General features: G+C 47.8%; 2 protein-coding genes, 3 long non-coding RNA genes and 1 pseudogene across 6 annotated transcripts; 5 read left to right on the top strand and 1 right to left on the bottom strand.

Moving 5' to 3' along the window:
* Positions 1-9,652: 9,652 nt before the first annotated feature.
* Positions 9,653-11,739, bottom strand: LOC112883423. The gene is made up of 4 exons (XR_003226845.1): positions 11,476-11,739; positions 10,700-10,745; positions 10,056-10,156; positions 9,653-9,853 (listed from the first exon to the last, which is right to left on the bottom strand). It is a non-coding gene; the product is annotated as an uncharacterized LOC112883423 (long non-coding RNA).
* A 2,059-nt stretch (positions 11,740-13,798) lies between these two features.
* Positions 13,799-14,582, top strand: LOC112882373. Its single transcript, XR_003226658.1, has 2 exons — positions 13,799-14,148; positions 14,216-14,582. It is a non-coding gene; the product is annotated as an uncharacterized LOC112882373 (long non-coding RNA).
* A 5,005-nt stretch (positions 14,583-19,587) lies between these two features.
* On the top strand, positions 19,588-20,289 carry LOC112880933. Its single transcript, XM_025945657.1, has 2 exons — positions 19,588-19,834; positions 19,880-20,289. Exons 1-2 carry the CDS (start codon positions 19,588-19,590, stop codon positions 20,287-20,289), a joined length of 657 nt encoding a protein of 218 aa, XP_025801442.1.
* Positions 20,290-38,744: 18,455 nt separating this feature from the next.
* Positions 38,745-41,331, top strand: LOC112883612. Of its 2 annotated transcripts, XR_003226892.1 has the most exons (4): positions 38,748-39,158; positions 40,107-40,570; positions 40,648-40,865; positions 40,932-41,331. It is a non-coding gene; the product is annotated as an uncharacterized LOC112883612 (long non-coding RNA). The 2 variants fall into 2 exon arrangements; XR_003226891.1 differs by having other exon boundaries at positions 38,745-40,570.
* Positions 41,332-41,561: 230 nt separating this feature from the next.
* On the top strand, positions 41,562-42,996 carry LOC112881602 (receptor-like protein 44). The gene has a single exon (XM_025946382.1). The coding sequence runs from the start codon at positions 41,772-41,774 to the stop codon at positions 42,615-42,617; it is 846 nt and encodes a 281-aa protein (XP_025802167.1). The 5' UTR covers positions 41,562-41,771; the 3' UTR covers positions 42,618-42,996.
* Positions 42,997-56,476: 13,480 nt separating this feature from the next.
* LOC112880932 lies at positions 56,477-57,443 on the top strand (annotated as a pseudogene).
* Positions 57,444-72,089: the final 14,646 nt, after the last annotated feature.

Below are 72,089 nucleotides of genomic sequence, written 5' to 3'. Positions count from 1 at the left end.
AAACCAGTAGTAGAACTAGTCGGAAGAGTAGTAGAACTAGTTGGAATAGAAGGAAACTACCCAAAAAGTACTCGGATAGAACTCCTGGGCTCGTATCCGACTAGAACTTTCGTGTAACCCTGTCCCCCAAACTATATAAGGGCGGGTAAGGACCCCCTCCAAACAACAGATCATCTGATCACCACCTAAGGCAATAAAAACCACACAGGACGTAGAGTATTACGCTCTCAGCGGCCCGAACATATCTAAACTTTGTGTTCCTTGCACCTTCGAGTTCCTGATCTCGGGGACACCCTACTTACAAATTCACCACCTTGGGGTATCCCTCGATGGGCGTGGCAGTAAAATACCAACATCTGGCATGCCAGGTAGTGGTGTTCATCTAGCATCCATGGGAGAACTCAATGGCATCTTTACGCTTCACCAGAACCGTGCTCGATGAGGGCACAACTTTCAACTTCAGCTCTTGGACCTGCATCGATAACGGCTCGGGTGGCTTCAACAGGCACCTAGCCGACTCTAGAAGCCGGAGGCCCTTGCAGCAACTTGACGCAGAAACCTCGATGAGTTGCTGCTCCCCGATCTCATCAGGGAGATCGAGAGGATGTCCGTTTTTGACGTGACTTCAACTCGTGCTGCACTAGGACTACTTGGATTGGATTCTAACCGATCTGAGGAGGCTACACAGTCCAAGTTCCTCTCTGACTTAGAGGAGGACTTAGATCATTTGCTCAAGCTCGAGGACGCGGGAGCCACCGCCTGTCGGGCAGCCCCCATTTTCGACAACTACTCGGACTCAAACGAAGAGTACTCGTCGACTAGTACTACACCTTCAAGTCAGAGCCAAGAAGGGCTCGAGGATGAGAGAGCCATCGCTTGTCGGGAGGCCCCTATTCTCGACAACTACTCACAACCTGATGACCACCCCGAATCTTTTTCGGGTTATCACCTGGGTTTGACCATAACGTCTATACTGCAAGGCCGTTTCATGTACTGGAAGGGCTTAGAGCCCTTTGAACTACTCGAGTATGACTCCTGCCTTGTGGCCTTCATGCAGGAACTGCCCTTCCAGGAGGGCAAACCCCTCTCTCCCATCTCGGAAGGGGGAGAGGGCAGAACAGAGCTACTCGAGTACAGCCATACGGCTGACAACTCACCGGATCATCAAGTCTACATGGCTTCACTTTGCAATGCGGATGATGACGAGCCGGGTCCCGAGTATGATGATGAACTACTCGCAGACATGTCTGCCGATGAGCGTATGGCGGATGCCCCCTAGGATGAGAACGAGGAGCACAGAAGTACCTAGCGCAGGCGAAACATGGAAAACAGCGCTCGCAACCCAATGCACCAAAGGAACCTCAACAATGCTTTTGCAGCAGCTGCAGATTAGGAGTATCGCACACCGATTGGCACCATTGCAGAAGCAGCACTCCTAGCTCAACAATTACCACCCAACCCCTAGATACAAAGGCTGCAGTATCTAACCCAGCGCGCGCTCGTGCAATTCGATGGGCAACACCTAGTGTCCTCCACTGGGAACATGCTCTCGAGATCTGAGCGCCATGTGACACTGCGCAGATTAGTCACACCCCTGGAGGAGGCCCCGGATGTCGGAGGAACGACAATCGCCAACGCAACCAGGATAATCCAGTCAGCAACGGCAATCCCTAGGACTAGCAATCTATCTGTGGCAATGTCGAAAAAGAGGTGCAACAATCCACTCGCCCACCTCGCAACCGGTGCGATGCAAGGCCTCAAGGTGATGTTCCACTCAAGGCCAGCCTCCAAGACGCTCCCACAATTGATCTTAGGCAGAAGATCAATGATGGTCACGACGCGCGGCGCATCATCGAGGTAAGGAGAAGGGACCATCCTAACAAGTACTACGACGATGAAGATAACGACCGCTTCCCCGCCTTCACCCCTAACATCACCGAGAAATCCTACCTAAGGATTTTAAACCAGTGGGGATCCCCAAGTATGATGGCAAGCAAGACCCACGCTAATGGATTTGATGCTACTCTGTTGCCATCGAGGTCTCAGGGGGATCCAACTCCAACAAGGCACTCTACTTCCCAGTAGCCTTGGAATCCGTGCCCCTCACTTGTCTTGAAAGCCTTAAAGCAAACTCCGTGGACTCCTGGGTGGACCTCAAGCGGGCCTTCATCAACAACTTCCAAGGATCCATGATCCGAGCAGGTACTCGTCATGATTTGTCCCAGGTCAAGCAAGAGATGAACGAGACCATGAGGTTCTACACCCAACGTTTCTTTGAGATGCGTGCCACCATCGCCAACATTACCGATGAGGACGTCATCCGCTACTTCTAGAACAGCCTCTTCTCAAAACACAGTTACCACGACTTCGGATGCAACCGCCCGACCACCACCATGGAATTGCGCGACATGATTGCACGGTGGGCTGACCAGGAGGATGAGGAGAACGATCGCTTCCCCAAGCGCAAAAGCGACAAGCAGGGCAACGGCAACTACCACTTCGGCAAGGGCCAGCGGAACAACTCGGGGAATCCCTGAAAGCGCAAGCTAGACCATGAAGTCGCGGCTCAAGATTTCAAAGACCCGAAGAATGCCATCAACATCTTTGGCAGAGACGGTGGCTTCCCCTCCAAGCCCGCGTAGAAACTGACCCTGCGCGAAATTCTCTCTGTCGAGCCCGCCATACAAAAGCCTCTGAGATACAGCAAGGTCCTGATCACCTTTTCTACAGATGATAAGTGGACCAGCTTCTCTGAGCTGAGAAAATCCCCGTTCGTCCTAGATCCTGTCGTGGCAGCCTCACAGCTAACTTGAGTACTCATCGACGGCGGGAGCGGCCTCAACCTGCTCTTTGCGAGTACTTTGAAGAAGATGGGGCTGGACATTTCCAAGATGCTCACACCTAGCGGAGCTCCATTCTACGGCATCATCTCGGGAAACGTGGCTACACCACTCAGATCATTGGTCCTACCAGTCACCTTCAGGATGAGAAATAACTACCCCACGGAGTACATCAAGTTTGAGGTGGCTGACTTCGAGTCGTCATACCACGCCATCCTCAGCAGACTGGCATTGGCCAAATTCATGGCCATGCCTCACTACGTCTACTTAGTACTCAAGATGTCAGGCAAGACAGGCGTACTCACGTTCCATGGTGACTTGAAGAAGTTGTACGATTGCGACCAAGAGGTGATCCAGTATGCCACGACATCACGCATGCCAGAACCTTCTGCGGAAGTTTTCACGGTCACGCAAAAGCTCACTGACTCAGAGATGGAGATCTCCAGCCAGAGGCCTAGCCAGTTGAGGGTAAAATCCAACCCCAGAGACGCCGGCATCAAGGCCATCCAGCTGCAAGAAGGCGACTCGTCCAAGACTGCTTTGATCACAGGCGGCTTGAGTGACAAATAAGAAAGCGTGCTCGTTAGCTTCCTTAGGGCAAACTGTGACATATTCACGTGGAAACCAGCGGATATGCTAGGGGTGCCCAAGAAGTTAATCGAGTATTGCCTAAAAGTTGACTCCAAAGCCACTCCAAAGAAGCAACGACTACGACGCTTCATTCCTGATAAGAGGGAGGCCATCAAGAAGGAGCTAGCAAAACTACTCGCGGCTGGTTTCATTAAAGAAATCTACCATCCCGAGTGGTTAGCCAACCCTGTACTAGTCCTAAAAAAGAATAATAATAAATGGAGGATGTGTGTGGATTACACTGATCTCAACAAACATTGCACGAAGAATCCCTTCATGCTCCCACGCATCGACCAAGTCATCGACTCTATGGCTGGTTGCGTCTTGCTCTCTTTCCTCGACTGCTACTCAGGTTACCACCAGATCGCTCTCAAGGAAGAAGACCAGATCAAGATAGCATTCATCACCCCCTTTGGAGCATATGCCTACACAACCATATCCTTCGGGTTGAAGAATGCAGGAGCCACTTATCAGCGGGCCATACAATTATGCCTTGCTGATCAACTACATCGCAACGTTGAAGCCTACGAGGACGACGTGGTCATCAAGACCAGATCCCACGACGAGTTCATCCCTGATCTCGAGGAAACCTTCAACAGCTTACACAAGTTTTGATGGAAACTTAACCCAATCAAGTGCGTCTTTGGCGTGCCATAAGGAAAACTACTCTGTTTCATCGTTAGTCACCGAGAAAGTGAAGCAAACCCGGAGAAGATCACCATCATCATAGACATGGATGCTCCACAGATGATCAAGGATCTCTAGAAGCTCACAGGCTATATGGCAGCCCCGAACAGATTTATCTTATGACTTGGAGAACGGGGATTACCCTTCTTCAAATTGCTCAAGCGCCACAACAAGTTCCAGTAGATCAAGGAGGTGAAACAGGCGCTGAAAGATCTCAAGCATCATTTGCAATCACCCCCCATCCTAACGGCTCCACAACTAGGCAAGAACCTGCTACTCTACATCACCGCACCGACTAACATCGTTAGCACGGCAATCATGGTGGAACGCCAAGAGGAAGGCCATGCCTTCGGTGTGCAGCGGCCAGTTCTTCATCAGCAAAGTCCTTTCTGAGTCCAAGGTTCATTACCCGACAATTCAGAAACTACTCTACGGTAGATTCATCACCTCCAAGAAGCTTCACCACTACTTCGACGCATACAACATCTCGGTGGTCACTGATTTCCCATTAGCGGATATCCTCCACAACTGGGATGCCACCGGGTGCATCTCCAAGTGGGCAGTGGAACTGGGGACTCACACCCTCGACTTCAAACCCCGGATGGCCATCAAGTCGTAGGCACTAGTCGATTTCATGGCGGAATGGCGAGAAGACCAAGTGGAAGCCCCAGCCAACCAGCCAGAGCATTGGGTCATGTACTTCGACGGCTCACTCAAGCTCGGAGGCGGTGGCGCGGGAGTACTCTTCATCAGTCCAAAAGGAGAACAACTCAAGTATGTGTTCCAAATACTATTTAGGGTCTCCAACAACGAAGCCGAGTGCGAGGCACTATTGCCCGGGCTACGCCTGGCAGTCTCTCTAGGCATCAAGCGACTACTTGTCTCTAGCGACTCCTTGATGGTGGTTCAACAAGTCCACAAAGAGTGGGACATCAACAAGGACACCATGGACGCATACGTCATGGAAATACGCAAGCTCGAGAACAAGTTCTTCGAGCTAGAAATTCATCATGTGATTTGTGACAACAATATGGAAGCGGATGTGCTCTTGAAACTGGGTTCTGATCAAGCTAATGTCCCACCAGGCATTCTCGTTCACGAGTTGCATCACCCATCCATCAAGACACCAGTTCCAAGCACCATCGCTCAGGGTCCAACAGAACCTGATCGAGAGGTCTTGATGATCGAGGTCGACAGGCGGGTGACGTTTATCAACTACATCCAGGAGCACAAACTACCCCCCAACGTCAACCCAAAAAGCGCTGAGGCCACACGCATTCTAAGGCGCAGCAAAGGGTACGTTCTAGTCGGGGACAACTTACACAAGCGTGGATCAGCATCAGGTATACTCATGAAGTGTGTCCATATGGAGGAAGGCAGAGATATACTCCAGGAGATTCATGAAGGAGTGTGCGGGAACCATGCTGCTTCTCACACACTAGTCGGCAAAGCCTTCAGATTTGGTTTCTACTGGCCGACTACTTTGGCAAACGTCGAAGCACTCGTTCGCCAGTGCACAAACTACTAGTTCTTCAGCAAGCAGCCCCATGTCCCGGCTCACAACCTTATCACCATACCACCTTCATGGCCGTTTGCATGCTAGGGCCTGGACATGATAGGGCCCTTGACAACTGCGCCAGGAGGTTTTACTCACGTGTTGGTGGCCATCGACAAGTTTACGAAGTAGATCGAGTAAAAGCCAATCACAAAGCTCTATGCAGATCGAGTGGTTAGCTTGATTTGCGACATCTTGCACCGATTTGGCTTCCCCAACACTATCATCATGGACCTGGGATCCAATTTCCACTCGCATCAGTTTTGGGATTTCTGTGAACGCAGCGCCATTGAGGTCAAGTATGTTTCAGTGGCTCACCCGCGAGCTAACGGCCAGGTTGAGCGCACCAACGGCTTGATTCTTGATGGCTTGAAGAAAAGACTCTACGACGAGAACAGCAAAAAGGATGGCAAGCGGATCAATGAGATCTCATCAGTAATCTGGGGGCTTCGTACACAACCAAGCAAAGCCTCAAGACAGTCACCTTTTTTTCTCGTCTATGGGTCCGAAGCTATATTACCGGCTAATGTCATGTGGCAATCTCCTCGACTGGAGATGTACGAAGAAGGCGAGGCTGATGACGCAAGACATCTCGAACTTGATTTGGCAAAAGAAGTCTGATGCAATGTTTTGCTCCAATCGGCCTGCTACTTACAAGGCGTCCATCGTTACCATGTCCGGAACGTTCAACGACACTCTTTGAACGTTGGAGATATGGTCCTTCGCCGTATCCAGGATGAAATCGGGCTACACAAGCTTAATTCGTGATGGGAGGGACCTTTCATCATGCACAAGGTTACATGACCAGGGTCGTATCGCTTATAGTACCTTGATGGCCAGGAGGTCCCAAACTCCTGGAATATCGAGCATCTATGCCGTTTTCATCCTTAGCCAACCAAGACATCTTCACGCGACGTCATACACAGAATTCCCCACGTGAAGGACCTCATCTCACTTCCTTCGGGCCAACCGTGACATTTTCGCATGGCAACATGTGAATTCTCATGACCCGCCCAAGAAATCGTCTTCAGTAGGCGACTGCAGATCAATACTTCCAGTATTACTCCGTTCTACTTGTTCACGACTAGTACTACGTGTAGTTTACTGCATGGGCCTCGCTCCCATACTTCCAGTATTACTCTGTTTACTAGTTCACGACTAGTACTACGTGCAAGTCTACTAAAGTGCTCCCATACTTACAGTACTACTCCATTCTACTGGTTCACGACTGGTACTATGTGCAAGTCTATTGAACAGGCCTCGCTCCCATACTTCCAATAACACTCAGATTAGTAGTTTCTGACCAGTATTCTATGTTACTGAAGGGGGCCTTGCTCCTATACTTCCAGTAATGCACAGACTACTAGTTTCCGACTAGTACTCTATGTTACTGAAGGGGCCTCGCTCCCATACTTCTAGTACTAGTCCGTTCTACTAGTTCACGACTGGTACTATGTGCAAGTTTACTGAAGGGGTCTAGCTCCCATACTTCCAGTAACGCTTAGATTACCAGTTTTAGGCTAGTATTTTATGTTACTGAAGGAGACTTGCTCCCATACTTCCAGTAACGCCCAGACTACTAGTTTCCGACTAGTATTCTATATTACTGAAGGGGCCTCACTCTAATACTTCCAGTAACGCTTAGATTACTAGTTTCTGACTAGTATTCTATGTTAGTGAAGGGGCCTTGCTTCCATACTTTCAATAACACCCAGATTACTAGTTTCCGTCTAGTATTCTATGTTACTGAAAGAGCCTCGCTCCCATACTTTCAGTAATGCTCAGATTACTAGTTTCCGACTAGTATTCTTTGTTACTGAAGGGGCTTTACTCCGATGCTTCCAGTAACGCTCAGATTACTACTTTCCGACTAGTATTCTATGTTACAGAAGGCGTCTCACTCCCATACTTCCAGTAACGCTTAGATTACTAGTTTCCAACTAGCATTCTTTTTTACTAAAGAGACTTTGCTCCCATACTTCCAATAACGCTCGGATTACTAGTTTCCGACTAGTATTCTATGTTAATGAAGGAGCATCGCTTCCATACTTCCAGTAACGCTCAGATTACTAGTTTCCGAACTTTATGTTACTGAAGGGGCTTTGCTCCCATGGCACTGCATTTACTAGTTCCCAACTAGTTTTACGCGTCGTCGACTACTTCGACTACCCATCTCGCCTACAAAACTTGTCGGAACTCCGACTAGTCGGCTTCATCGACAGTTCAAGATCCAGCGGCAACTTGGCAATGCCTAGGCTCGGAGGCTAGTGCCACCGACTATTAGGTGTATCTTGTGTGACTCATCTAGCTCCCAGGCTCAGGGGCTGGATACGACACGGCTCTCATCGAACAAGGTTTGATTTGATCGGTAATTTAGGGCGCTTTTTGGTGAAGTTATTTGTTTAATAATTTTTTCAGAGAATTCATCCAAAAAATGATTTTCAAATTTCTGAACCAATTTGCCCATCTTAACCATCAAATCTTTACCGTCACGATTCTTTGGATCCTTTATTCAAAACCTTGAGGATTTGGATTCAAGGCTCGGGGGCTGCAAGGACTCATGTCATTAGCGACTCATTTTTCAAATCTTTTGGAAGATAAGGATAGAAGACTCAAGACTAAATTGACCCTCAGACTGATTCTACGAGTCAACCTAAAGCTCGGGGGCTACTCCATATGGAGTGCGAGTTCAATCGCACCCCATATAAAAGAAGACTTCACAACTACTCGATGCATGAGCACCTCATAGTCTCGATGCAGCCAAGGAAGTACTCGGAAGACACCTTCAAGATGGAGTTCGGGAGAACTCAAAGACACCTTTAGAAGTACTCGGAAGCCTGCAGTACTCGACTACGAAGAGCTCGGGGGCTTGTCAGACCTAGCTTACCAGGGGGTCCTAGGAATAGGTGCGGAGGATAAGGATGAGCCTCGGGATCAACTTGTCGTACACGGCCAACCACTCCCTCCACGAGGGTTACAGTCCCCTCTATTGTCGCAGCAGGATACCACTATTCTACCTGTTCATCATCATGAAGGGACGGGGCGAAACGTCATCATAATACGGCCGGAACACCCCCGTCACGATGGAGTGACCGGGCGAGGCGCCAGGGATGGGGCATGATAGCCGTACCGTACCTATCGACGCCCCCACGACCACCGACCGATGGAGCATGACGCGTAGGGACAAGACAAGGCGCTTGCCCTACGACGCAGTACTTGGACGGTGATCACCGGAAGACTCCGACTGACGGGATGGAAAGACCCGACTGATGAAGCTAACAACCCGGATTGGCAGGGTCAAGAGTCCTCTCTTTCTATCCTTACAACCTTAGCTCCCCTATAAAGGAGCCCCCCTTGCTCGTGAGAGTTGGGAGTTACAAGCTTTCGAGCGGAAGCTATGATATTTGAGAGTATAAATACATTTGACTGACCCCTGACTAGATGTAGGGCACGATTGTCTAAATCAGTAAACACTTCAAGTAGGTTTAGCTGCCAGCCATTTCCGGAACCGACATATAGCATAAGCAACCACCGTGGGTGTTGCCACGACAATTGTTTGGTTGCTAGAGGTGGCCTCTCTATTGCCACATTGAACATTGTGGTTGCTATAGGTGGAACCATCTGTTGCCACGACAAATATTTGATTGCGAGAGATGGTCTCTCTATTGCCAGGACAAATGTTTGGTTGCTATAGGTGTTGCCACGATCAACACTTGGTTGCTATACTTGGACCCTCTATCGCCACGCCTACTGTTTCATTGGTATGAGGTTTTTTCCACACAGTTTGTTTGTTGCTATAGCATATATTGCAACACCAAATGATTATACCGATAGTCCATATTGCAACGCTTTGTTTGGTAACTTCAAACAATAATTGCACACTCTCCAATACATGATGAATGAGGCATTTAGACATCCATTAAACTAAAATATTCTTTGTTCGTAGAAATCATTAATGAAACCATCCAATGATAAAATTAGTCGATAACACACGCACAACTGAAACGCATAAGTATCCGACACACACCAGCTACACCAACTAGTTTGAATACATCAAAATTTAACAAGTTATGTAGCACTGCAGCAAAGGTTGTCTTGGTGTTGATCATCCCATCAATCTTGCACTCTACTCAAATTCCATCTTGATCCCGGAAAGAATCATTGACATTGGCATGAATCAGGTAAGCTGAAATTGTATTATTTTGGCAACAGCAGCATGGAGTCGATAAAGTAATCAATTTGGAATCTTAAACTAAAGACTAGTAGGTTTGCAAATAAATTTGCAAAATCAAAGTCACTCAATATCTGAACAAACCTGACGGGATGAGACTTGCATAGCTTACCTGCTTAACTAAGCTGCCCTAGAAGAAAAATAACTGCGGTTTCTGAAGACTGAACTGTTGCTCCCCTGAAATCGCTGCTTCTGCCAAAGTGCAGAGATCAACTGGAACAAAAAAAGTGCAGGTGCAACTGATCAGAAACGAAACAACATTGATTATCCTCTCTGAGCACTGAAGACAACACGCCAAAGCTAGACTAATGAGAGCATGCAAAAGCTACGGTAGATACAATGCAGTAGAAAGGAATGGAAGACCTTATTCAGATAGAATTACAGTAATCATACTAAACTGAGATCAGCTATGGAATCAACAAACGAGCAGTAATGATCTCTTTGCTAAATTGAGATCAGTCTTGTACTACATTGAGAAATAGAACGAACAAGAGGAAAGAAATCAAGAAATTTGGTTCGAAATGTACAGGTTATACAAGCTATTAGCTATGACTTAGACAAGACTGATCAAAGAATAAGAAATGCATGTCTTGCAATGGGTCGAAATGTAACAGTAAAAGCTTACAGTGTATAAATTTCCATATAGTATATAAATTATCTACGACATTGCTTGTACAAGAATTTTTTATGTGCATTTATCTGTGCATGAAGTATTGCCATAACGATCATAGCAATGATAAACTGCAGTGCTATTACCAGAGGAGATCATGGTCCTCACAGTTCCACTCTCATCACCAAGAACCTGCAGTTCCAAGAAATTATATGATTGTAAATCTAGTTGTCACACGTGAAATTTCAAAGTCAACTCCAGAAGCAACATGTAGAGCTAATATTGGTCAAGGATAGAAAGAGAAACTTTTACAATCAGATTGGTAATCCCAGTTAGCCAATTCAAACTTTAACAGCTACTAACTTGCATTGCCTTCAAAATTAGCAGCCTGAACCTAATGTACATATATACATATATCATCAGATTCTATCTTTTGTCAGAGAGTTTCAGTTTTGCACAGCATGAGAAAATAATTATCAAACTGCAAGATCAGACAAGCATTAGAGGAGAAGAGTGACAAGAAATGAAATTAATGGAATCCAGGTCAGAGACAAGCAGCTTGTGCATCAAGCTGTGTAGATGGCACAAGTAATTCAGTTACCTACTACAAGCATCACACAGACAGATTCAAACTTTTTGTTGTTTAAGCACTCCATGGAAAGGTACAGAAATTATCTAAATCAATCTAGTACTCCACTTGATAGGATTCAGTATAAAAGGCACTCACGAACTACTGCAACACCACATCTCAGGAATTAACAGAGCCTTTCCGGCTAGATTAGCCCTAATTACCAATCCTAATAAAGTGGCTGCACGAAGGAGAAACAAAATTCGATCTAATCACTACCTAATGGAGGTCACGATCCCCTCTGATCCCTTGCAGCAGTATAATTATTAGAATGCAGCTAATGAAATTTAATACCTGCTTGCTTCTTCCTGGACAGATGGTACTTGGCGACGTCCTCGTATGCTGGCCGCTGGTGGGCAGGACCTTTGATCCCGCAGCACTGGTGGCCTGGCCGGAGTTGGTGAAGATCACCACGGCATGGACATGGAGCAGCGTTGGATTTGCGGAGAGGCCGGGTACGGCACTGCAACCGGCGGCGATGGTATGCAGACTGTGGGTGCTGTTTCTTTTTCGGTGAGATGAGGAGGAGGCGCCACAGTTTCGATCTAGCGAGATTCAGAAGGGAGGGGGGAGACGTGGAGACGGGAAGAAGGGAATGCGGACTGGGAGGTTAACTGCCCCAGTTTTGTCGGTCAAAATAGGAAATCCTCCGGGTGATTAGCCGGCAAATGAAAAAGATTAGCGCCATAATAAGGTAGGAGGTACATTTTTGCTGAGCAATGGGCGGGAAGAAAATATGCCCATCCAAACTTATACCTTTTATACCTTTTATTGTATTTGTACCTTAACAATGCAATTCTTAGTTGAAATATTTTATATTTAACAATACTTAATGATAAGTATATTATTAAATGCCCATCAACTTACATAATTAAAATTTATTTTTAAGCACCGGAATAATGTTAATTTTCACAGGACCATTGTTTTTATGTAAAATCTATTCATAATTATATTATTGAACATCTATGAAATTTTGAATTTTCATTTCATTTCTAAGCATAGGGAAATTTTCATTTAATAATTCTAAAAAAGGGAAAGAAAAATTCAATAATACAGAGTGTGACAAACCAAACATTGGGTGCATATTACTTGAAACAAAGGAAATTACACTGTCAATATGAACCATGTCAACATTAAGCAATTTTAGAATGGAATTTGTAGGATCTGTTTGGTTGAGTGACTAAAAGACTGGACATGCTAGAGGTATGCACGACTGGACATGCTAGCGGTATGCATGACTGGACATGCTAGCGGTATGCTAAAGATTTCAATTATAAGCATTGGAAATATTTTTAATTATAGTGTGACATACATTTTTAATTAAATGAAAAGAAAATGAGTGAAAAAATAAGAAAAGAAAAATAACAGAAAAATAGAAGGGTATTCTAGACCACTAATTATCTATTGGTCTTAGTTTTTATGTTTGTTCTTGGTTCATTAGAATCATCATACAAATTGATATCAAAGATATAAATCATGTGTGCAACTAACGATTAGATGAGTCAAAGGCTGGATAGTATAACGAGCTAGTTCGACTCAGTCTTGCTCGTTACTATAACCAACCAGGTCGGCTCGGCTTGTTATTCTAACAAGCTAAAAGTCTACCTTTCTTTGGCTCGTTTAAGAGCTCGAGCCGGCTCGTTTGGCTCGCGATGGTACAAACGCACGAGGCCGGCACTACAGCGGAGAAGGCGAGGCAGCGATGCACCGTGATTCGCTGCGACTGCAAACCGTGTCTGCTTTGTGCTTCTGCTTGCAGCGCGAGCCCTTATATCCAGATTCCCCGCCATAGAGTAGAGATAGGATTGGAAGTTGCCGACTAGCGGTGGGCAGATGAGGGAAAGCCTTGTCCTCGCCTACACGCCGGCCGGCCGTCCTCGCCCAACATTTGCTGCCCGGCGCGGTCGATTCACACTTTCACCTCCGTCGGACAGGCTCGTCCTCACCTACATGCCAGCCGACTATCCTCGCCCAACATTGCTGCTCGGCGCGGCCGATTCATACTTTCAACTCTGCCCGACACGCTCGTCCTCGCCTACAAGCCATCCGTCCATCCTCACCCGATATTTGCTGCTCGGCGCGACCGATTGGTACTTTGATCTTAAAAAATAACTATATAAAAGACTATTTATGTGTCTTGTATAATGACGGTTATGTACCATTCCCGACTTCTTCTAAATGAGTGTGTCACCTTTGGATCCGTAACGTAGCATGCCACACATCTCTATCATTCGATTTTTATCCATCATTTTATTAGAAATATTAAATGAATATTCCCCATGCTTAAAAATAAAATAAAAATTCAAAATTGCATAGATGTTCACATTATATGTATGAATAAATTTTACATTTGAAAAAATATGATCTCAACAAAGTTAATGTTTTCCGTGCTTAGAAATAAATTTATAATAGGTAAGTTCGTGGGCATTCAATAACATACTTATATTAAGTACCGTTAAAATATAATACATTTTTTAATGGTCCAAATGCAATGAAAAGTAGAAATTTGGAGGGAAAAAAAGTACTTCGCGCCTAACTGTGGTGCCAACCCTTTTCATTTGCCGCCTAATCACCACCAGAGAATCTGATGTTTTGAGCGGAAAAAATGGGTCAGTTAACCTCCTGATACGCATTAGACTCACCCCGTCTTCCCGGACCCTCCCTTCTGGCCTTCTGCATCTCGCTAGATCGAACTGCAGCCACACGAGCGCCTCCTCCACATCTCACCGCATGAACCAGCACCCACCAGCGCCACATTCTGCATGCCCTCGCCGCCGTTCGGAGTGGCCGTGCCCTCTCCCACCGCTGCCGTACCGTCTCCACCAACTCCGGCCTCCAGCAGCTGCCGTCCACATCCGGACTCCAGCCAGGCAACCAGCGCTGCACGGATCAGCCAGCCGACCAACGGCCGGCCCCGGCACCAGCGCAGCAATTCCCACCGCCCGCCGTCGAGGCCTCAGCTCCAAGGTCTGCCTGCTTCTCTCACGTTTCCCTTTCCTCATCACGGACTACCCACCCCATTGTTTCTCCACAGCGCCGCGGTCCGAATCATCCGCAGGCAACCACGGCCGTCCCTGCGACTTCAGCTGCTAGGCACAGGAGGGAGTGAAGGAGATCGTCGCTGCTAGGAGGTCAACGAGGAGGACAGCCACCCAGACAGCGACCTACGTTTCCCTGCATCGATGTAGTGTCATGCTTGCCGGCCAGCTGCCCTCTCTATTTCCCCTAAGCCTTTTGCTAATTTTTGCTTCATTTGATCAACTCTGTTCACCAGTTATCAGGCAATGGAGTTGACCTGTTTAGTTATCTTCTAATTGGGGTCTCATTATATTGTTTAAGGAGGTCATTGTAAACTGAAACGAGACTCCAAAACTTCAATTTTATCTCGTAATATTCACATATCGCACTCACAGAAAAGCAACCTACTAAGCTATATTGAGCGCTCATATTTTTTTAAGTTAATTGGATCCACACCATTACAATTATCCGAGTTCACTGATCTGCCGTTACAATTCGTCATATTGAAAACGTGTCATTACAATTCTACAGCTCTTCCAAATATACTATTACTTATCCTTTTGATGTGTTTCTGAAAAATTTTGGATCAAAATGCCCCCGGTCTTCTTCTTCCTCTCATCTCCTCTTTCCTTCCTTTCCATAGCATCCGGCTCTCCATGGCAGCCGGCTTCTTCTTCTCGGCCTCCTCTCCTTCCCAACTCTACTGCAGCCGAAACGCCTCCTCCCCTCCTCTACTGCCACCGACTCCTCTCCTTCTCCCCTCACCTCCTCTATCGCCAGCGACTCCTCTCCTCCTTCCCTCCCCTCTTCTACCACCGGCGACTCCTCCCCTCCCTTCCCTTCCGCGGCGCCGCCTCCCCTCCTCTCCAAGGCGCGGAGGCGCAGGCCTCGCGGGCAGCGCGGAGGTACGGAGCAGGGCGCTGTCGCGGGTGCGGCACGGAGCAGGGGCGGAAGCACGGGCACGGCGCGCGCGGCACGGAGCAGGGGCGGCGGCACGCGCGCGGCGCGTAGAGGGGTGGCGGTGAGCTTGACTTCTCTTTGCTTGCCGGCTGCCATGGAGAGCCGGACGCCATGGAGAGAGAGGAAGGAGAGAGGGGGTGAGAGGAAGAAGAAGAAGACCAAGGGGTATTTTGATCCAAAATTTTTTAGAAATATATCGAAGGGGTAAGTAGTGGTACGTTTCGAAGAGTTGTAGAATTGTAATGGCACGGTTCCAATATGGTGAATTGTAATGGCAGATCAGTCAACTCAGGCAATTGTAATGGTACGGATCAATGCATATTACTTCTGAATTCACATGTCAAGTTAAGCATCAAAGAATTGGGAACTATCAGCATGTAAGGACTTAAGTGCACAGGTCCTGAAACTGAAAAGTGAGCTACAGTTTCTGAACCATAGGATTAATTCACAGCAAGATTATATGATTTATTCTAATTTATTAACCAGTGATTATCAGTTGTCATGTTTCCTAGTACCATGCTTATCTGAAGGTCTGAAACTATAATACTCTCTGCTCTGTTAATTCCTGAGAGCTATGGTGTTGCAGTAGTTTATGAGGGCCTTTTATACTGAATCGGAGCAAGTGGAGTACTAGATGGATTTAAATATTTTCTTTATGTTTCCATGCAGTGCTTAGACACCAAAGTTTAAATCTTACAATGTGTTGCTTGTAGTTGCTAACTGAATTATTTGTGCCATCTTCATAGCTTGAAGCACAGGCTGCTTGTCTCTGACTTGGATTTTATTAATTTCATTTCTTAACACTCTCTGATCCTATAATGATTGTCTTATCTTGCAGCATGATTATTAATTTCTATGATCTTATCACAGCTAGACGGTAGGATTATCTGAACCTATTCCTCTTATGCTCTGAACTTGTGATGTTGTGAACAATATGTGATGGACGCCTGCAATGCTGCCACATACTCTCTGTTTGCTCTAAAATCTGGAAGACTGAATCTGTTCTTTTTACATATATGTGTGCATTCAGATTACACTAAACTATCAGTGCTGATTTTTATGTTTCTCTTGATCAAGAACAAATTTATGCAGAGGAAATCATGACAGCAAGACAAATTCCTACCGTGTTCTTATCTAAACAAATACACGAACATTGACTATACATCTAATTTCTGAACAAGGGAGTTGATAGCACCCCCTTCCTCTCTGAATTGTGAAGTAATGATTCTAGAACTAATCTGTTACAACTGATTTGTCATGCCCCAGAAAGTAGACGTATCGGTTCAGTACATGCAAGCAATTTGAAACATTGGTCCGCTTAATTTATTGTAAAATGACAATTGAACCACCAAAATCACTGGACGTCCGATCGATGGAGAGGAGCAGCAGGGGCGTACGTGCGGAACTCAGAAGACCCTCTCGTAGGTTTCTTTTTTTTGGACTGGGTCTCGTATGTGGCTAGGAACTCAGAAGACCCTCTCGTAGATTTTTTTATTGGGTCTCGTACGTGGGTTTCACGTGTTAAGAGATTTATTGGGCCTTTTTTAATTAGAAAATAGCCTGAATATACCTGTAGTATATATGTATAGAACTGGGCCACTTGCTTACTATTACTTTCTATTATTAGCTTTCTATTATTTTCTAAAATAATCTCATCAACTTAAACTTGTAAAATGAATAATAATAAATTATAGAAGTATTAATTGAACAAAGTAAAATATTATGTAGGTCACTATAGACTGTGTGAAAATTTCGTGACCCCGTGCAACGCTTGGAAAAATTCGTGACCTTATCCTTATATTTACCTTCAATTTCAAGCACTGGACGACAGACGGACTCTACATGATAGTCGTGTGCGTGCGCGAGCAGGCAACGACGGAGGAGCCTAGGCGGAATCTTGATTTGATGATCCCAATCAAAATTAGTCACGACATCACGTATGCTTACCTGCAGCCTGGGCGCCTATTGGCCTATGTAGGTTCGTTGTTCGTCAATTCGAGACGGCGGCGAACCGGACTCCAGCGTCACTGAGTTTGTCACTTCATCCGATCCGAATAGAATTTTGGGACAGTAAATACTTTCAAATGGAAATATCATCAAAAAAGAAGTTGTACAACTCAACGAGATCTGCAAAATTTATTTTATTCATTTCTCCATCTGACTTTTGGTACGTTCAAAATTTATTTTATTTTATTCATTTCTGCAAAAAGAATTTCTCTTATCAATTTTTTCCATACCATGTTAAATTTGAAGTTCAAAATATGAAAATTTCAAATAGAATTTTGGTACGTTCAAAGGCCCACCAAATACAAGTGCCACCAACAACATTATATTGGTCTGTGGCAACAAAAAAAATCATGGCAATAGTAACATGATATTGCATCCATTAAGGATTGTTGTTGTAATCAGTAATTGCAATGCCACAAAAATTATTACAACCCCAAAAAACCGTGGCAACAGAAACATGCTACTGCAACCATTTCAGAATTCTTGTTGCAATTACAACCTAGCAATTGCAACACTACTTAAGATTATTGCAACCTAAAATAACCATAGCAATAGTTAAAAGTAAAAGCAACCAAATCCAATATAGTTGCAATAACACTAAGTAATTGCAATGAAAATCAATACTAATGCAACTTCAAAGCGCCATGGCAATAATGCCAACTAATTGCAATAGAATTCTAAAATGGTTGCAGTAGCACACTCCTGTTGCAACGACAAGCTACACATATTACAACACATTTAGTCTGTTGCATTATAGGCACATATTGCAACCATTTTACGGGAAGGTTGCAATACGACCCCTCCCCCCCTATGGCAACTAAATTAGTGGTGTTGCAATCGTGTGGCGTGGTATTAGAGGGGAATCCTTGTAGTGAAATACCGGCGGTTCAAATGGTTTTGGCGAGTGAACAGGGGGCGGCCGAGCTGTAACCTAACAGGGATGCTGGCTAGTGCGGGCCAGCGGGCGTACTGCCTGCTTAGCTAACCCTAGTTCCTATAGTACACAGATTCCGCTCGTTCAGGCGGAGCCAAGCCAAAGGACCGAATTAGCTTATCGAGGCCTGGCTAAAGGGGCTAGCCACCAAATCAAACGCGGCCAAGGTGGCTTACAGGGCCTGGCTCGGGGGTTGGCCACCCAACCAAACACACCCTATATGTGTTGTTTGCTTCTGTTGAAAATAAAGCCAACTCAGTATAGTGTTCGTGGTTCAAGGGGATTTGGGCTCACCCCAAATATTTTTGGCAGCACCTCTGGTCGACCATAGGCTGATTGCAAGCCTACTAAATTATGGGTAGCATATAGACCCTTGTGCTTAACTCATTGTGCCCTTTTCCAATCAAGTTTCTTGTAGTTTTAACTTTTATTATCTCCCTCACTGATTTTTTTTCGCCTTTTTTGGTATGGCAATGTCAAATATGTTGCTGGGAGGCATCGGCATAGGTACAAAGTCTATTTTTTAAAGCTTGTATGAATGTGGCTCAAATGTATGAATATGCTATCTGTTATTATGATGTTCCTACCTCTTGCCTGGTCTTTGTAATGAAATATTGTTGTCATCATAGCTGAACCCTGATACGGTTCCACTGTTTAAATCAAATATGGTACAAAGGCATTTCATCTCAGCCAGGAGACACATCATAAGGTAAGTTTGCTAAAGAAAATATGGTTCTTGCTCAATATTCTAACTGATTTTGTTTGAATATGCAAAGTGCCTAATGAATTGCCTCATTGATGTTCGGTTTCGTGCAACTTTTATATGGTTAGGTTATTTCCCTTCTTTGGTTGATGCCACAAATTCTTAGTTTTTTTTTTATTTTATGCTGTACTAAATTCCCAACTGTACTAGACGCACGTCTGGATTTAGAGGATGCCTGGATTCAGGGGCTACACAGCTAGTAAAAGAAACATCAAATATGTCCAGAACCGGAATATCTCTAACATTCTACATATATAGTAGTATTAGATATGTACAGTTGTACTCTCTCTTGTACTCCTAGCCTATTCCGTTTCCACTTGTACTACTACCTATATGGCACCTATATATGAAAGGTCACCCCCCTCCTCTCAGGATGTGGTGCATTGCCTAAACATTCAATTGAGGCCAGACACCTCTCTAGGCCAGCTGTGTGCCCCCTCCCCTCCTCCACTGCCCAAGCGCCCTCCTCTCTTCCCACAGGGCACCTCCTCTCCTCTTCTCCACCAGGTGCACCCACCACTAGCCCTACCTTTTCTTCTTCTCTCAACTGCTCCTAGTTGTTTATGTCCACCATTACCAGCGACTCTTCTGAAGAATCTGCTGCTGCCAACTCTTCTGGAGACTCTGCTGCTGCCATGGATGACGTAGTGAGCCCCTACGCCACCATCCATGTCAAGTCCCACATCCCCATGACATTGGAACTCCGCTCCTCCAACTATAGCAAATGGAGCTCTTCTTCAAGGCCATGTGCAACAAGTTTGGCCTCATGGGGCATATGGATGGGACTCCTCCCAATCCCATCGATGCTACCAGGCGCCAAGCGGACTACTGCGTTCGCAGCTGGCTATACCGCTCTGTCTCCGACTCCGTCTTGGATTTCACCATGGAAGATGAACAGACAGCGCACCAGCTTTGGGTCGCCATCGAAACTCACTTCCAGGCGAACCAAGCTCCCCGCGTCATCTTCCTGAGTCACGAGTTCCACTCCATGACTTAGTGAGATCTCTTTGTTGAAGAATATGGAAAGAAGATGAAGAGAGCTGCCGATGCCCTTCGCGCCATCGGGCAGCCGATTGCTGACTCCACACTCGTCCTCAACATCCTCCGCGGCGTCGACCCCCGCTACAGTACCACTGGAGACTTCATCGCCACCACACCGAACATCACCTTCGCTGCGGCGCTTGATCGACTCGCCCTCAAGGAACTGCGTTTGGCAAATGAAGCCAAGGTTGTGGCTTCCACTACCCTTGTCGCCTCCACACCATCTGGCTGGGGTTCCAACTACCGCTCTCCATCTGCACCATACCGTTCCCAGCAGCAACAGGGCAGGTGCAAGAAAGGTAACAGCAAGCGGAACACCGGTGGTGGCTGGGGCGGCAGTGGCGACCAGCAGCAGGGCTGGGGCGGCGGTGGTGGCCAGCAGTAGGCCTGGGGCGGCGGTGGCGGCTAGCAGCAGCCGCGCGGCCATGGATTTGCTTCAATCCATGGACCACCAGCAGGGCGGCAAGGCCGGTGGCTCCTCTGGCGTCCAAAATTGGTGTGGCGGCCAGGGCTGGCGTGGTGACCAGGGCCTCCTTGGCTCAGTGCCATAGGCCCACACAGGCTTTGGACCCCAGGTGCCACGGTACGCCCCCCCTCCCGGCGTTGCAGCCGGCCCAATCTTGGGATTAGGCAAGGCTGATCGCTGCCCTGCAGGAGATGTCGATCCAGGGCTCCAACCCCTAGGTCTTGGACACCGGTGCTTCCACCCACACGCACAACTTAGATGGTATACTCCTCTCTCACTCCCTTGCCTCTCATTCTTCCATTATAGTAGGTAACGGTATGCATGTTCAAGTCAAATCTAGAGGACACTCCACCTTGCAAACTGCTACTTCCACATTTCAGCTCACAAGGTCCTTGTTCCCTCGCTGATCCGCAACTTGCTTTCCGTTCGTCAGTTCACGTGAGACAATAAGTGTTCCATTGGGTTTGATGCCTTTGGTTTCTCTGTGAAGGACCTCAGGACGGGACGCGTGATTCTTCGTTGCAATAGTGACGGCGATCTCTACACCATTTCTGCCGCCACCGCCACCGCTGCACACGCCCTCATCGCTGCTTCATCCTCCCTATGGCACCAGCGTCTTGTCATCTTAGTCCGGCTGCTTTAGCTCGTCTCAAGAATAATCAGTCCATTTCTTGTAATAAAGTAGCTTGATCGCTTTGCCATTCTTGCCAGCTAGGCAAACACACGCCGCTGCCATTAAGTCCTTCCTTCAAAACAGTTTCTCCCTTTGAAATTGTTCATTGTGATGTTTGGACGTCACCTGTCACTAGTATTTTGGGCTATTGTTATTATTTGGTCATGATCGATGATTACTCGCATTATTGTTGGACTTTTCCCGTTAAGCACAAATATGATGTTCATGAGCACTTGGTTAATTTTGTTGCCTACACTTATACACAGTTTGGCCTTCCCACCAAGTGTTTTCAAACTGATAATGGTAAAGAATTCGTTAATAATGCCAGTCACTTATTTGGCCTCCCGTGGTATTGTTTTTTGCCTTTCTTGTCCTTATACATCCCGTCAAAACGGCAAGGCTGAGCATATGCTTCGAACCATTAATAACTCAGTGAACGCGCCTTATTCATGCTTCCATGCAACCTCCCTATTGGGCTGAAGCCCTTTCCGTAGCCACATACTTGATCAACTGCCGTCCTTCATCCTCCGTTGGCCATGAAGTTCCCCACACACGCATGTACCGAACTCCACCTACCTATGAGCATCTTCACGTTTTTGGGTGTCTTTGCTACCCAAATCTGCAGGCCACTTCTCCTCATAAGTTGGCTCCTCGGTCCATGGCTTGTGTGTTTTGGGATATCCATCCTCTCATAAAGGCTATTGTTGTCTTGATCTCGCTACTCGCTGCATCATCCTATCACGCCATGTCATTTTTGATGAGTTCTCCTTCCCCTTCGCTCTCGAGTCCCCTGTCCCCGACAGCTCCTTTGATTTCCTCCTAGATGATGACTCGGAATTTTGCTACTGTCCTACTAACCCTGCAGCGCCGCTACCAGTGCCGGCTGCTCCGTCGTCCCCTACTATCGACGAGCACGTGCTGCCATCAGCCTCTTCCAGTGCGGGCAGGCGTGTCTCGTGCCCCCGCTAGGATCCCCCGGCGCTCCTTCACCAGCAGGTGGTGCTTCGGCTACTGCTGTTCAGCCGGCAGCAGAATCTTCGGCTGCTGCTGTTCAGCCGCCAGCAGGTGGTGCTTCGGCTGCTGCTGCTCAGCCAAGCTGCTGCTGTTCAGCCACCAGCAGCACCTCTCCCGGGCCGCTTCAGCGGCCAGTTCTACAGCTGGCGTCTCTGGGCACTATCTCCGGTGCCTCAGCACCAGCTCCTTTGCCTGAGCTACAGCCACCTTTGCCCCCGCCTCGCCCGGCAACGAGGCTGCACACTGGCACTATCCAGCCCGTCAACTACCAGAACTTGTCAGCTTAGCATTTGGTTGCCTCTTCGGTCCTATCCAACTATCGCAGTGCGCTTGCCGAGCTGCTATGGCTGATGAGTTCAAGGCTCTTGTCCACAATGGCACTTGGCGCCTCGTCCCTCAGCCCCCTCATGCGAATTTGGTGATCGGGAAGTGGATTTACAAGCATAAATTCCACTCAGATGGCTCTCTTACTCATCACAAGGCCCGTTAGGTTGTTCGGGGTTTTTCATAGCAGCATGGTGTTGACTACGATGAGACCTTCAGCCCGGTGGTCAAACCAGGAACCATCCAGACTGTTCTGATTATTGCAGCCTCTCATGAGTGGCGACTCATCAGCTGGATGTGAAAAATGTTTTCCTTCATGGTCATTGTGATGAGACAGTGTACTGCCAGCAGCCTCCTAGATTTGTGGATCTAGCTCATCCTGATCATGTCTGTCTCTTGCAAAAGTTGCTCTATGGACTGAAGCAGCTCCACGTGCTTGGTACCAGCGATTTGCCACTTATATACGACAGCTGGGCATTGTTTCTTTGGCTTCCGACACCTCCTTGTTCATCTACAAGGATGGCGCCAGCATCGCCTACCTCTTGTATGTCGATGTCATTGTTCTCACTGCTTCGACACCAGCCTTACTTTAGGATATCATTCGTCGGCTTCACACAGAGTTTGCTATGACAAATCTCGGGGTGCTTCATCACTTCTTAGGGATTTCGGTCACATGGTCTTCTGATGGACTGCTTCTGTCCTAGCGATAGTATGCTTTGGATCTTCTCCAGCGCGTCGGTATGAGTGAGTGCCACTCTACGTCGGCGCCAGTGGATAGTAAGTCCAAGCTTTCTGCTACAGACGGGCCTTCTATTACAGATTCATCCGAGTACCAAAGTATTGCTGGTGCTCTGCAGTATCTTACTCTGACACGACCTAATCTCGCCTATGCTATCCAGCAAGTCTGCCTGTTTATGCATGATCCTCGCGAACCTCATCTTGCGCTTGTCAAGCGCATCCTCCGCTATGTCAAGGGCACACTGTCCTCTAGTCTTCACATTGGCACCGGACCCGTGGGCACTCTCACAGCATATTCTGATGCAGATTAGGCTGGTTTTCCTGATTCGTGGCGTTCTACTTCCAGCTATTGTGTTTATCTTGGTGACAAGTCTCCTGGTCTTCGAAGCGGCAGACTACGGTGTCTCGTTCTAGTACCGAGGCTGAGTACATGGCTGTTGCCCATGCTGTGGTAGAATGTTGTTGGATGCGACAGCTTCTGCACAAGCTTCATGTTCCCCTCTCCAAGGCTATGCTCATTTATTATGACAATGTTAGTGCTGTCTATATGACAGCCAATCCTATTCATCATCGACAAACGAAGCATATTGAGATTGACATCCACTTCGTCCGCGAGAAGGTCGTCTTGGGAGAAGTCCGTAATCTTCATGTTCCTTCCTCGCATCAGTATGCTGACATCATGACTAATCATGACTAAGGGGCTTCCTTTACAGTTGTTTACTGAGTTTAGGTCCAGTCTTGGTGTCCGCCAAGCTCTCCCAGTGACTACGGGCGGGTATTAGATATGTACAGTTGTACTCTTTCTTGTACTTCTAGCCTATTCGGTTTCCAGTTGTACTACTGCATATATGGCACCTGTATCAAAGGTCACCCGCCTCCTCTCAGGGTGTGGTGCATTGCCTAAACATTCAATAAGTAGAAAAGGGCATTTTTGCTAGTTGTAGTATTGGGATGACACGCAGCGAGAACATCTGACTAACAAAGGCAAAGGGTCTCACAAACTTACTTTCAAAAAACTAATCAGTGGGCAAATTGATAAGATAAGGTGCTGTATATGACAGTGATCATTTTGTCCTTACATATATATTGTACAATCACAATTCAGTAAGTCCAAAGTCCCATGTTTCACCAGAAATGTTGCGTCCGTGTCCCATTGCTAATGCTCAGTGTTTCTTAGAAGAATTCTTAGGTAGGTCTTATATTTTTGCCAAGGACACATGAGTCGCATTTGTGGCCCTATAGGTGAGATAGCAGTTTACATCGATTTGACACACAATTTTCTTTAGAAAGCTGGAAGTAAACACTGAATTTTTTATTAATAAAATAACCGTCATAGCTCTTGTGCATTTTAGCAGTAGTATAGTCAGTTTAGAGTTACAAGGATGAACAATGGCATGCTTACTTTGTATCATATAAATAGTGCATCCGTACTGCCTACTATGTGTTGGAACATAGGAAAATGAATCAGTCAAGTTAAAAAAAAATCTAGACGGCGCTTTGATTTTAAGAAGAAAGCGAGACTCAAACCCGGGTTGGCTGCCTGAGAGCGCGCTCTGCTAGCCGCTAGCCCGCGAGAGTGCTAGCTGATGTAGGTTTCACATGTGTGGCTTAATTTTGGAACATATTAAGAGATGCATCTGAATGAATAGATTTGATAGCAGGTTTGCTTCTTCAGGGTCCTACTGCCCCCCAGCTTCCTAAAAAATCCGGCAAACCCCCTGTTGTGAGGCCAGAGTGGAACACCGAGCTCTCTAGAGGAGACCTGGACCAAGTCGATGAATTGCTAGCCATCATAGCAGCTCACAAAGAGATAGGAGTGACCGGAGCATCCGTAATGTTTTCTTTCTTCAAGCGCCGGGTCCAACCCATCCAACAACGCTACACTCTAGGCTTCGAGTACATAGGCGCTGAAGATCCCTCTCGGATGTGCGCAGAAGAATTGACTGACGACACTCCACTCATCTGGGTCAGGCGAGTGCTGCTGGACGTGGATGCCGTTCCCTACATTCCGCAGTTATTTTCTGCGCAAAATCCTCCGAAACCGGTAAGTATTCAACTACTTCTTGTTTAAAACAAGTACTGCTGCTCTGCCACTGCTAACTGAAAATCTTCTGCAGGGACACACAGAGTTGTACCGGAGCTATCCTCCACAACCCGACATCCCTCGACCGGACCACCTTCTCCCCAGCGCCGCAGCCGAAGCGAAGAGAGCTCAAGCAGCCGAGACTCTGCCCGGCAGCGAGACCACTGAAAGTGGGAGCCCCATGGCGGAAAGGGAAGCCGAAGGGAAGGCGAGAAGGAACAACTCCCCCGGACCATCCGTGGAGTTGACCGAAACTCTGCCTTTGGTCCCGCAGGGTCATCGGGTAGTGCGCAAACGGAAAGCACATGTAGTCGAGTTCTCCAGGTATGAATTTGCTACCTTGTTGAATTGTCAAATATCGGTGTTGTTGCATGCTAACACTATCCTTTTGCAGTCTGTCTGCTTCGTCTCCCGACCCCAAGCGCCAAGAGGTGGGAACGGACCCAGAGACTACTGCAACAGGGATGGTTCCTATTGCCGTGGCGGGCACCGTGCCACCAGCTGGTGTGACCCCGCCACCAGCAACGAGTACCGTGGTTGAGACACCATGGGCTCTAAGAGTAAAGAAAGCTGTCATGAAGAAATCTTCGCTATAAGTATAGATCTTTTCTTGCATAATGAACATCCTGTTCTGCTCGACTTGTGTAATAATATAACTGATTCTGCTTCATTAGGTCTGCAAGCGACATGAAGTACAAGCCGAAGCCTGCCGCAGCTACTCCAGCCCCCGAGCCACTAGCCCCAGAGGAGCCCGCACCCGAGGAGCCAGCCCCCGAGGCGGACACAACACCACCCGACCTGCCACCCCCCGAGCCCCAGCAAGCCGAAGCCAGAGCTGGTGGTGAAGAACAAGTCGAGGCCACTGAAGCCGCTCCTGCAGATGGCACAAGTAAGTGTCTGAACGCCCACGACTAGCTGCTTAGACCACAGATATTATGTACTGAATGCATCTTAACTTGCAGGTGCCCAACAACCATCTACTGAAGAAGCCGCAGGGACCTCAAGGAGCCCTGGACATCTGCTGGTGACCGGACGCGGATACCAGAATGTCATCACCACAGATCTGGTGGATGATCCGATCCTGACGGACAACAACATTCGATACTTCAAGAAGATCTTCAAAGAGATGTACAAGTTTACCCTGGTAAGGCATGATAACTCCTCTGCCAGTATATGTTGTCGGGTTGCTTGTCTTAATCTTCCCCCTTATGCAGGATGTGATCAAGCACTCACAAAAGAAGACTGAAAAACTGAAGGCAGTCGTGAGTGGCCACCAAGAGCTCGCTGCCAAGGAAAAACGCATATCCGAAGAACTGACGAAGAACATTTATCTTCAGAGAGAGCTTGACAAGCTGAAGCTGGAGCGGACTCGAGAGACGTGGCTCCTCAAGAACAATCTCCGCAATCTCGAGAAGGCCAACTCCAAGCTCCAGGAACAACTCAAATAATAGAAGAACGCGCACCAAGGCAAGCCCTTTCTTCCCTCGAGTACTTTCACTTAATAATTTATCTTGGATTCTGAAAAAATCTTCACCGTAGAGCTTAGGAAAATCTTAACATATAAAGAAGAGCTGCTTACTGACGTGAAGAATATGCTATATCGCCGTACAGATGACGTCGAGAGGCTGCAGAAGGTAATCGCCGACACTGAACAACAGTTCGCCGGTTGCCTTCAGCAGATCAAGACGCTGAGCGAGGAGAAGGAGCAGCAGCAAAAGGAGCTGGAGGACCTCAGCGGAGCCGCCCAAAAGCTTGTGGACATGGTGGACCCACAAGAAGACGGCGAAGCAGGCGAGCGGCCCTTGCTGGAGCGACTTCTTGGAGCGCCACAGAAGGTCCTCAGTTTCCTCACCAAAGCCCCGATCGCGTGTGTCAGCCACGCTCTTTCCTTTGTAAAATCCTTTTGGCCAGAAGCTCGACTAGAAGCGTTCACGCAGGGTGTAGCTGCAGAGTGCTCTGAAGAACAATTCAACGAGTATCTCCAAGAAGCCCAACCTGTAGCAGAACAGATAGTAAAAAGTGTACTGCAGGATTGAGATGTAGTGAAAACAAACACTCTTTTTCCTTGTATATAATTGTCTTTGATGTCTCTACTTGTATGTGCTTGACTGAATTGTCATCCAAGTTCAAAGGCTAAGTAGTAGACACTACCCTGGGTGCAGCGACCCTGGAAGTAGTCGAAGTAGCTCTAAGTAGGAACCCATCCAACAAGTTAAGTATAACCCGAATGAGCAGGTCTAACCAGTTAGGAAAGAACGCGAGCATCGTCGTGTGTCTGCCGTGCTTATGGAAAAAAATTGAAACTACCCTGAGTGCAATGACTCTGGGCGTAGTCAAAATAGCTCCTCATGTGAGCCCGTCCAACAAGTTAGGTATAACCTGAACGAGCAGGTCTAACTAGTTAGGAAAGAACGCGAGCATCGTCGCGTGACTGCCGTGCTTATGGCAAGAAATTGAAACTACCCTGAGTGCAATGACTCTAGGCGTAGTCGAAATGGCTTCTCATGTGAGCCCGTCCAACAAGTTAGGTATAACCTGAACGAGCAAGTCTAACTAGTTAGGAAAGAATGCGAGCATCATCGCGTGACTGTCGAGCTTATGGCCAGAAATCGAAACTACCCTGAGTGCCACGACTCTAGGCGTAGTCGAAATGGCTCCTCATGTGAGCCCGTCCAACAAGTTAGGTCTAAACTGATCGAACGGATCTAACTTGTTGGGAAAAATGCGATCATCATCGCGAACGACCATCAAAGGTCATGGCAAGAAGTCGATTCTTATAAAGCATGGACGTGCCCGTAGCCTCCGTCAAAACTCATGACAAGAAGTCAATTTATATAAAACATGAACGTGGCTACAGCCTCCGTATGTTAACAGAAGAAATTTACAATCCGAATTTTATGACACGTAGCCTCCAAATTGATTCGGAAGAAAAAAGCCGTCTGGGCGCCCGGAGAACAGCTATCCCCGTACATTTTCTCATGGGTAGAACATGCACAGGTTCTGATCGTTCCAAGAATTTGGGACATCTTGGCCCTCGGGGTATTGTAGCCGATATGACCCCGATCTTGTAACCTGCTTTACGACAACCGGCCCTTCCTACCGCGAGTTGAGCTTGTGTAAGCCGGACTCGTCTTAGATGCGGTGTATGACCAAATCACCTATATTGAACGACCATTCCCTCATGTTGCGGTCGTGATATCGCCAGATCCCCTGCAGGTATCGAGCTGACTGAACAAGAGCGGTGCAGCGAGCTTCTTCAACAGAGTCGAGCTCTAACTGCCTTGCTTCGTCCACCTCGCCTTCATTGTACATTTCAACCCTTTTGGATTTCCACATGATGTCGGCCGGTAAGATAGCTTCGGAGCCGTAGACAAGGAAGAACGGTGTTTGTCCTGTGGCTTTGGACGACTGAGTCTTGAGCCCCCAGACGACATGTGGCAAATCGTGTATCCACTTTCCTCCTTTCTTGCTGTTTTCATCATAAAGTCTTTTCTTGAGGCCATCAATTATCATGCCGTTCGCCCACTCGACTTGACCATTGGCCCTTGGATGTGCAACAGAAACATATTTGACCTCGATGCATGCATTTTCACAGAACTCCCAAAACTAGTTGGCCGTGAAATTTGAACCCAGGTCTATGATGATGGTATTCGGGAAACTGAAGCGATGCAAGATATCAGAGATGAAATCAACAACTCGATCTGGTGTGAGCTTGGCTATCGGCTTGTACTCGATCCACTTGGTAAACTTGTCGATAGCCACTAGTACATGTGTGAAACCGCTTGGCGCCATTGTAAAATGGCCCAATCATATCAAGGCTCCAGCAAGGGAATGACCAGGATGGCGGTATGGTGATGAGACTATGAGCTGGGACGTGAGATTGCTTGCCAAAGAATTGGCAGTTTTAACATCTCCGCACGAGGTCCTCAGCATCGGACACCGCGGTGGGCCACCAAAAATCAGCTCTGTATGCTTTCCCCACCAGCGTTCTTGAAGCTGCATGGTTGCCGCAAACACCCTGATGTATCTCCCGCAGTATGTCGTAGCCGTCTTCTCTCGTGACGCACTTCATGAGCACCCAGGATCGTGCGCCACGCCGGTAGAGCTTACAGTCGACTAGAACAAAACCTTTGCTTCTGCGCATGACACGAGCTGCCTCTGCACTTCTTGCGTCCATCCCCGCTGGCAGTCTTTGTGTAACACCCTAATGTAAGTTCCACTAATTTTAATGAATCTATTTGGGCTTAAATAAAATTTTCGGAGTTTTCCCTAATTTATCTTGCATTTAAAGCAATTTATAACACAAGAAAATAAAATTTATTATAAGAGCAACATGTTTGTGCATTCATGCTGGTGCATCGTTTTATTTGTGTTGGGTTTGAATTCAAATTTATTTGAATTCAAATGGAATGGTTTGAATGTTTGAGTGTAGAAAAAGAAAAAGGAAAGAAGAAAAGAAAAGAAAGGAGAACAGTGGGCCCAGCCCAAAACCCCTCTCCTTTTCTCTCTCTCGGGCCTCCCTTCCCCTCCTCTCCCCGCGTGGGCCGCACCCCGGCCCAGTTTCCCAGCCCCACGCCCCTCCCTCTCCCTCTCTTTCCCTCCACGGCCCAACCCGAGCGAGCCCTTCCCCTCACGCGAGCAGCCGCTCACGGCCGCTCTCTCCCTTCTCTCTCCCTCTGCCAGGCCGGTCCCACCGGTCAGGCGTTTCTTCCCCCTCGCGCCCTCCTCTGTTTTTCCCCTCGCCGGTCCGTCCGCTCTGCCACCGACCGTGGGCCGCCCCGCAGCACCCCTGAGCTCCCTTCCCCGCGCTCGCAGGGCCCCACTGGCCAGCACCGAGCCTTCTTTTCCTTCTAGAAGGTAGCCCGCGCTGGGATTAGGCCGAGCCGCAACCAACCGCGGGATGCGCGGCATCCGTTGCCGGGCGATCCGCACGCCGAGGCTGCCAACCCCTCTCTTCTTAGCCGCAGCTGCTCCTCGCGCTCTCTCCCAGCCGCCTCTGCACACCAGCCGCCCGAGCCCCCCCCTACATTGCCCCGTTCTACCGCTCGGTTTCCGATAAGCCATAAGTCACTCCGGGCAATTGGTCGCCGCCGGTAGGTCGCCGGCCAAGCTGACCCTCTTTGCACCTTCACAGGACCCGTGCGCATCGATTTGGTGGACTAGCAGGCCGGGAGGAGCACTACAACGAGCTGTCCGCGAGCACCCCGTACGCGCCGCCGCCTGACCTTGACGCCGGCATCTCCCGCACGGCCGCACGGCCCGATTCGTACCCCGGTGAGCTCTGTCCCACCCTCCTCTTGCTTTTAAGGTGGAAATCGAGACTTGTAAGCCGGCCCCGTGAGCAGAACACCATCCCCGGTGGGCTTTGCCCGCACGGATCCGCCTCCTCCGCCGGCCGCCCCCTCCTGTGCCCTTTTCCCCGTGCGAGACCCCCCCTGTAGGTTCCTGGGGTCGCGCTGGCGCGGAACCATGTGAAGTGCAGCCCAAACTCGAGCTAGAACCGCACCGCGCCGTTCGCCTGCGACCCCGTGCCGCCCTCCACCGTGGAGAGCCTCGGCCCGATCCCGATCCGTCGTTCAGGACGTTCCGTAGGATTCACGGTACCGCGAGCCTTCTCTAGGACCTAACCTCGTGCAAGATAGGGCCCAGATGACCGAGATAGGCCAGTTCCGGCGAGCCGCCACCGCGGGGATTGCTCTCCGGCGAGCAGCGCCGCCAGCCTCACCCCCTCTTCCTCCTGGCCGTCCGATCCGTTGTCCACGAGTAAGATTAGATCGCGAACTCACTTGATGTGAGCCGTAAGATCGTGATCCGAGCGACCACGTTCGTGCGTACCGCTTCGGTGCGTGGGCTGATCTGAACCGCCCGATCGGAAGAGAACGTTCCCGATTAGATCCTAACCCCATCTCATCCTGGCCCTTGAACCCAGATCCAGCGGATCAGATCCTCCAATACCGTTTCGCGCTCCTTTTTAAATCCAAGCCGCACAGTTCAAATCCAACCGCCAGGATTAGATCCAGATCGTGATAGATCCAAACCGTCAGATCCAAATCCTTCGGCCCAGAATGAAAGATACCATTTCAGCTCGGTATTTTTGCTAAAGAGCCCCTGTCTTTTAGAGCAATCAACCCTCGGTCCTCTTTAGTTCAAAAGAATTTACAGTTAGGCCCTGTTTAATTCGTTTAAGCCCCTGAGCTTCCTGGAATTAGTACCCGCAGTCCATGTTTGGTGTTTTCACGCGCTAGCCCCTGAGTCTATGTTTTAATTACGTTTAGGTCCCCAGTTTTCGCACAGAACCCCCTGGAAGTTCTGTTTGTCTCGCAAATAGGTCCCTGGGTCTTGTTTCAAGCGTAGATTTCGCGTTTTAGCTCCGTTTTAGGTGTTCTTTATATCCACGCGATTGTTGTAACGTGTAGAATAGCTTTAGACCAGTTTTGTGTGCTGTTCTATTGTATTGGTGTACTGTTTCTTATATTTTGCTATTGTTTGCATGTGTGGGCATGTGTGGCCCATGTATTGCTGTTACGATCGTGGGTAGACGTCGAGCCACCGGAGCAGTACCAGGAGCAGCCTTCTTCCGAGCAGTTTGAGCAGCAGCCAGGAGAGTACAAGGAAGGCAAGTATAACATGAACATCCTATCACTTTTAAATACAATTTCATACTGCATTTTAATACTGTACGCCTATAAGGACTTTCCTAGCCACTTTATATCCTTTATATATATCCTTTGGGTTGCATTTTGGTTAGTTGTGCTAGGTTGCTGCGCTATAACATATCTTGGTCCTTTTTAATTAATTTGTTAATGATCTTATGCAACTTAATGCTGGAGCCGACCCTCTGTGCTGTGTGCTTGAGTGGTTTGTGCGTCCTTAAAAGATGTTTTTATTAGAAACTTGGTTTAGGGGGCCAGCACGGTGCTTAGTGCTTGGTTGGCCACTCTCCATAAGGACCGGTTCATAGAGCGACAACCTGGGACAACCGCGCAACCACAAGACTGGAATGGGACGGTCTTGACTTACTAATTAGGTCATTTTGGTTCGGGAGTAACTTACCTGCGTGGGCAAGAGGGGTGGTAAGCTTCAATGGTCCCTGCTCCTCCGGCTTGGTCTGTGCTGTGTGTCTTGTACCCCCGGAGGTGGGCCCCATCGTCGCTGATCCAGAATCCTTAGCGGTTACACCTTACCAACGTGATCCTTTGTAACGGTCTCGTAGTGTGCTTGCTAGCCATCTCACCTAAGGAAGTGTGATGAACAACTAGCGTAGCTCACGACTTGTGGGTAAAGTTGTGCAACCTCTCGAGAGTGTAAAACTGATATATCAGCTGTGCTCACAGTCATGAGCGGCCCAGATCCTCCGTCTGATTAGTGGGGTTATCAACCTTTGATTAGGGAGATTCCCCGGGTGGTTGTGGTTTGGATGGTTCTCAGTAGTTCTTGATTAATATTGATTAATTTCTTACGCAATTGGGTTATGGTAATTCATCCACTTGTAGTAACTAGCTTTAATAAAATTTACCAAGACTAAAAGCTAATGCAGTTGAGTCAGCTAGCTTAGAGCCTCATAGTTTGTGTTATACTTGTTGAGTACGAGTTTGTACTCACCCTTGCCTCTCTTCTCTTCTATTCTCTTGGGTATCTTCGACTGCTGCTCAGTGCCCAGCAACGTGGAGGACTACGTCAGCGGCTTCGACGACTTCTAGGCGTTTGTCTCCCAGTCGACGTCCCTGTGGCGCCCAGCTCTTCATGTACTTATTTTACGCTTCCGCATTCCTTGAACTGATTCTTGACTCAGTTGTAATAAAGATATTCATTTTATAATTCATACGCTTTTATTCGTGACATGTGTTGTGATATCTTGATAATCTGTTGTATATATGCGTGACTTGATCCTGGCGCATATATGATTGCTCGATTTATGTTTTTTATAAATCGGGTGTGACACTTTGATCCCGGATGAAGTCGATATAAGCCTCTCTCCAGTCCTCTCCAGTCCTCTCCAAGCGCCATAACCTCCCGATCAGGCTGACGAAGGCCAGCATCAGTAGTTACCTGAAGTGAGGACTTGATGGATGGCTGTTTCAGCTCCTGGATGAAGACTCCTGCTGGAACCTGTGCGCAGGAGGATCCTAGCTTGGATAGTATATCTGCGCCAACATTATGCTCCCGTACCACGTGATGAACCTCCAGGCCAAAAAATTTATTTTTCAGCTTGCGCACATCTTGTACATAAGCGTCCATTATCTCCTTGTTGCAGTCCCACTCTTTGTTGACTTGCTAAACGATAAGAAGTGAATCGCCATATACAAGTAGTCGCTTGATGCCTAGTGATATCGCCAAACATAGCCCGTGAAGCAATGCCTCATACTTGGCTTCATTATTGGATACCTCCCAAAGGATCTGGAGGACATACTTTAGTTGTTCACCCCTTGGAGAAATAAATAGGACTCCAACACCACCACCATCGAGCTTAAGAGACCCATCGAAGTACATGGTCTAGTGCTCTGGCTTGTCGACTGAAGTTGGAATTTGATTCTCTCTCCACTCAGCCATAAAATCAACTAGAGCTTGAGACTTGATTGCAGTGCGTGCCTTGAAGTCGATAGACAAAGCCCCCAGTTCCACTGTCCATTTTGATATATGCCCCGTGGCATCTTGATTATGGAGAATATCCGCCAATGGAAAATCCGTAATCACAGTGATCTTGTACTCATCGAAGTAATGGCGTAACTTTCTCGATGTAATCAGAATTGCATATAAGAGTTTCTGAACTGCCGGGTACCGTACCTTGGATTCGGAGAGTACCTCGCTGATGAAATACACAGGCCTCTGCACTCCAAATGCATGGCCTTCCTTGTTGCGCTCGACTACAATGGTACTGCTGACAACATGAGTTGTCGCCGCAATATAGAGTAGTAGATCTTCTCCCAGCAATGATGCTGTAAGGACCGGAGGAGACTGAAGGTGATGCTTCAGGTCTTGCAAGGCTCGCTCGGCCTCCTACATCCATTGGAACTTATCTTGGCGCTTTAGGAGCTTGAAGAAGGGTAGTCCTCTCTCTCCGAGCCAGGAGATGAACCTATTCAGCGCTGCCATATAGCCTGTTAGCTTCTGCACATCTTTGATTGTGGCCGGAGCCCCCATATCAGTGGTGGCCGTAATCTTCACAGGATTGGCCTCAATTTCCCGGTTGCTGATGATGAACCCGAGCAATTTCCCTGATGGTACTCCCAAAATGCACTTAGTTGGGTTGAGCTTCCAGCGAAACCTGCGTAGGCTGCTAAACGTCTCTTACAAGTCTGCAATCAGACCGTCGGGATTACTGGTCTTGATGACCACGTCATCCACGTAAGCTTCAACATTCCGATGCAGCTAATCAGCAAAGCACATCTGAATCGCGCGCTGATAGGTTGCTCCTGCGTTTTTCAACCCGAAAGACATTGTTTTGTAAGCGTATGTCCCAAATGGGGTGATGAACACGGTTTTGATTTGATCTTCCTCCTTGAGTGCAGTCTGGTGATATCCTTAATAACAATCAAGAAAGTAGAGGAGTACACAACCCGCCGTCGAGTCGACGACTTGATCAATGCGTGGTAGCCCGAAGTGATCCTTCGGGCAATGTTTGTTGAGATCGGTGTAATCAATGCAAATTCTTCATTCATTATTCTTTTTCCTTACAAGGACGGGATTAGTTACCCACTCTGGATGAATCACTTCTTTAATGAAGCCAGGCGCGAGGAGTTTAGCTATTTCCCGTTTAATTGCTTCACGCTTGTCGTGAGCAAATCTTCGAAGGCGTTGCTTTTTGGGCATAGCCTGTGGGTGTACATTCAGACTATGCTTGATCAGTTCCCTGGGCACCACTGGCACATCCGCTGGTTTCCACGCGAATATGTCTCGGTTAGCCCAGAGGAAACTGACGAGCGCAAGTTCCTATTTCTCATCTAAGCCCACGCCGATGAGGGCGGTCTTGGATGAGTCACCCTCCTGGAGTTGGATCGACTTGAGGGCCACGTCACCAGTCGACTGGATGCTCAACTTGCTGGCCTTTTTCGAAGGGATCTCCAGCCCAGCTTGGGAGAGCTGTTGTGCGGCCGCGAGTACTTCCCCTGAAGCATCTGGCACACGCGTAGTTGAAGCATACTAGGTTGCCTCCTGGTTGCAATCATATGACTTCTTCAAGTCGCCTCGAAGAGTGAGTACCCCACTTTGTCCTGGCATCTTGAGAAGCAGATAAATATAATGCGGCAATGCCATGAATTTGGTGAGTGCCGGACGGCCCAGTATGGCATGATAAGAAGATTTGAAGTTAGCAACTTCGAATTTAATGAACTCGGTGCGGTAGTTCTCCCTCGTGCCGAAGGTGACTGGAAGAATCACCATGCCAAGTGGGTGAGCCGCATTACCTAGGAGAATGCCGTAGAAAGGAGACTTGCTTGGAACCAGAAAGTCCGTGAAGTCCAGACCCATCTTTCTCAAAGTGCTGGCAAAGATAAGGTTGAGACCACTCCCACCGTCGATGAGCACCTTGGTGAGCCTGTCTTCTGCCACCACCGGATCCAGGATCAGGGGGAACTTACCGGGCTCCGAAAAGCTTGTCCAATGATCGTTGCGGGAGAATGAGATGGGCACCTCTGACCAGCGGAGTGGTCGCGGTGCCGCCGGCTCGACGGACATGATCTCCTGGAGAAGCAGTTTTTGTTCCCGCCTGGAACCGAAGTCTCCATCTCCCCCGAAGATGACGTTGATGGTCTTTGAAGTATCCTGAAACTTCGTGTTGTGCGCTTGGTCCCCTTGGTCGTCGTCTTCGGATTCTTTGTCCACTGGCTTCTTGTTCTTCTTGCCACCACCGGGATTACTAAATGTCCTCCGGAGGTGGTAGCAATCAATTGCCGCATGATTGGCACCTGGATGCCATGGGCATTTCTTCTGTAGGAGCTTCTCGAACTCTTCCTACATCGTTGACTTCTTGCCTTGCGAGGGACGATCCACAGCCGCGATGAGATCATCTGGCTTGCGTTTTCGGGATGGACCCGAATAGTCCCGCTGGCTCTTGTCGTTGCGGTTGTCATTTGGACACCTCAGGTTGCTATCATTGCGCCTCGGGAACCGCTCCCGCATCTTCTCTTCCTGCTCGGACCAGTCATGCATCATATCACGAAGCCCTGCAACAGTTTTTGGTCTGTTCCGCCCAAAGTCTCTGTAGATGCCTAGGTCGGTGATGCCGTTGTAGAAGTAGTCGATGATGTCTTCCTCCGAGATATTTGCAATGGTAGCGCGAACATTGAAGAAACGACGTGTATAGGACCGTAGGAACTTGTTACGTTCCTGTTTACATTGAGCAAGATCGTGACGAGTACCTGCGCGAGTGATCGCCCCCTGGAAGTTGTCGATGAAGACCTTCTTGAGCCTCTCCCAGGAGTCGATCGAGTTGTTGCTGAGGCTCTCCAACCAAGTGAGCGGCGCAGGGTCCAAAGCTATCAGGAAGTAGACGACCTTGGTGATGTTGGAGCCCCCTGCGACTTCAATGGCGGTGGAGTAGCAACGTAGCCATTGCTGAGGAGCTTGCTTGCCATCATATTTGGTGATGCCGATCGGCTTGAAGCCCTCAGGGTACTTGTAACTGCTAAACCATGCGGAGAAAGCTAGAAATCAGTCGCTGCAGTCAGTACCTTCTGTCTCGACTACTTCGCGCTCTCTGCGCTTGGAATCAATTATGGACCGCGCATCGCGTCCTTCATTGATTCGCTGGCGCAGGTCTTCTGGTGGAGGCCAATGATTGGCCTGCCGCGGGTTACCCCCTGGAGGTGGCTGTTGCCTCCCGCTAGGGGCCTGACTCCCGCGAGCGTTGTCGTTGTTGCTGCGCTGAGGTCGGGGACGGCCGCCTGCCGTTCGACTATGAACCTGGCTTCGGCTTTCGCCCACGCGCTCCTCCTTGAGGGTAGACGCCGGGTTTTGTTGATCAAGCTGAACCCAAGCCCTCTGTGCGTAACGAAATGCTTGACGCACGTTTGGATCGTTACTGCGCTCGAGTATAGCCGTTACCCTGATGATGTTGGCCACCGGAGTCCTGAAGCCCCGCTCGCTTACGGCTGCGAATTCAGCGTCAAGCTCGCGATGCATAGATCGCATGCCCTCATTGACCCTCCTTCGCGCGGGCTGCACGAGCTCTATTCCTTGTCCTCCGTGCCTCATGATCAGCGTCGTTTTCGTCGCCGGTGTTGGCTGTGGCCTCATCTTCAGATACCACATCAAAGTCGATGATGGGCAAGTCGCCATCATCCTCGCCTTCTTCCGCCATCAGCACCTGGCATGAGATGAGCTCATCGGAGCTCGCGTCGACTAGCTCGGTCGACTCCTCTACCACGATGGCTAATGGCCTGCCCTCCTGAAAGGGCAAGGGCTCGAGGTGTGCCACAAGTCGATCTTCAGCCTCGAGTAGACCAAAAGGTTTCATGCCCTTCCAATGCACGAAACGCTCCTCCGGAGTGGAGGTGATCATCAGACTGTTGGCACCAAAACAACACGAATCCCCCCGACGTGCGGTGGCTTCGAGCTTTCTGAGTTGGAGTAGAGAGTCCAAGTCCTCCTCCAATGTGGAGAGGAACTCGGAGATGTCGGCCTCCTGGAGATCAGTGGCCAAATTGCATAGACCGAGTCGTGATCGGCTACGCGAGTCCTCAGATTGGAATGAGTTCAACCTAAGGAAGGTTGTTGCAGCGCTGGATGAAGTCGCGCCAGAAGTAGACTCCTCCTCGGTCCTCGTTGCGGATCCATGGATTGACAAGTCATCGAGATTATCAACGAACTTGTCGAGGTCGCTATGAGAACCTGCCGCGGGAGTTTTCGGCTTCATGTCGATGAGGAATCGACGGAAACTGCCCGCACCATCTGCGACGCAGACCCACGAGCCAAAAACAAACGTCGTGCCCTGAGAGGGTATTGATCTGGTGAACTGGAAAGATGCCATCGAGTTCGCCGGTGGATCTTCGATGCGCTCCCCTACCTGGTGCGCCAGCTGTCGGTGTTTTACCGGTTGCCCACCGAGAGGTATACCTGAGGTGGTAAGTTTAGGTGAGTAGACGCCGAGATCAGGAACTCGAAAGTGCAAGGAACACAAAACTTAGACAGGTTCGCGCTGCGAGGTGTGTAATACCCTACGTCCTGTATGCTGGTTTGTATTGCCTTGGATGTTGATGTTGTGTTTTGAATGGATCCCTGCCTCCCTTATATATCCGGGAGGATAGAGTTACATGAATCCTAATCCAATACTAGCCAAGAAATCGTACCTGAATACAACTCGAGTAGTTTCTTTCTGTACCGACTAGCTTTATCTCCTACTCATACGAGTAGAAAACAACATAAATAAGAGATAAAGCAAGCCTTATCTCCTAATCCTGTTTAAACTATGTTATGTACACAACCCCGTAGCTCCGGGTTCGACAACCCTGAAATTTTCTTTCCCTATACGTCACTTCCGTCACCTTACCATTTAATTCTAACAGAGATGCTCCCTACTAGTCTTAAAATTACTCTATTGCCCATCACTCTCTCAGTCAACCTCCTCTCTTCTCTGGATCGTTCACTAGAGCTCCATTCTCCACCTGAAGACAAACCCTAGATAGGAACTGAGGGAGCACTGGAGCAGAGTGGAGGAGACGCATCCGCTGCATCTCAAGTGGAGGAAGGAGGCCGGTGTGACCCTTGCGTCTGGGTCGGCTTCGCGAGCGGCGGGGTCCTTGCGGGCAGGGGTGCAGGCGTCGGGTAGGACCTTGTGCGGGAGCGGCCGCGACGCCTCGCGTGGGGAGGCAGGGTGTCGTGCGGGAGCGGCCGTGGGACCTGAGCAGGGAGCATGCAGGCGCAAGCCGGGTCGCCTGTGGCTGTAGGGCCCGATTTGTTATGATTTGTTGCGGTTTCTTAAAGGATGGTGGACGAGCGACCAGCTTGGCTTCCAGATGGGTGAGTTCTCCTTTCTGCCTTCAATTGCATAACATCAGTGCCATGTTTGGTGTTGTTAGGATTTGATTAAGCTGTGTAGATATGTATGTTCATCTGTAGGAATGACATCGAGACCAGTTTCAATCTAGAAATTAGGATAATTAGTCCAACTATGCGAGGACCATGGTTTGGCATTACCAAAGTTGTTGATTCATACACCACAAATTTTAAAGACCCTGTTCATGAAATTGTGGATAAGCTTCCTTGTGGGTATGGTGATGTAGTGAAGCTGTTCTATTTCTATACTGATAGCTAGTCCAACATACAAATTTATTCTGACCAAGACTTAATAAATATGTTAGCAAAACATATGAGTTCCAAATGTTGTTGCATGTCAATTGCATACCATAAACCTAATGCTGATCCACCAGAAATTCCACTATGGGACAATGTTGAAATCCCATGCACCCTGTCAATGTCAGCCCCTAGCTATGTAGAACCTAGCAAAGGAACTCAACCTGGGACTGTTACAGAACAAGATAATGACATGGTAGAGGAAGTGGACAACTATCTTATGAATCCTGAACTAGAGAATGAATATATGGGGGTTGATGAAGAGGGTTTATACATTGAGATAGCACCTACTTCTCATGCAAATGTTGACACAACTAAGAAAAAGGATGAAGATTATGATCCAAGTTCGGACTCTGAATCTGATTCTATGTCTGACACCGATATGGATGCTGAGGTAGATGATATTGTTAAGGATAGATTGCCATCTCACATACCTGAAGTTGCATACAACAAAGATGACCCTCCTATGGAAGTAGGGAGCATCTATCCAAACATATCTAAATTTAAGTTGGCTCTTGCAACGCATGCTATCAAGATGGAAGGTAAAAGTTTACCACACGTCATAACTAAGTTGAAGGAGCAAAGCAGGAACCTTAACATTGATATTGTCACTAGATCACCTGATGGGATTGCAGAGGTTGCAGCAAGGGGAGGTTCTAGTTACAGGTTTGTTCTGAACCTATAAGAAAGGACATGTTCATGCAGAGCATGGGAAGTTTCTGGATTACCACGTAAGCATGCAATTGCCTTTATCACCTCTATACCTGGAGAGAAGATAGAAGATCATATGGACAACTACTACTCAGTTTAGATGTTCAGGGCTGCCTATGATGGTACAATCTCTGCTATACCAGACAAGTTTATGTGGCCCAAAGCAGAACATGGTTTCTTCATGCATCCTCCATTGTTGAAGTCAACAGCCGGTAGGAGAAGGCAAAACAGATACAAGGGAGCAGTAGAGGGTGGCAGCAAAGGAGCCAAGGGTAGGCATGAGTGTCCAATCTGTCACCAGTATGGACATCATTGGTACACTTGTAAGGATGGTGACCCAAACGCATAGCGGCAATGCTTGCTGAAAGGTAATATGGAAGCTAAAATTTGTAATTATTTTTACATGTTAGCTGCATTACTAGTTGCTAACATATTTGTCGTGCAGAGGTCTACCCAAAAAGAAGAAAAGAAGATAGCACCAGCTACTACTGAGATCAGAATTGTGCTTGCAGCACCTGCACAAAGGATGGTCTTTCCGGTTCTGCCTACTGTTGCGGATCTATCAAAGAAAAGGAAGAACAAATCATTCTCATCAACTGGTGAGAAGAAACAAAAGAATACTTCTGATACTTCAACCGCTGAGGCTAGTGACCCCGCTGTGAGGTAAGCTAATATTCTAAAATTGTCGTTTTACCACTTTAATAGGTTTACTAATGTCTTCTTTACCAGAGGGTTTGCAACAGGTTCAAATCAGCTAGATCTTTTAGCGATTACATATCCTTATAGATCAAGTGAGCAGCACATGGCTGACAAGAGCACACGTCAGCAGTAGGACAAGAAGAAAAAGGCCATTAAAAAACTTACTCCAAACAAGACTAGTCCAGCCATGTCAACCCGTAGCAAGGTCTCTAGTTCCCCTTCTAGTCCGGCCATAGGAACTAGATTCAAGAAAAGACTTGATCTTTGATGAGTTTGCATCTGTATGGCATGCTTTTGTAGTACTTGAGGTCTGCATGACCAAACCTTGTTTAGAATAGTAATGAGGTCAATGTAACCATCTTTTATATGCAAACTTGACTTTGCGATCAAGCTGACTATGCACGTCGATGATATATTTGGACCTCTTTTATATCTGATTCTATTTAATTACCAATTGTGGTTGTCTCAATTGTTGAATATTTTGGCTATCTTGCAATATTATATTTTCATGCTATGCTGAGGGCAGAATTTTTATGTGCACACATACAACCTGTGAGAATATACAGTGGCACTAAAGTGAAGAACAAAAAATTGTATAGTCGCACTAGAGTAAGAATAAAAAATTTGTTGGATTCTCCGACTGAGGGTAAAATCATCTTTTCCGCTGCACGTTAACTGCTGCTACAGGTAAAATTGATGGAAGTGGCACACAGGTAAAAAAACCTCGAACAAGGGTACAGAGGATCTTTCTAAAATTTCGATGGTACTTATGGCACACATGTAAAAGACTCCATTTTTAATGCTAGTGACACGCTCCACCAAACTCTCGACTCCCGGAGTGAGTTCGCTCCCCTCCACCGTTCCCCCCAAATGTCCCGACACCACCTCGCCGTCGCCGCCGCCGCCGCAGTGCTGTTCCTCCTCTCGCCGCCGCCTTGCGCAGCCGACCCCGACGACGAGCGGTGCCTGTCTCACCTCCACCAGTCCCTCTCCGACCCCTCCGGTGGACTCCGCAACTGGACCAAGGCGGCGTTCTCGGCGCCGTGCGAGGGCTTCTACTCGCACCTTCAGGGCGTGACCTGCAACAACGGGCGCGTGTACAAACTTGCCCTCCCGGGGCTGTCCCTCGGCGGCACCATCCCGCCTGAGCTCTCCAACTGCACCAACCTCCAGTCGCTGGACCTCTCCGCCAACACGCTGTCCGGCGCCATCCCACCGGAGCTCTCCGCGCTGCTGAACCTCGCCGTGCTCAATCTCTCCTCCAACGCGCTTTCCGGCGCCATCCCGCGGGAACTCGCCAGCTGCGCCTACCTCAACGTCATAGATCTCCACGGCAACCAGCTGTCCGGCCCCATCCCTGACGAGCTCGGCCTCCTCGTCCGGCTCTCCACCTTCGACGTCTCCTACAACCGCCTCTCGGGCCCCATCCCTGTGCTCCTTGCCAACCGCACCAGTGGCGGCACGGCGGCCGTCGGGACGGCGAGGTTCAATGCCAGCTCGTTTGCGGGGAACAAGGACCTGTACGGGTACCCGCTGCCGCCGCTGCGGACGCGGGGCCTCTCCGTGCTCGCCATCGTCAGCATCGGCCTTGGAAGCGGGCTGCTCAGCCTCGTGCTCAGCTTCTCCGCCGTCTGCCTGTGGCTCCGCGCAACGGACCGCACTGCCACCACCCCCGGCGAGGAGGGCAAGATTTCCCAGCTCATGCCGGACTACTGAATCCATCAAAGGTTGCAAGTTTGGACTTGGGGATGCCTTGCAATTGAACTGAACCAGATGGACTTATCATCTTTTTTTGAAAGGTTGGACTTATCATCTTGGTTTGCAACAAAGACTCCATCTTGGGCACATTTCAATTAGATTCCTGATGCCAAGATAGGATCCTGGAACGGGATCAGAGCAGACATCTTCTTGGAGACCGTAGTGGATCTAATCTAATTGGAGACCTGAATTGCTGTAATTTTTAATTACTGATGATTTTTTTGGGTTTTTTTCACTTGGACTGTTTGGCAGAGGGGCAGTTCGTACGTATGTTAGACATTGGACTTGTGTTTATACTGAGGAATATTCTTCTGCATACAACTGGTTTTGCTGCCTCCGGATTCAATACTTAAATTTTAATTTTTAGTCCGTGCTACGTGGGACGTTGAGAGTAAACTTTAGCCCGTGTCACGAGATTTTAGTCCACGTCACATCGAATATTTAGATGCCAAATAGAAGGATAAAATTTAAGCTAACTTTTAAAACTATAAGTTGGTGCTAATTTATAATGGTGCTAATTCACAAGATGAATATATTAAGTCTAATTAATCCATTATTAGCATATATTTAATGTAGTACAATATTGTCAAATTATGGACTAATTATGTTTAATGGATTCGTCTCGCGAATTAGCCTCTATTTATGCAATGGATATAATTAGATTATATTTAAGGTCTATTTGGACGATGAGAATTAAACTTTAGCCCCATCATATCGGATGTTTAGACACCAATTAGAAGTATTAAATATAGTTTAGTTACAAAATCAATTGTATAAGTAAAAGCTAATTTACGAGATGAATCCATTAAATCTAATTAGTCCATAGTTTGACCATATTATTCTACAGTAAATATGAACTAATAATTGATTAATTAGATTTAATAGATTCATGTTGTGAATTAATCTCTATTTATACAATTAATTTTATAATTAATTTATATTTAATATTTATAATTAGTGTCAAACATCCGATACAAACTAAACTTTAAACCGGCGGACAGACCCTTAACGTGTCCGATACGATGGGACTATAGATTAGTCCTGAGCAACAACCAATCAGACCCTTCGCTCCTTGTTCTCGCCAGCGGCGGCGAATTCAGAAGTACTGCTGGATTCCTTATTTGAATGATGCTATTCTGATCAGATGGGGGTTCGTTCAAAAATATTCCGATCAGATGGGGTGATGTGCTTGCTTGTAATCTATTCCAGATTGTTTGTGCTTTTGAGCTGGTTTTCCAGCCTCTTTTCGCTAAAAACATTATCTCTTGCAAAAGCAATGCTTTGCTTTCATGTGAAGCTTCTAAGAGTGGTGCTCCTCCTGTGAGCCTGTGACTGAATGAATGATCGAGTTAGTGGAGTGCGCACTGCCACCAGTAGTGGTCTGCTTTATTGTTCCAGCAGCAAGGCAGCATGTCGCATGTTGATTGGGGCTGCTTAGAAGCTTCACCGTTTGCTTTTCGATATCTCACGGGTGTTTCACTGCCAAGTGGGACCGATGGATGGCTGTCGCCTGCTAGGCTTCTCGTCTTATTGGACAGCTGCTGTTCATGACTTTCTCGTCACAAATCATAAGACGCACGCGGCTTCTGATTGTGACGTGTCATGCGCGTGCAGTGTAGATTATGCTAAACTGCTGTGCAATTTGTTATAGGTGTCCTTTGCCCAATCGCCAATGCCGGCAAAGACCGATCCGCCTGCACCGGGGGCGATGATAGGGGCCACACTACAAAAAGCATCTTTTTTTTCCTTTTCCTAAAACAAAGCATCTTCTTTTTGCCCGAAGCATGGTTTATAAACCATCCTTTAGTATTTCAGGCGATCTCTAACCCAAGATGCTTACACATGACTGCATGAGTGCTGTACGTGAGATACTCTGAGGCGCATCGTGAAGCCCCCTTGAAAGTACTCATCTCCGACTCCGATTGTTAGAACCACCAAGTTTATTCTCGGCTTAACCAAACTACCTATCATATTCATTAAATAAGAGCTAGCATACTACATATATTGCCCGAGAACGTGCCACGTGCTAACCCACGTCTAAACATACATGAACGATAAAAAATTCGTTTAAAATAGAACTAAAATAGAATTAAACACAATAGTCCCGGTAAGTGCTTGCCACATATCAAAAAGATAAGCATATGCACAGTATACAAATCACATATTGCCTAAATGAAACGCCCCGGTCTAAACAACCGGAGCTAAACATGTATTTAAACACCAGAAAATAGTCTCTGGTGAAAATACATTACACAAGTGGTGCCACAGTCACACATAGCTTTATTTAATACATTCGATTACAATAATAATATAAACTAGAAATACAACAGTAGCGGTGATAAACGAAAGGATAAACTCTTCATCTGACATGATGGCTTCTACTGCAACGGCACCACTCCAGGCTTGGGTATAGGGCACGAACTACTCACCTTCCTCAGGCACGAAATCAGGATCCTCTGCAATAAGTCATAAACAGGTGAGTACAAAAGTACTCAGCAAGTTCCACCTCACCCTACGGGAGGGGAATGACATGCACGACGCACATTAAGCACAATGCATTAGTAATGCAACTTATGGTATGCAACTCTTCCCGACACAACCCACAGTAGGTAGCTCACTAGTTGTCAGGACCACACCATAGCCTGTCCATTCCGTGGACACAGACCATTCGAATGGATTCTACACTCTGCAGAGGTCGTACACTGTACCCACAAGCTCGACTGGCCGAACGGACAACCGACATAGCCGACACCCAGCCGTGGTCACGCCCCAGCCCGGCCGCACAAACCCTCGGGCCCTGACCCCAATGGTCTATGCCCGTGAACCATCCCTGCGACCGTCAGGCTAACCAGTGGGATTAGGCTAAGTTCGGCCCATAACGGAACCTGTGGTCGTACTAAAGTAAGCTAGGTGAGATGTCAAAACAACTCGGTCCTTATGGTTCACCAGGGCAGCAACCATCCCTCAACATGTTAACTCGAGCCTACCTCCACGGTAGCACTCACCTGCCAGTCTACCACCACGGTAGCGCCGGCTCCAGCATACCCAGCTGCCCTAGCCTCAGCCAAATCCCTTCATATCTTAGTCTCAACTCTGGATATGCATAACTACTCATATGCATGTATGAGCACACTCAATCACTCAAGTTCCGGTATATGTAATCGATCCTAAACCAGGGCTACAACTAGACATCCTCACAAGGATGCAACCGCTCACGTAGGGGTCAATGAAACTTGCCTTCGCTTACGTACGCGTCGTCGGCGGCGGCTTCCTGCTCGCGGTACGGGTCTTCTAGATCCAGCCCGCTGTACTGGCCTTCGTACTCCTTGGCAGGCTCCTCCTCGATCACTTCGTGATCTACGGCGGAAACGGCACAACCGGCAAACTAACACAAGCAAGCTATAAAATAAGCTCAAATGGAGATGAAAATAGGAGGAATAGATAATATATGATTTGAGAAGAGTTTAGGAAGAAGAGTTATGTGAAAAGGAGTTGATATGAAGGAGATATTAGGTTTACAGTATTGGTTGGTATTCAAATAGAATGATTTGGATTAGGTGCTCACGACCTGGTGGGTGTTTTGGGCCTTTATTAGTATTGCGGAGTTAATGGTCGGGGAGCTGCCTGCTATCTCACCTTGGCGCGGAACAGCTCGAGGAAGAGGGTTAACTGTTGGAGCTTCGTCTCGTGAGTGAGCTGGGCTCGTGAGAAGTGGTTTAGCTAGCGGAGTGAAGCGGCTCGGTGTGCTTGGGCTGATGATGGGGTTCGTCACGGCCTTGCTCCTTTTATAGGCGAGGGGAGCAGCAGCGGCGTCGCACAGGGACGGGCGACGGCGTGGGCTGCGGCAGCTCGCCGTCAACTCAAACAGTGGCAGCGCTGAAGGCGCGAGCGTCGAGGCGGCAAAGCCGGCGAGGACGCTGCAGCGGCGTGGGCGAGGTGGGGACGTGGAGGTGGGCGGCACGGCGCGGTGCCGACGGCAGTGCGCGGTCCCGTCGTGGGGCCGGCGTGTCGCGCATGCGCGAGCGAGAGCAAGCGCGGGTGGGGACGGCAGGGAGGGGCGTCGGCTTCTTTTATGAACGAGGTGAGGCGGTTCGCGCGGTGGAAAAATCTAGGCCGGCACTGTGCGCGACGACCCCGATTTATGGCGAGGTGGGTGCCGCTATATTTGCATGACGGGTTATTTCAAGGTCCATGTTGTGGGTACTCTGTGGCTTATAGGGAGTGATGGAGTTATGGCGAAGAAGGTAGGTGCTGTCATGATTATCTGGGAATTATGGCGTGGTGCGGTGACCCGAGAGGCTTCTATAGAAACGGGCGGGGTGATTTTTGTCGTAGGTGCAAGCATGCGTAAGCTGGTTACTGAAGGGAACGAATATACTTAACGCAAGGCAAGAGTATAAAATAGTCGGCCTAGTAGTTATGTAATACCTCTTATAACATTAGTATTATTTTACGTTACTAGTTTAACCGGGAGTCTAATACTTATAAAAACACTTACCTTATTGGAGCGATAAGGTTACGAAGGAGCACACACCTTTAAGTGGCTAGTCCAACACTCACCCTCCTAGCCCTACCACAACTCATCTACCTTGCTCATGGGTGGATGCCACGTCAAAACGGGGGGGCTCTATTTATAGGTCAAGGGGAGCCATGGTCTCACTCTTGCTTAGTGAAGAAGGAACTAGAGGGTTGACTTGAAAATATCTCTCTCTTGCTTAGTGGAGAAGGAATTAGGGGTTGACTTGAAAATATCTTTCAATGGTAATGAAAACTAGGATGTTACAAACCTACCCCACTTAGGTTGAATCTCGTCACCGAGATTCAGCTTCACCACTAAAGAGGCCAGGGAACTCGGTTTGGAGCGTGTCTTCTCTCTCCCAAGTTGCTTCTGCTTCCGAATGTCCATTCCACTGGACTCGACAAATTTTGACTGTTGAGTTGCGGGTTCTTCGTGTCACAGTATCTAGAATTTTTACTGGTACTTCTTGGTATCTGAGATCATCCTGCAGGTCGATTGTTTCTGGAGCCACTTGTTCTTCTGGTACTCGCAGACACTTTCTGAGTTGGGACACGTGGAATACATCGTGCACATCTGACATCTCTGCTGGCAACTGAAGCTTATAGGCTACCGCTCCCACTTTCTTGATAGTTGGGAAAGGTCCAATGTAACGTGGAGCCAACTTTTCTTGTATCTGGAATCTGCGTGTGCCGCGGATTGGGGAAACTTTAAGGTACACATAGTCCCCAACTTCAAAGCTGAGAGTACATCTTTTTTATCGGCATAACTTTTCTGGCGGGACTGAGCTGCCTTTAGATTCTCTCTGATTTCTGCTATCTTGTCTTCTGCTTCTTTAATAAAATATGGGCCCTCAATAATGCGGTCACTGACTTCAGTCCACATGAGGGGTGTGCGGCACTTCCTCCCGTAGAGGGCTTCAAACGGCGACATCTTCAAACTGGACTGGTAACTGTTGTTGTAAGAGAACTCCGCATATGGCAAACTGTCTTCCCAATTTTTGCCATAAGTAAGAACACAGGCTCTTAGCATGTCTTCAAGGATCTGATTAACTCTTTCGGTTTGGCCATCGGTCTGGGGATGATATGCTGAACTGAAGTCCAACTTTGTACCAAGTGCTTCATGTAACCTGCCCCAGAATCTTGAAGTGAACTGGGTGCCTCTATCTGACACAATCCTCTTAGGTACTCCATGCAACTTCACAATACGCTCAATATATAACTTGGCTAATTTATCCCCTCCATAGTTGGTACGTACTAGGATGAAGTGTGCCACCTTAGTAAGTCGATCGACAATTACCCAAACCGAGTCATGGCCGCTCTGGGTTCTTGGTAGACCGGTGATAAAATCCATACTAACTTCATCCCACTTCCATACTGGAATTGGCAGCGGTTGGAGTAATCCACTGGGTTTCTGGTGCTCTGCCTTCACCCTTTTGCACACATCACAATGAGCAACGAATCGAGCGATATCCCCCTTCATACCATTCCACTAATACTTCTCCTTAAGGTCCAGGTACATTTTCGTAGTGCCGGGGTGAATGGAATAAGTGGAGTTATGGGCTTCATCCAAGATGGTCCTGCGAAAATGACCTTGCTTAGGCACACATAATCTTTTCTTGAACCACAAGACTCCATCCTTATCTACCCTGAAATCTAGGGCTTTGCCTTCACTGTTGCGATCTTTAATCCATACCAATCTTTCATCCTCCATCTGAGCTTTCTTGATCTGGTCATCCAGTATGGGATGAACACTAAGATTGTGGTTGCAGGAGCGGTGTATGACCCTTAGGTTCAGCTTCCTCATTTCTTCACTCAGCTCTGGGGCTTGCGTAACTAGGTGATGGCAATACGCTTTACGACTGAGCGCATCAACCACCACATTAGCTTTTCCAGGGTGGTAATGAATTTCCAAATCATAGTCTTTGATCAACTCCAACCATCTTCTCTGTCTAAGGTTGAGATCTGACTGGGTGAAAATGTACTGCAGGCTCTTATGATCCGTATAGATTTCACACTTGTTCCCGATTAGATAATGTCTCCAAATCTTGAGAGAATGCACCACTGCGGCTAACTCTAAATTATGGGTGGGGTAGTTCTGCTCATGTACTCTCAACTATCTTGAGGCATAAGCTACAACTCTTCCTTCTTGCATAAGCACACAGCCCAATCCTTGTCGGGATGCGTCGCAATAAATGACAAAGCTCTTGTGATTATCTGGCAAGACTAGCACTGGGGCAGAAGTTAGTCACCTCTTCAACTCTTGAAAACTCCTCCCGCAAGCTTCAGACCAGGCAAACTTTGTGTCCTTCCAGAGTAACTCGGCCATAGGCCAGGCTATCTTAGAGAAACCTTCTATGAATCTCCGGTAATAGCCGGCTAATCCCAAGAAACTCCTGATCTCCGAGGCTGAGGTTGGTTGCTTCCATTCTGATACTGCCTTGACCTTTTCTGGGTCCACTTCAACACCTTCAGCTGTTAAGACGTGACCCAGGAAACTGACTCTCTGCATCCAAAATTCACACCTACTAAACTTAGCATACAACTGGTGTTTTCTGAGCTTTCCCAGCACAACTCTAAGATGTTGTCCATGCTCCTCAGCACTCTTAGAGTAGACCAGTATGTCGTCTATGAATACCACGACAAACCGATCTAACTTCTCCATAAACACCTTATTCATGAGGGTCATGAAAAAGGCAGGGGCGTTACTTAGACCAAAAGGCATCACTGTGAACTCATACTGGCCATAACGGGTTCTGAAGGCTGTCTTAGAGATGTCCTCCTATCGCACTCTGAGCTGATGATAACTTGACCTTAGATCTATCTTGGAGAAGAACTTAGCTCCCTTTAGCTGATCAAACAGATCATCAATCCGAGGCAGAGGGTACTTGTTCTTGATGGTGACTGCATTCAGATCATGGTAGTCCACACAAAGTCTCATGCTTCCATCCTTCTTCTTCACAAAGAGCACTGGGGCTCCCCACGGAGAAGCAGCAGGTCTAATAAATCCCTTTTGTTGGAGCTCCTCAAGCTGCTTCTTCAACTCGGCAAGCTTTAGGGATGCTAACTGATAGGCATTCTTTGCTATAGGCTTGGTTCCAGGGACTAAGTCAATAGTGAACTCTACATCTCTTTCTGGAGGCATACCGGGTAATTCATCTGGAAACACATCTACGAATTCCTAAACTACCGGCACATCTTTTGGGGATTCTGCTTGAATGTGGTTCACTATGGAGTCTGATAGGCTAGACTGGATTAAGCATGTGACTGTTAACCCTTGGTGGTTGGTGACTGTCACTGCTCTCTCAGCACAGGCTATGTTCCCTCGGTGCTTCGTGAGCCAGTCCATACCGAGTATGATATCTATCCCTTTGGAAGCAAGGACTACTAGGTTGGCAAGAAATACTACCCCACTTAGGTTTATAGGGATATCTAAGACACCTAAGTGGCAAGGTATATGACCTCCAGGCGAACGTGTCATTAACGGCCTCTTAAGGGCTATAGTAGGTATATCATGCTTTTCCACAAAGTGGGAGGATATAAAGGAATGCGATGCTCCAAAATCAAAGAGCACTGAGGCTAGAGCTGATTGGACCAGAAACTCACCGAAAATCACTCCTGGTGCATCCTCTGCTTCTTCAGCATGCACATGGTTCACCTTTGTCTTGCCGAAGGACTGCTGCTGGCTCCTAGCTGGTGTTGTACGGTTGGCTCCCGTCAGCTGCTTTGGTCCTTGAACAGAGTTGGAGAAAATAGAAGGGGCCGGCTGATTGAGATACGGACAGTTGGCCCTGTAGTGTCCGACTTCGCGGCAGTGGAAACAGGCCTTCACATTGGTCACTTGACTTCCGCCAGTCGGTTGAGTGCGGGAGGTATTCTGGGTCTGCGTAACAGGAGCTGACTGGGCTGGCTTCTGGAAAGAACCGGGGTGCATTTTGAATGAGAATGCACCCTGGCTTCTCTGGCCTGAGTGAGCCGGATACTGAGTCTCTGAAACTTCTCCATCTGCTGGGGTTTCTTGCTTTCAAACCGTCGTTTGCGCTCACTGAGTTCTGACTTCCTATTTCTCTCAGTGGTGATAGCCCTGTTGATCATGGCATTAAAGTCACTGTGGGTGGTGACTTCAACCAAGGTCCTGATTTCAGGGTTAAGCCCACCAAGAAAAGCTTCTTGCTTCTTTTCATCATCATTGATATCCTCTGGTGCATAACGAGACAACTCCATGAACTTATGAAGATACTCTGTCACATTCATACCACCTTGACGAAGCTTTCTGAACTCATCCCTCTTGAGCTTCATGATGCTGCTGGGAATGTGATGTTCTCTGAAGATCTTGACAAAGTCAGCCTATACTATCTCGTTAGCGTTTTCATTTATTTCCCGGTAACTCTGCCACCAAGCAAGGGATGGTCCCCTTAACTGCTGTACTGTGAGCAAAACCTTGTCTCTATCATCTGCATAGACTACTTCGAGCTTCATTTCAATCTCTCGCAGCCAATCATCTGCCTCAATAGGGTTATCAGATCCTCCAAACTTAGGCGGCTGCAAGCGGTTGAAATCTGCAATTCTGCTGCCATTGCCATGATGCATTGCAGGTCTATTGTTGCCAAGATTGCCTTGAGCTTGAGCTGTGAGAGTGGTCACAAGAACTTGAAGGAGTTGGTTCTGCTGCTGCAGTATGGCTGCCAGATCAATGGGTGCTGGGGCACGGGGAGGTAGCGGCGCTAGGTGTCCATTTTCTGGCACTTCTGGGGCTACATTCAGAGGGGCCTGGTTTCTCGGGTTGACCTCGTCACCGTCTTCCTGAGCATGGAGTCCCTGGACTCGGCTCGAACGACGGGACATCTGCGGTCAAGGAGGGATAAGATTAGGTGGCTCTCCTAATTGATTACTAGGGTAGATTTGCATATATATGATAGCACACAACATAAACGAATCATTCAAGCACCACAAAAGCATTCATTCAAACAAGCAGGGATACATGACACGACGGATTACAATGACGCGGCTTGACTTTTAAGGGTCGGCCGGGACGACTCGAGTACTGGACCCTACAACACGGTCTTCGGGATCACTATTTCCGGGATCTCGGGGAGACACGGGAGGCGTGGGCGGCACTGATTCGCAAATCCTCCTGCGCGGTTGGGACAAAGGGTACAGTGGGATCCCCTCCAGGATTGGCGACTCAGCGGCAGTCCTGGGATGGTGTCCCTTACGCTTGGCACGGTCTACTAGGTAGACACCTCTAAGAAGCTGGCTATGGTGGTCTGCCTGCTCCCTAAGGTTCTCTTCGGCCACGGCGAGGCGGCTTTCAGCTTTAGCCGCTCGGGCTTCTACCTGAGCTAAGGCCAGCTTAGCCTTATGCCAGCGGGACTCCGCTCCCTCAGCACGCTTGACTAAATCTCTCACACGCTGATGGAGTCGGTCGCACAAATCATCGAGGCTAAGCAAATAGCCAGACATAGCGACAACTGTGGGGTTCTTCTCTGTCCCTGCGGGACTTTCCAGGTTGCGGATCCTCGCCGCCCAAGCAGGATGGCTACGATCCAACGGTGGGAAGTACTTCATGGGAGTGGAACCCAGGTGCCATTCGAACATCTAGCACAGGTACCGCAGTGCCTTGCGAGCTGCAAGTTGAATGGTGTCAGGCATACGGGCTCCAGTGGCGGTGACGCTCCAGGGTTGCATCTCTAAGTATTAATCACTGGCGCCAATATGGATGGTGACCTCATAGCTTTCGGTGCCATGCTCCATGAACTCGCGACCCACGTACTCCGGTCGTTATGGAATACCTAGTCGCACCGTGGCAGCATAAAGCACCTTGGGGAATCCATCTTCGTTGATGCAGTAGGTGGTGGTCCAGTCATCCGCCATCTAACTTACAAAGGTAGGGTTAGCATAATAAGGTTAAAGTCTTAAGGAGCAATAGGGTTTCAAGGATTGACCATCCTAGGGCTCCTACGGTCACCGTTACCACCGGTTCATGTCCTATAGCCAAGCATGGCTCTGATACCACCTGAAACGCCCCGGTCTAAACAACCGGAGCTAAACATGTATTTAAACACCAGAAAACAGTTTCTGGTGAAAATACATTACACAAGTGGTGCCACAGTCACACATAGCTTTATTTAATACGTTCGATTACAATAATAATATAAACTAGGAATACAACAGTAGCGTGATAAACGCAAGGGTAAACTCTTCATCTAACATGGTGGCTTCTACTGCAACGGCACCACTCCAGGCTTGGGTATAGGGCACGAACTACTCACCTTCCTCAGGCACGAAATCAGGATCCTCTGCAATAAGTCATAAACGGGTGAGTACAAAAGTACTCAGCAAGTTCCACCTCATCCTACGGGAGGGGAATGACATGCACGATGCACATTAAGCACAATGCATTAGTAATGCAACTTATGGTATGCAACTCTTCCCGACACAACCCACAGTAGGTAGCTCACTAGTTGTCAGGACCACACCATAGCCTGTCCATTCCGTGGTCACGGACCATTCGAATGGATTCTACACTCTGCAGAGGTCGTACACTGTACTCACAAGCTCGACTGCCCGAACGGACAACCGACATAGCCGACACCCAGCCGTGGTCACGCCCCAGCCCGGCCGCACAAACCCTCGGGCCCTGACCCAATGGTCTATACCCGTGAACCATCCCTGCGACCGTCAGGCTAACCAGTGGGATTAGGCTAAGTCCGGCCCATAACGGAACCTGTGGTCGTACTAAAGTAAGCTAGGTGAGATGTCAAAACAACTTGGTCCTTATGGTTCACCAGGGCAGTAACCATCCCTCAACATGTTAACTCGAGCCTACCTCCACGGTAGCACTCACCTGCCAGTCTACCACCACGGTAGCGCCGGCTTCAGCATACCCAGCTGCCCTAGCCTCAGCCAAATCCCTTCATATCCTAGTCTCAACTCTGGATATGCATAACTACTCATATGCATGTATGAGCACACTCAATCACTCAAGTTTTGGTATATGTAATCGATCCTAAACCAGGGCTACAACTAGACGTCCTCACAAGGATGCAACCGCTCACGTAAGGGTCAATGAAACTTGCCTTAGCTTATGTACGCGTCATCGGCGGCGGCTTCCTGCTCGCGGTACGGGTCTTCTGGATCCGGCCCGCTGTACTGGCCTTCATACTCCTTGGCAGGCTCCTCCTCGATCACTCCGTGATCTACGGCGGAAACGGCACAACCGGCAAACAAACACAAGCAAGCTATAAAATAAGCTCAAATGGAGATGAAAATAGGAGGAATAGATAGTATATGATTTGAGGAGAGTTTAGAAGAAGAGTTATATGAAAAGGAGTTGATATGAAGGAGATATTGGGTTTACAGTATGGTTGGTATTCAAATAGAATGATTTGGATTAGGTGCTCATGGCCTGGTGGGTGTTTTGGGCCTTTATTAGTATTGCGGAGTTAATGGTCGGGGAGCTGCCTTCTATCTCACCTTGGCGCGGAATAGCTCGAGGAAGAGGGTTAACTGTTGGAGCTTCGTCTCGTGAGTGAGCTGGGCTCGTGAGAAGTGGTTTAGCTAGCGAAGTGAAGCGGCTCGGTGTGCTTGGGCTGATGATGGGGTTCGTCACGGCCTTGCTCCTTTTATAGGCGAGGGGAGCAGCAGCGGTGTCGCACAGGGACGAGCGACGGCGTGGGCTGCGGCAGCTCGCCGTCAACTCAAATAGTGGCAGCGCTGAAGGCGCGAGCGTCGAGGCGGCAAAGCCGGCGAGGATGCTGCAGCGGCGTGGGCGAGGTGGGGACGCGGAGGTGGGCGGCACGGCGCGGTGCCGACGGCAGTGCGCGGTCCCATCGTGGGGCCGGCGTGTCGCGCGTGCGCGAGCGAGAGCGAGTGCGGGTGGGGATGGCAGGGAGGGGCGTCGGCTTCTTTTATGAACGAGTATAAAATAGTCGGCCTAGTAGTTACGTAATACCTCTTATAACGTTAGTATTATTTTACGTTACTAGTTTAACCGGGAGTCTAATACTTATAAAAATACTTACCTTATTGGAGCGACAAGGTTACGAAGGAACACACACCTTTAAGTGGCTAGTCCAACACTCACCTCCTAGCCCTACCACAACTCATCTACCTTGCTCATGGGTGGATGCCACGTCAAAAGGGGGGGCTCTATTTTTAGGTCAAGGGGAGCCATGGTCTCACTCTTGCTTAGTGAAGAAGGAACTAGAGGGTTGACTTGAAAATATCTCTCTCTTGCTTAGTGGAGAAGGAATTAGGGGTTGACCTAAAAATATCTTTCAATGGTAATGAAAACTAGGATGTTACACTAAAGAACTATAGAGAGCAATTTTAAAGATTACAAGCTTCAACAATTAAGAGTACAAGTTCATGATATAAAAGGTTCAAATCTGTTTGGCACTGCTTCACTTCACCAGATTCAACTTCGCTTCATGAAACTGTAGCCAAACACCCCCAGCTTCACCAGCTTAGAAAGGGTACTTCACGAATAGTCATTTTGAACTCCCTCATGAAGTTGTGGGAAAATTACCCATCAGTACCACTGGTTACACACTCGGAAGGAAACGTTTTCTTTCCTTCTGTTTTCTCCCGTACCCGCGACCCCCCTCTTCCTCCTTCCACTCCCAGCGCCCCCCTCTTTCCTCTCTCAATAGCAGGAGCAGAACCCTAGCCGCCGGCCATGTCCACGCCACCAGAGGTCGCCGGTGACGAGCTGATGGCACAAATGGGCGGATCTAAGGGCGTTGAACCTATTCCCCACGAATTTGGAGTCGATTCGTCACCTGTTGTGGAGATTCCGTCACCGTCTGCTGCTTTTCTCAGAGGAGCTGGCCATGGGCCACCGGCAGCGCCGAGAGTTGGCCTCTCTCGCAGCAGGGGCGGCCAGGGAGGCGCTAGAGGGGGCGCGGCTTCCAGGGGCGGCCATGGACGCGGCAGCAGGGGCGCTGGCAGATGCGTCGGTGGCAGGAGCGTGGGCGGCGTGGCCCAGGGCGCGGCCAACGCGTTGGGGCTCGGCGGCCTGGGTGCGGCTCCCCTCGGCGGTGCCGGCTTGGCTGCGGCCCCTCTAGGCGCTGCTGGCCTGGGTGCAGCAGGGGCGACGCGCACCAACAAGGGAGGCACCAGTGGCCATGCCCGCATCTCTAATCTTCCAAAATTGGTATAATTTCTTCGCTCGATTTCTTCCATTGCTGCTGGTCATTTCCATTGCTGCTGAGTGTATGTATGCTAGTCAATTAGATAATTTGTGTTGTCATGTATGCTTCAAAATATTGCTCCACATAATTGTTGATTAGGGTGATTGTATGGAATGGATCGATGATTATAATCGCATTGTATGTGAGTTATTCGCTGAACAAGTAAGGAGAGGGAATAGACCAAATACACATTTGAACACTTTAGGTTACACTGAAGTGTCGGGAAGATTTTACCAAATGACCAGAATCGAGTTATCAAAGACACAAATCAAGAACAAGTGGGATAGGTTGAAGAATGATTGGTCAATTTGGCAAAAGTTAGTGCGGAATCAAACCGGAACCGGTTGGGACAATATAAGATGAGTAATTAACATGGACAATGAATGGTGGAAAAAAATGAAAGTGGTAAGTATTGTTCTGTTCACAAGTTTTGGCTGTTCATCTATGTTCACAATACCTCCTTGTTGTTCTGAATACCTTCCTTGTTCAGGACGTGCTGGGTTCTGGAAAATTCAAGAAGAAAGCGCTGCAAAATCAAGACTTCCTTAGAGAAATGTTTGGTGACATTTCTAATGATGAAACTGATCATTGGAACCCGATGAGTGACAATCCTCTAATACCCAATAGCCAAGAAGACACTGAAAACATAGATGGAGCAGAAGAGGAGGAAGAGGAGGACGATTTGGTGCATGATTGGTCATACAGAGAGGAAGAGGATGAGGAGGTTCAGGAGGTATCTCCTGCTGTTGGAAATAAAAAAAGAAGAGCTCGTGTTGTCCTAGAGATTCCTATGAAGCAAAAGACAAGTACAGCTCTTTTAATTCAAGAACAAATTACAAAGATTGCTAATTCGGCCGAGTCTTTTACATCAAAAAAGCAAGCTGAAGTCGTTTCTATCAAAGAAGTGATGGATGTTGTCTTGGATTGTGGGGCACAATATGGTAGCAATGAGCATGACATTGCTACCCAATTGTTTGTGAAAAAAGAATGAAGAGAGATGTTCTTGACCCTTCCTACTAGAGAAATTCGTTTGAATTGGCTTACAAGGAGGTACAATGACAAGTATGGGAATTGAAGGCTTTGAGAAATGTTTTTGAGTGTTTTTTTTCAGATTCCTACCATGTAGTACTATTTTTTTGTATTTTATTTCAGTTTTCAGATTGCTGCTAGGGAGTACCTTTTTGTTGAGTACTTTTTATTTCAGATTGTATTCCTACCTGTAATCATGACATTGTTACTACTACTACTACTTGTATCCATGACATTACTGTTATACTTGTATCCATGACATCGTTACTATTGGTACTTGTTATTATTTTCAAATGTATGACAGTGAGAGTGATGGTTCAGAGGAGTTAGGTGATGATAGTGCTGAATTTTGGAACTTGGTTTTGTATGGTGCTAAAGTGGCAGATAAATATGTTGAGCTCTACCTTAACAAAAATCCACCAAGGATAGCGGAACAAAGTGGCATTGGCTGGCTACAATATGTCTTGAGAACTCCAGGTGACTGTCATTCTCAGTTGCGCATGAGCATGGAAATATTCATGGATTTGCATAATTTGTTGGTGTCAAGGTATGGACTGCAACCATCTATGCACATGAACACCTATGAGGCTCTTGCAATTTTCTTGTTCATATGTTCTGGAAATGAGTCCAATAGGAAATGTCAAAATCGTTTCAATCACTCTGGTGAAACTATTAGTAGGAAATTTACTGAGGTTCTAGAATCTTTGATGGAAATGGCAAAATATTTCCTTGTTCCAAAAGATGCAAACTTTCATACCGTCCACAAAAAGATAGCAGATTATAGGAGGGTATTTCCACACTTCAAAGACTGTATTGGTGCTCTAGATGGGACACACATTAGGGTATCTTTACCCCCTAGTGAACAAGTGAGGTATATTGGAAAAACAGGGATACCGACTCAAAATATCCTAGCAATTTGCAACTTTGATATGAGGTTTACTTATGTTTTTGTGGGGTAGTCGGGGTCTGTGCATGACACCACTGTGTTGTATAATGCAATGAAGTTGGATCGAAAGTTCTTCCCACACCCTCCCAAGGGTAGGTAATTTATGGAATTTTTCTACATTTTCAATTTTACAACTCTAGTACTTATTATCCAAACATATCTTATACTTTTTATTTGTAGATAAGTATTATGTTGTTGATGCCAGATATCCTAATAGACCGGGATACCTAGCACCCTACAAGGGTGAGAGGTATCACTTACCCGAATGGCATAGAGGTGTGGAACCAAGGTCTCCTAAGGAAAAGTTCAATCGTATTCATGCACGAGTTCGTAGTGTTATTGAGAGGTCATTTGGAGTCTTGAAAATGAAGTGGCAAATTCTCTATAAAATGCCGATGTATCCATTATGGAAGCAAAAGATGATACCAATAGGACTCATGGTGATCCATAATTTCATCCGTGAGCATAATAGTGATGATTTAGACTTTGAACGTGTGGAGCGTGATGAAGATTATGAGCCTATAGTACCGGAAAGGTATAACAAGTATGTAGTGCCCTCGGATGGATCATCTCCAGTACCCAATGCACCTACTATGGATGTTTTTTGTGATGCATTAGCAACGGCTATTTCTCAAAGTTGGATGTAGTATGTAGTAGTAGATCATTGAGACTTGATATATAATGGAATTATTTTGGAATATTTACGAATATTGTAATTTGTACTCGCTATATAACTTTCTATTAGTTCTTTATTATCTATTTATAGTGTAGTGTTATTTTTTTAGTTAAGCGTTTAGATGAAAAATGCATAAATGAAATCATCTCATACATCGTTCAAGGGCATAAGGGACTTTTCCAATTCAAATCTCATTTTTCTGAAGCTAAAGTTGGTTTGCTAGCCAAACACTTTTAGAAATTCTGCAACTTCAAACTTGAGCTGCTCTGCTGTGAAGTTCATGAAGCTAAGCTGGTTTTTGTGAAGCAGAGCAGTGCCAAACAGGGCCTAAAGGGGTCTAAGCTCCACATTACAAGCCTTGCACTCACAAAGGACATTAAGAATAACATGAATTAAGGTTTTAAGATTTCAAGAGCCCATCTACACATCAGATACGATAACAAAAGCATGATAAACAATAGCATCTTTACCCATGTACGCCATTGTGGCCACAAAGTTCTACTCCTCACCCGAGTCGGGATTAGTGAGGTAAAAGTGACCAAACACAAGCTCCGGCTCACCTACAACTAAGAGTAAAAAGTAACATGAGTACAAAAGATACTCGCAAGTCTTACGCGAATAAATAACCAAGAATCATGCAATGAGGGTACATCAAGGTTAAGGCTTTTGGGTTAAGTAGTTTTTCATAAGCATAAGCTCTCTAATCCAAGTAATAGCTCTCTAACAAATTAATTAATCTTGCCCAACCCACAATAAGTTTTAGTTGATTATGAGTAGCAAGTATCTGGAGCATAAGTATATCACGTAACCATAGTTAAACATGCACTAAAACCTCTATGAAGATTTCATGCGAATTGAGCTTGCTTATAGCTGAGAGCGTGACAATTCGAATTGTTTTATTAACCTTGCAAGGATGTGCTTCTTTACCCACACAACACATGGATCATGCGGCTCACCCATCTGGTCCAATTGGATAAATGGGTACTTGTCGACTGTTTCGAACAAGCCTCAACTATTGAGAACACACCTGACTTGCGTGGTGTCGGTGTTTTACCGCAAATCCTACCTAGGGATACCCTAAAGTAGTAGGATTGTAGGCAGGGTGTCGCCAAGATCAGGAATTCGAAAGTGCAAGGAACACAAGGTTTAGACAGGTTTGGACTGCGTGTTGCGTAATACCCTACGTCCTGTATGATGGTTTGTATTGCCTTAGATTGGTTATTATTTGGAGAGGGTCCCTGCCCACCCTTATATACTATAGGGTGATAAGGTTACATATATCCTAGCCAAATATGAGCTTAGGAGTCCTACCCGAGTACTACTCGGGCAGTTTCCTTCTGTACCGACTAGTTCTACTCGTATTCGAGTACATTACATCAAAAATAGGGTATGGGACATGCCATATCCCCAATTCTAGAATTATCTATGCCACATAAGCAGTCCTGTGGTCCCAGATCTTACAAGTCCCCGAGCTCTTCCTAGTCGAGTACTGCAGGCTTCCGAGTATTTCTGAAGTCATCTTCGAGTTATTCAAAACTCCGTTTTGAATATATCTTCCCAGTACCTTTTAGGCTGCTTCGAGGCTATGAGGTGCTCTTTGCCCCAAATAACTTTAAGTCTTCAAAAATAATCTTCTTTATGGGGTACGATAAAAATCGCACTCCATATGGAGTAGCCCCCGAGCCTTAGGTTGAATTGAAGAATCAAGTTGAGGATCAAATTAGTCTTGAATCTTGTGATCTTTGTCTTCCAAAACATTTGAAAAATAAGTCGCTGATGACACGTGTCCTGCAGCCCCCAATCCTTGATCCCAAATCCAAATATTTGGGAAAATGATTCAAAAGAACGTGGCATGCTTTGTAAAATATTTTTAACTAATTGATTTGAATATTAAAATAGGTTGACTGGTTTAGAAATTCGAAAACCTCTTTTTTGGGAATGATATCCCCGAAGAAATGGTTCAACAAATAACTTCTCCAAATGAACCCTAAATTACCGCTCAAAATAAATCTTATTCCAAGAAAAAACTCTTCAGCTTCTGTGAGGTAACTCTGGGCCTGCTGCTGGCTATTTAACCGCGCAGTGATTTAGGGTAAATCCACACTTTCAGTTTCACACCTTTAGCCCTTTCACCTTCCTCTACCCCAGAGCCGCCGCTATTTCCAGATCTTGAGCGCCGCCTCCGCCTCCTCTGCTCGCCAGCCAAGAGTAGTCACCGACATCTTCATTCTCCAGCACACACCTTTGCCTCCACTCTCTTCGAGCCCCCCGAGCGCATGCGAGTAAAAAGGCTTGTGACATTAAGGATGGGTGGCAAGAAGGGCACTAACAAGGGGGCCAAGAAGGAGACCAAGGTTGCCACTGGTATAACGACGCCTGGAAAAGGAGTAAGTGCACTGAAGCCGATTTGCAGTCTCTGGTAGATGAGGGTCTTCATCAGAGTAGGGATGTAGTATTGTGGCGCCCGGCCGGGAAGGATCCAACCTCTTATGAACACACCGGCGAGATTGTACTATACCAGCATTTCATTAATTGGGGTTTCACTCTTCCCACTTTTGATTTCCTCGGGGGCCACCTATACAACTATGGTATTCAGATCCATCACCTAAACCTGAATTCCATTCTGCATGTTGCAATCTTTATCCACCTTTGTGAAGTATTTCTTGGCTTCGAGCCTCATTTCAATCTCTTTTGCTACCTTTTCCGCTTAAAGCCTCAACCCAATGAGAACGACATCGATGTTGTTAGAGGGGCTAGATTCCAATTAAGGCAAAAGATGGACCAAAACTACATCGAGTACAAGCTCCCGAGTAGTTTGTCTCGTTGGAAGGAGCGCTGGTTCTGTATTGGTAATCATAAGCCAGCTCTGCCTGAATGGACCAATGAAGGGCCCAAGATAGTACCCGAATGGAAAGAGAAACCTTCCTAGTCTAATATGGAAAGAAATAAAAGTACTCGTGGATCGCTAGACACATCCAACCTTTGCAAAAGTGAGATCATTTTGGATTCGAGTACCTCGCCAGTGAAGATCCGTCTTGACTGGTTGCAGATAGGCTGACACAGGGAGAATCCTTGAGCAGGGTGCAGCGAGTACTGTTACATGTCAATACCACACCCTATGTTCCAAAGTTGTTTAGCGCGTCCAATGCTCCCAAGCAGGTAAAAGTAAGTTGCCTATTTTGTTCCGCCGAGTACTTTTCTGCTTCGTTTGTTGTAGTGGTGCTGACATTGACTTGTTTGTCTTTGCATTTTGATGTGAAAGTGTATAGGAGCATGCCTCCTATGCCTGATATTGATCGCCCTAGCCACCTGTGGCCAAGGGCACATTGTCCCATCGCCCCTGTCACCAACGTCGAGGAGGTGGCCAACGAAGAAGAAGAATCCAATGATGACCGTACCCTGCTGACTTGAAAAGGAAAAGGGGGACAGATATGCCCCAGGAAGGTGCAAGTTCTCCTGGTGGTCGATCTTTTCATAGTCCTCCCAAGAAGCCTATTATGGCTGCACAAAAACGCAAGGCTGTCATCCCTTCGGATGATGAAGATGACAACCATCAGCAGAGGTATGAGTACTTCACGAATCCACAATTACTGTTATTGGTCTTGCCATTTGTTGATTTCTTCGAGTACCCACTCTTTCTCCCATTTCTTTAGCGCTGCTGATGTGAACCCCAAGCTCTCAAAGCAAGGGGTTGAGACTCAAGTAGTCGGGGATGATGCCGTGACAGGGCAAGATGTTCCCTCAGTCACGGTGGATGTCACACCCAATTTATAAGAACATAAATCGAGCAATCATATATGCGCCAGAATCAAGTCACGCATATATACAACAGATTATCAAGATATCACAACACATGTCAGGAATAACATTAATATAAATCGTAAACGAATCATAAATGAATTATTTTATTACAACCGAATCAAGAATCGGTTCAAGAGTTGCGGAAGCGTAAAAGAGATACATGAAGAGCTGGGCGCCACAGGGACGTCGACTGGGAGACAAACGCCTAGAAGTCGTCGAAGCCGCGGACGTAGTCCTCCACGTTGCCGGGCACTGAGCAGCAGTCGAAGATATCCGAAATAGAACAGAAGAGTAGAGAGGCAAGTGTGAGTACAAACTCGTACTCAACAAGTATAACACAAACTATGAGGCTCTAGGCTAGCTGACTCAACTGCATTAGCTTTTAATCTTGGCAAATTTTATTAAAGCTAATTACTACAAGTGGATGAGTTACCATAACCCAAATTGCATAAGAATTAATCAATATTAATTAAGAACTACTGAGAACCATCCAGACCAAAACCACCCGGGGAATCTCCCTCGTCAAAGGTTGATAACCCCACTAATCAGACGGAGGATCTGGGCCGCTCATGACTGTGAGCACAGCTGATATATCAGTTTTACACTCTCGAGAGGTTGCACAACTTTACCCACAAGTCGTGAGCTACGCTAGTTGTTCATCACACTTAGGTGAGATGGCTAGCAAGCACACTACGAGACCGTTACAAAGGACACGTTGGTAAGGTGTAACCGCTAAGGATTCTGGATCAGCGATGATGGGGCCCACCTCCGGGGGTACAAGACACACAGCACAGACCAAGCCGGAGGAGCAAGGACCATTGAAGCTTACCACCCCTCTTGCCCACGCAGGTAAGTTACCCCCGAACCAAAATGACCTAATTAGTAAGTCAAGACCGTCCCATTCCAGTCTTGTGGTTGCGCGGTTGTCCCAGGTTGTCGCTCTATGAACTGGTCCTTATGGAGAGGGGCCAACCAAGCACTAAGCACCGTGCTGGCCCCCTAAACCATGTTTCTAACAAAAACATCTTTTAAGGACGCACAAACCACTCAAGCACACAGCACAAAGGGTCGGCTCCAGAATTTCGTTGCATAAGATCATTAACAAATTAATTAAAAAGGACCAAGTGTGTTGTAGCGCAGCAACCTAGCACAACTAACCAAAATGCAACCCCAAGGATATATATATATAGGATATAAAGGTGGCTAGGAAATCCTTATAGGCATGCAGTATTAAAATGCAGTATGAGATTGTATTTAAAAGTGATAGGAGGTTCATGTTATACTTGCCTTCCTCGTACTCTCCCGGCTACTACTCGAACTGCTCGGAAGATGGTTGCTCCTGGTACTGCTCCGGTGGCTCGACGTCTACTCACGATCATCAAACATAGTCCACACATACACACATGCACAAACATAGCAAACTATAAGAAATAGTACACCAATACAATGGTACAGCACATAAAACTAGCCTAAAACTATTCTACGCGTTACAACGATCGCGTGGATATAAAGAACACCTAAAACGGAGCTAAGACGCGAAAACTACGCTTAAAACAAGATCCAAGGACCTATTTGTAAGAAAAACAGAACTACCGGGGTTTCTGGACAAAAACTGAGGACTTAAATGTAATTAAAGGATAGACACGGGGCTAGCGCGTGAAAACACTGGATATGGACTGCGGGTTCAAAAAATACAGGAAGCTCAGGGGTCTAAACGAGAAGAAAAGGACCTTACAGGAAGCTCAGGGGTCTAAACGAGAAGAAAAGGACCTAACCGCAATTATTTTTGAACTACGGGTGGACTGCGGGTTGATTCCAAGGAAACTCAGGGGCTCTTTAACAAAATGGCTAGGCTGAAGCGGTACGCGCTAATCTGGACCACCGGATCTAACTTCTACGGCCCAGATCAGATCCATTTCGCGAAGGGGTATGTGCGCATCGTGGCCGCTGGATCTAGATCCAACGGTTTACACGCGATTCAGTTCGGACGGTCCGATCTAACTGCCGTTTACGGACGGTCCGATCTGACTGCCGTTTACGGACGGTCCGATCTGTCCGAGGGGGTCCGGTCCACTGGATCCTGATCGGAGGGCTGGGACTAGACTCACACGGCGAAGGGGTATCTGCGGATCTGGACGCTTGGATCTCGATCGAAGGGTGCTGGTCCAAGAGGTAAGCGAGATCTAATCCTACACCTTCACTACAGATCGAGCGGCTGAGGGCTTTCCGGCCGGCTCTGGTGGCGGCGGCTACTGGGCACGGCGGAGGGCGGCCGGGGCTCGCCGGAGGACACGCTGTCGGGCGTTTCCGGCCACTATTCGGGGTACGGCTGGCACTGGGAGAAAGAGAGGACGACGGCGAACCCATCTAGGCGGTCAAGGAAGCGGTTTAGGGTTTGGGTTGGGGTTCCCCACGGCAGGGGTGGCTCGGTTTCACGGTGACAAGCGGAACATGCTCACGCGGAGGGAGAGAAGAAGGGAGAGAAGCACGGCGCGACCCTTACCACGTCTGGAAACCGCGACGACTGCTGGCGGTGGAGAAGTGGCGATGCCGGAATGTAATTGCGACGGTGCGGCTCGGTCAACGACGGCGCAGCCCTCGGATTGAGCGGCGGAGCGGCAACGCGGGGCTTGGCGGAAAAACTGGGGAAGGCAGAGGCGGCCGAGGGGAAACGTGAAGAAGTGGTCGCGGCTAAGAAGGGGGCGGTCCTCGGCGTGCGGTCAATCGGGCAACGGAACTCCGCCCTTCCCGGAGTCGTTGCGGCTTGATTCAATCCAGGCGCTGCGGCTTCTAGAAGCAAGGGGAAGCTCGGGTGCTGGCCAGGGCGCGGGCTCGGGTACGGCGCAAGGGCTCGGGGCGCGCAGCAGAGCGGGGCCACGGGCAGCGACAGGGAGGCCGGCCGGCGGGGAAGGGAAACAGAGGAGGAGTCGAGCTGGGGGATTGACCGAGAAAGAAGGAATAACTGAGGAAAGAACGAGAATGACTGAGAAAAGAAGGAATGACTGAGAATATAAGGGATGACTGAGAACAGAAGGAATGACTGAGAGAAAGGAAGGAATGACTGAGAAAAGAGAGACTACGGGAGTGACTGAGAAAAGAAGGAATGACTGACTCACTTTCCTGTTTCCACTCAAATCTATTGGAATTCAGTTCGAATTTGAATTCAACTTGTATGCACTCAACCAAATAAAACTTATGCACCAGCATGAATGCACAAACATGTTGACCTTATAATAAATTTTATTTCCCGTGTTATAAATTTCTTTTAAATGCAGGATAAATTAGAAAAACCTTGAAAATTTTATTTGAGCCAAAATAAATTCCTTAAAATTTGGGAAAATTACATTAGGGTGTTACAAACCTACCCCCCTTACAGGAATCTCGTCCCGAGATTCGGATAGGCTAGCTAGCAAAGAGATCGGGATATGTCTTCCTCAGCTCGTCTTCTCGCTCCCAAGTAGCCTCATCCTCCGTGTGATGACTCCACTGAACTCGACACATCTTGATCTTCTTGTTTCTAGTCACTCTCTCAGATATCTCCAGAATCTTCACCGGATGCTCGATATAGGTCAGATCCTCCTGCACATCTAACCCTTCTATCGGTGCTTGCTCTTCTGGCACTCTCAAGCACTTCTTCAGCTGAGACACGTGAAACACATCGTGCACTCCCGAGAGATTGAGAGGCAACTCCAAACGATATGCCACCTCACCTTTCCGTTCCAACACCTTGAACGGACCAATGTATCGAGGAGCTAGCTTCCCTCGTACATTAAACCTACGGATTCCTCTCATCGGCGAGACCTTCAGATATACATGATCACCCACTGCGAAGGTCAAGTCTCGGCGACGAACATCCGCGTAGCTCTTCTGACGAGTCTGAGCGACCCTCAGATTCTCTCGCACCTGCTGTACCAGTTGTTCGGCCTCCTCAACAACATCCGGACCAAATACCTGCCTCTCGCCAATCTGATCCCAATACAGCGGAGTTCTGCACTTCCGACCATACAGGGCCTCGAAAGGAGACTTCTTCAGACTGGCCTGATAGCTGTTGTTATATGAAAACTCTGCATACGGCAGGCATTTATCCCAGCTGGTACCATACTGAATAGCACAGGTTCGAAGCATATCCTCCAACACCTGGTTGGTTCTCTCGGTCTGCCCATCTGTCTGAGGATGGTAAGCAGTACTAAAGCGCAGCTTCGTATCCAACGAATCATGCAACTGCTCCCAGAACCGTGAAGTGAACTGAGATCCTCGATCAGATATAATCTTCTTTGGAACACCATGCAGATAGACAATCCTGGAGATGTACAACTCTGCGAGTCTAGCACCGGAGTAAGTAGTGTTCACCGGAATGAAGTGAGCAACCTTCGTCAACCGATCCACTACTACCCATATGGAGTTGTACCCTTTCTGAGTACGAGGCAAGCCAACAATGAAGTCCATGGTGATCTCCTCCCATTTCCACTCTGGAATCTTCAACGGCTGCAATAACCCTGCTGGCCTCTGATGCTCTGCCTTGACACGCTGACAAGTGTCACAGATAGCCACGTACTCCGCAACGGAACGCTTCATTCCATACCACCAGAATCGTTCCTTCAGGTCGTAATACATCTTCGTGCTGCCTGGATGGATAGAATATGCTGTATCATGAGCCTCACTCAGAATCAACTTCCTGAGACCTGCCACATCCGGCACACATATACGACCCTTGTACCATAAGGTACCCTGCTCATCCTCTCTGAAATGAGGAGCCCTGCCAATCTTGAGCAACTCACGAATCTCCTGCAGCTTCTGATCTTCCTTCTGATGCTGCCTGATCTCAGCCTCTAGAGTGGGTTCTGCTTCGAACGACGTACCCGAGGTGTGATGCAAGAAACCCAGACTCAACTGCTCAAACTCCTCGCATAATTCTTGAGGCATCTGAAAAGCCACGGCCATGTTAACATAGCTCTTCCTGCTCAGAGCATCCGCTACAACATTAGCCTTGCCCGGATGATAGTGGATTTCCAGGTCATAATCCTTGACCAACTCTAGCCATCTTCTCTGCCGCATATTCAGCTCACTCTGAGTGAAAATGTACTTGAGGCTCTTGTGATCGGTGTAAATATCACACCTCTGCCCAAACAAGTAATGCCTCCATATCTTCAGAGCATGCACAACTGCGGCTAACTCCAGGTCATGAGTGGGATAATTCAGCTCGTGCCGGCGCAACTGCCGCGAGGCATAAGCTATCACTCTGCCCTCCTGCATCAGGACGCAACCAAGACCATCCCTCGAAGCATCACAATACACTGTGAACCTCTTGCTCTGGTCTGGCAGAGTAAGGACTGGCGTCGTAGTCAACCTCTTCTTCAGCTCCTCGAAGGCACTCTGACGCTCATCAGTCCAAGAGAAATCCACACCCTTCTCTAGCAAGGAAGTCAAAGGCTTCGCAATCTTGGAGAAATTCTCAATGAACCTCCGATAATAACCCGCTAAGCCCAAAAAAGAGCGGACTTCCTTCACCGTCTGTGGTACAACCCAGTCAAGCACATCCTTCACCTTCCCGGGGTCCACAGCAATACCTCCCTTGGAGATAACATGACCGAGGAATGGAACCTCGTCAATCCAGAACTCGCACTTGCTGTGCTTGGCATACAGCTTGTGCTCTCTGAGCCTCTGCAACACAAGCCTCAGATGCTTCTCATGCTCCGCTTCTGACTTGGAATATATCAGGATATCATCAATAAATATCACCACAAAGGTGTCCAGATAATCCATGAAAACCTTGTTCATCAGATGCATGAAGAAAGCCGGAGCATTGGTCAAGCCAAAGGACATGACCGTATACTCGTATAGCCCATACTTGCAAGTGAATGCCGTCTTCGGGATATCCTCGGAACGAATCTTCAGTTGATGATAACCCGAACGCAGATCAATCTTCGAAAATACACAAGCACCCTGAAGCTGATCGAAAAGATCCTCAATACGGGGCAACGGATGCTTGTTCTTGATAGTGACTGCATTCAGATCCCGATAGTCGACGCACATCCTCTTCGCACCATCCTTCTTCTCTACAAGCAATACAGGAAAAGCCCAAGAAGAGAAACTGCGACGGATATAGCCCTTGGCCAGCAACTCGTCGACAGTCTTCTTAACCTCCTCATGCTCGACAGGAGCCATACGATAGGGCTGCTTAGCAATAGGAGCTGTGCCAGGCAAGAGATCAATAGAAAACTCAATGTCGCGATCAGGCGGCATACCTGGCAAATCATCCGGAAAGACATCCGGGAATTCAGACACCACACGAATACCATCCGTGGGTCTAGCCTCCATCTGATGAAGAAATCCAGAAAGCTCTGTGGCACCAACAGTAACCTCCTGACCATCCGGTGCTGACAGAAGAACAGTCCTCTGAGCACAATCTATCCGGACTCCCCACTTAGCAAGAGTCTCCATTCCGAGGATCACATCAATGCCCTTGGTGTCTAGCACCATCAGATTTGCACTGAAATCTACCCCCCTTATGGCCACACTGACTCTGGGACAGAAGACATGAGACCTCAACTGTCCTCCCGGTGAAGATACTAACATGCACCCCTTTAACATGCTAGTAGGAATGCCACGATGCTCAACAAAAGACTGGGTGATGAAAGAATGTGTAGCACCAGTATCAAAAAGCACTGTAGCAGGGTGGGCATTAACCATGAACGTACCAATAACCACGTTAGGAGCCTCGGCCGCTGACTCGGCCGTCACGTGGTTCACCCTGCCCTGAGCTGGGGCCTTGGGCGGTGCTGCACGCCCCTGCTGCCCTGCCTGCGCCTTCCGAGGGCAGACGTTGGCGTAGTGCCCCGGCTCGCCGCAGTGGAAGCACACTCGCGGAAATGCAGCGGCCTGCTGCCCGGCAGGAGGAGTGGGCGCTCCCTGCCTCTGAGCTGGTGGAGCCGGAGGCGCTGGAAGCCTCTGACCCTGTCCCGCCTGCTGCTGCTGCTGAGGACGAGGCGGGTACTGCTGCCGCTGCTGGTACTGCTGGGGCGGCCTCTGCTGCTGCGGCGGTGGATGCTGATAGCGGGGACGAGTGTTGCTGCCCGAAGAGGATGGAGCCATCTTCCTCTTCTTATCCTCAATCTCCCGGCGCTTGCGCTCGGTGTTGAGGGCAGCATCAACCAGCTGGTTGAAGTTGTCGAAGCGGTGGTTCAGCAGCGCATACTGGATGTGATCATCCAGTCCCTCCTTGAAGTACTCCTGCTTATCGCTGTCGCGAGTGACGTCAGCAGGGGCGTAGCGGGCAAGCTGAAGGAAACGGCCACGGTACTCCGTCACCGTCATCGATCCCTGAAATAACAGACACAGATAACAAGGATAGAAATCGCTCAATTAATCAGGTTTACGAAAGAAGTCAAGGATAGATCAAGCTCAAGAGATTGCGGAGAATTCCATTCAAATTTACCTGCTTAAGGGCACGGAACTCCTTCTGCTTCATCTTCATAATGCCCTCAGGAATGTGATGGTTCCTGAAACGCTCACGAAACTGGACCCAGGTGAGAGAGTCGCGGTCCTGAGCTGGGTAGGACTCCCACCAGTCAAGAGCGGAGCCTCGCAGCTGCCCTGCTGCGTACAAAACCCGCTCTCGGTCGTCGCATTGCGCAACAACTAACTGGCGCTCTACCGAACGAAGCCAGTCGTCCGCCTGGAGTGGGTCCGTGGCGTGAGAGAAGGTCGGAGGATGACCTCTCAGGAAATCCGCACGCCTGTCATGAGGCTGAGGTGGCGGAGGAGGCGGTGGCTGAGCATGGATCTGCTGCAGAGCGTGAACGGTATTGTTCAGGGTCGCCATCATCTGCATCTGGAGCTGGAAGAACTGCTCCAGGGTCAGTGGTGGAGGCATCGGTAACGGCTGACCAGTACTCTGGTTGTTCTGCTCCTGCGGGTCAGAACCGGAACCGGTGCGCCTGGTGTTCACCATCTGATTGCAACAAATGAATTTATGAGAATAAGATATGGTGCCGCTGAGGAGATGAAACTTTGATAGGATATAACAGAGAGAAAGGAATATAGGTTTTACCCCCAACGATCTAAATCAAATTTTTATTATTTAGTTCAAGTGGGGTTAGGATCAATTTGCATGAACAAGTTTAACTACTAGACTATGCAATCAACCAAAAATTCCAAATCAAACATTTGCACAATAACAAACATTCAATATTCACAACTTAGTCGAGTTTTCCACACTACTCGACTAACACCCTCGTTCTAGCGTATTTTCATCGAAAAAGCTTAGACTTATAGCTTATAGGGTTAGACACTCAGGCCAACGTCTACGGAAAACTCAAACTATATCTCAAAAAGATAGGTGAGATAGCAAATCAAGGGCTTAAGACTCAAGGAATAGAAGCAAAAATGAATGTTTGGGTTTTGCGGAAGCAGAGCAAGCGAAAAGAAATCTCTAAACTCGACCAGTTCTATCTAGGCTTCGTCCTACAGTCAACACGGCTCTGATACCAATCTGTCACACCCGATTTATAAGAACATAAATCGAGCAATCATATATGCACCAGGATCAAGTCACGCATATATACAACAGATTATCAAGATATCACAACACATGTCAGGAATAACATTAATATAAATCGTAAACGAATCATAAATGAATTATTTTATTACAACCGAATCAAGAATCAGTTCAAGAGTTGCGGAAGCGTAAAAGAGATACATGAAGAGCTGGGCGCCACAGGGACGTCGATTGGGAGACAAACGCCTAGAAGTCGTAGAAGCCGCGGACGTAGTCCTCCACGTTGCCAGGCACTGAGCAGCAGTCGAAGATATCCGAAATAGAACAGAAGAGTAGAGAGGCAAGTGTGAGTACAAACTCGTACTCAACAAGTATAACACAAACTATGAGGCTCTAGGCTAGCTGACTCAACTGCATTAGCTTTTAATCTTGGCAAATTTTATTAAAGCTAATTACTACAAGTGGATGAGTTACCATAACCCAAATTGCATAAGAATTAATCAATATTAATTAAGAACTACTGAGAACCATCCAGACCAAAACCACCCGGGGAATCTCCCTCGTCAAAGGTTGATAACCCCACTAATCAGACGGAGGATCTGGGCCGCTCATGACTGTGAGCACAGCTGATATATCAGTTTTACACTCTCGAGAGGTTGCACAACTTTACCCACAAGTCGTGAGCTACGCTAGTTGTTCATCACACTTCCTTAGGTGAGATGGCTAGCAAGCACACTACGAGACCGTTACAAAGGACACGTTGGTAAGGTGT

The sequence above is a fragment of the Panicum hallii genome, chromosome 2 (assembly GCF_002211085.1).
Source record: "Panicum hallii strain FIL2 chromosome 2, PHallii_v3.1, whole genome shotgun sequence".
NCBI classification, from domain to species: Eukaryota; Viridiplantae; Streptophyta; class Magnoliopsida; order Poales; family Poaceae; genus Panicum; species Panicum hallii.
The sequence above is the reverse complement of the archived record's forward strand: the minus strand, read 5'-3'. Positions and strand labels throughout refer to the sequence as shown.

What these genes read in the sequence shown, in the direction of transcription:
- LOC112880933 (XM_025945657.1), top strand. Translation starts at nt 19,588, where the DNA reads ATGGAGCTCTTCTTCAAGGCCATGTGCAACAAGTTTGGCCTCATGGGG. An exon ending in TCCCCGCGTCATCTTCCTGA is followed by an intron (nt 19,835 to 19,879) that starts GTCACGAGTTCC and finishes TCTTTGTTGAAG; the next exon opens with AATATGGAAAGAAGATGAAG.
- LOC112881602 (XM_025946382.1), top strand. Translation starts at nt 41,772, where the DNA reads ATGTCCCGACACCACCTCGCCGTCGCCGCCGCCGCCGCAGTGCTGTTC.